Source organism: Ahaetulla prasina, chromosome 2 (genome assembly GCF_028640845.1).
Source record: "Ahaetulla prasina isolate Xishuangbanna chromosome 2, ASM2864084v1, whole genome shotgun sequence".
In the NCBI taxonomy this organism is placed as follows: domain Eukaryota; kingdom Metazoa; phylum Chordata; class Lepidosauria; order Squamata; family Colubridae; genus Ahaetulla; species Ahaetulla prasina.
The window spans coordinates 223,544,526-223,616,614 of NC_080540.1; positions in this window are offsets into that span (position 1 = coordinate 223,544,526).

The following is a 72,089-nucleotide window of genomic DNA, read 5'->3' on the forward strand; positions in this document are numbered from 1 at the left end:
AGACACAACATAAAGAGATAGGTCTGTAATTTTCAACTAGGCTGGGATCACTTTTTTTGAAGATAAGGATGACTGTGGCTAGAGACAAGAGTTTTGGAAGGGAACTAGTTGTGAAAGCTTTATTAAAGATTATGCTTAGGGGTTCAGCTATATTAATTGAAAGTTTTTTTAAAAAGTATGCACATAGTCCATCTGGTCCAATAGATAATGATGGTTTCAGGTTGCGCAGGGCTTTTTCAACATTATCTTCTGTGAAGTCTATATGTGTTAAGTCATTTTTAACATTTTTGGTACGATTGAGGAATGTCAGATAACAGCCATCACTGTTTATAAAGACTGAGCCGAGGAATGTGTTGAAGAGGTTTGCTTTAACTGTTTCATCAGTACATTCTTTGCCATTAGGTTCTTTTAGTGGTGGAATGGAACTTGTTTCTTTAAATTTATTGTTCACAAAATTATAGAAAGCACAATTGGAATTAGTGTGTAGAAGGTCTTCTTGTTTGGTGTGATAAGTGTTACATTCTGTTTTTATTTGGTTGCAAATATTTCTGTATTGGTTTTTGAAGTTTGCTACATAACCCTTTTTGGTTTTTTTCCAGATGGATTTTTTTTTGGATTGAAGCTTTTTTATTGATATGGGTAATTTGTTTTTTCTTTTGATTTTGGTATTGATTTGTGGTACGTATAGTTTGATGATTTTATTGATTTCAAATAGGAATACTTTATAGTGGTCTTCTGTAGTCATACAGGTTGAGAATAGATTTTGCCAGTCAAGGAATGAGAGATCATCGTTTATACGGTCATAGTTAGTTTTTTTAAAATTGTAGTTTGGAGTACTATTGTTGTCACGATTTATGTGAGGGCGTATGTTTAGGCAAAAGTCTATCATGCAGTGGTCGCTGTTGGAAAAGGGTTCTTTTACTTGTAGACCATAAATTGAGTTTTGCTATTACAAAAGATGAGGTCGAGGCAGTTCATGAGTCTAGTATTGCTAGTTACTAGTTGTTCAAGACCTAGGTTTGTAACTGCATTGTATAGTGTAGTATGGATTGGTTCAGTTGTACATTCATTTGTTATCTCATCCAGGAAGATGAGAGGATATGGGCAAGAGGTAGCCCATGTTAGTAGTGAGGTTAATATATTTGCATGAGCGATGTCGTAGTCAGGGGCTCTGTAGCATAGTATGAATCTAAGTGTGGTGTTGGTGGACAGGTCATATACAATAGTTTCAGGAAGAGAGTATTTATGTGCAACTTGAATATTTTTTAAGTTCAGTAATTTTTTGTAAAAGATAGCTACTCTACCACCTCTGCGGTGTTCACAATCTGATCGAAGGACTTGGTATTCTTTGTTTGTTTGGAATAATAGAGTCAGTGAGGGATGAGTTTAGCCATATTTTGTTTCACAAACAAATATGATGTCAAATGTACCATTGTTTAATAAGAGGATGAATTCAGGTAATTTGTTTACAATACTTCTTGCATTTATTAGTTTACATTTGAGACCTGTAATATTTGGTGTAGGAGAGGTAAGGGGCGTGCATACCTAGTTTTGATTGGTAGTTGATTGAGGGTTATTTGTAATCTTGATGATGTCTGGGTCAGTGGGCGGAGCCTCCCGCCAGTTTTACTATTGGTTCTTGTGAACCGGTCCAAACCAGGGGCAACCCACCACTGGTCAGGCCATGAATGATCTAGGATAGACCATAGCCATCACGGTTGCCCTGAACTCCTGGATTGTTTTTGATGGGGTAGACCTCAATTTGCTGGCAAATTGAAGCACCCCAAAATCATCAGCCTGGGGAACTCCACAGCCAATTCTGTGATAGCCTTCAGTAGCTCAGGCTGAAAGGCTGCCTCACAGCAGAGAGGATGATACAATGATACAACTAATCTTATCAGCCTATCTTCAGAAACAAGGTCGCACAATCAGCCACTTGTGCAGTGGTGCCCCTCAAGATCAATAAAGGCTCCCAGAAAATAACAGCTGTTCCCCCTCCTCTGCCCTGAGGATCTAGTCTGGTTCCATACCCCAGACCCATCCAGACACATTTCAGAGAGAGACATCACCCTCTCCAGGCCTAGCCAAGTCTCAGTAATGCAAATTATCAATTCAGAATTGACAACTACCATACAGAATTGGTAATACAATAGAGATTTATCTTGAATTATACTCGGAATGTTTATTTCCCAAAATTAGAAGTTCCCAATACCTTTAGCCACCTTGAGCAGCCATTCCTTTATATTCCACACACAGTGGAATATAAAGTAATGTAAGAGTAATAATAAAGGAATGGGAGAAATTCATGGTTAGCTGTCGCGGAGGATTTTCCACTATCAGCATTAACTGTATAATATAGTGGCAGCAGAAGGCAATGAATGTGGAAAGAAGCGTAGGCAATCAGCAGGCTTTCATTCAGCGAGATGGAGGAGCCTGTCAAAGATACAAACAACTAATCAGTTGCCGACACTGATTGATGATCCTACCTGCATTCAAATCTATCAGAGTGACCAAGTAATATCTATCGTTTATGCAGTGGATGTATAAACTAGAGGTAATATATGGCATTTAAGCAAATAGATCATTAATTCTGCTTAATATGTGGGGGGAGAATGTTTAACTCTTTTTCCGAAACAGCAATCTCCCCTTCAGGCGAAAATGGGAAGAGGGAAATCGAGGTTCATTGCAGTCGAGTAGACAATAATGGTCTCTTTTAAACAAGTTACAAATTTGTTGCCTTTGATTTTATTTCTGCCTCCACCTTGCACTTGTTACTTGCCATGAAATCTATAGCAGAATATATTAACATGTTAATTAAAGGGGCTGAAGATCAGAAGTCAGGGTGGGGGTTGGTTTTTAGCATCTCCTGATGTTTTTGTTCATTTGGACCTTCCCTAAGGTCAAAGAAATATCCCTTCCAATATTAACACACCCTTGAATTTTACTCCTTTATTCAGCCTCCTGAGTTGAATGTTTCGAAGGCACCGGAGAGAATTACATTGGCTTTTCATTAATTGTGCCTCATCCCACAGAATGGCTTCCAGCCCCAATTTTTCTCTGCATATCAAATGCATTTGTCAAGTGATAATTTGGATTATAATTAAAAGAAAAATGAAAGTCTGCATTGGAACAAATTAGAATTGACTTGAGATTCAGCAAGAAAAAGTTAGCAGTTGTCTGGCCTGCTGCAGCTGCATTTTTTTTTTTTTTTTTTTACCCAGCACCAGGTTTCATTTACGAAAAGTTAGTTTAGTTTAGGAGGTTGGGGTGGGAAAGAGGGTTGAATCTAGAATTAAGATAGTGGTGGAACAATTGTTTAGAGGCAAGCCAAATAATAATAACCAAAAAGAAGAATTGAAACAAGATGCTAACTGAGCATCTAGAATAGCACAAAAACAACAGAATAAGTTTGCCTGCATTGAAAGTTGTTCCAAACAAACACAAATATTAAAAGATGTCAACCCTGTAGTATCAAATATAAGTACCCGCTTACTGCAAGAAACAGACCAATTAATGCATAGCCTAGCTGCAGATATAACTGAATACTTTGAACATAAAGTCAAAACAAGAAAAGCAACAACATCCAAACAGTGTACCATGAAAATGGAACATAAGTCTGGGAGATAAGATTAGCTTACTAAGATGGGGATGTAAGCCACCTAGAACATACAAAAACAATAAGAAGCTGAAGGACAAGAAGACCAAAGAAATATAAAACAGAAACAAAGAAAATTAAGGAAGCACTGTAAATAATAAAGCAGAAAATAACAGTTATAGCTAAGAAAATCAGCAGATATGAAACTATAGGCAGACTCTTCCATTTCAATTGAGGCAAAAACATTTTTACCAATCCATGGACAGATTTCAGTGAACCAGTGAACATCTGATAATGGAAAAACAATCCAGCACAACTATGGAACAATCCAAAGTAATAAAACAAGAATGCAGCTTGGAGAAAGGAGAACCACCTAGTTAGCAAGAAGTTCACTAACTACAAGTAGCGCAGTGGTGGGTTTCAAATTTTTTTACTACCGGTTCTGTGGGCGTGGCTTGGTGGGCATGGCTTGGTGGGCGTGGCGGGAGAAGGATACTGTAAAATCTCCATTCCCACCCCACTCCAGGGGGAGGATACTGCAAAATCCCCATTTCCTCCCAATCAGCTGGGACTTGGGAAGCAGAGAATAGATGTGGGTGGGGCCAGTCAGAATTTTTACTACCGGTTCTCCGAATTACTCAAAATTTCTGCTACCGGTTCTCCAGAACTGGTCAGAACCTGCTGAAACCCACCTCTGAAGCAGCCGCCAGACATGGTGTGTTGGAAGATCTACAAGAAATCTCTGGAAGCAGGAACTGGTGGGACCACAAAATAGATAAAAGTAATAGAAATTGATGAAGCTAAAGTGATCTGGGACTTCAGAGTTCAAACAGACAGGCAACTGGCACATCACACTCCACACATCCAGACTTAACAATAAGAAAGACTAAAAGGTCTGGATGGTGGCAATGGCAGTACCTGCAGATAGCAGAACAGAAGAAAAGAACTGGAGAAGACAGCAAAATATAAAGATCTGCAAACAGAAGAAGAATGACTATGGCAAAAGAAAACAAAAATCATGCCAATAGTAACATGTTTTTTGGGTACACATTCAGCATTGAACACCATCGGCATTGATAAAATCACCATCAGTCAATTGCAAATGCAGCCTTACTTGGAACAGCTTACATCTTATGACAATATCTTTAACACCATCAACAACTATATCTTCCTACCCCAGGTCCTTGGAAAGGACTGCAAAGGTGGATAAAAATAACAAATCTAGTCTAAACATCTGGCTCACTGTGCAACGAACCATAATAATAATAATTCCATTTTTTCAATGCTTTTGCATGCAATACCATTTGCTGTTGGCCTTACCTTTGATCTGTCAGCAGTTCTGTATAATTAGTGCAAATTTAACAGTACAGGATAGTTCATCATTTGAAGTAACCATTGCATTAGTTATGAACTTCAAGCTGAAGAATATCTAAAAGATCAAAAGTCACAGTAAAATATGCCATTTGAAGGATAGCCTTCTAACAGCTAGCACATCCAATTAATTCAAGAGTCTAATTATATTTTATTCAGTTTACACCTTGCATTCAGAAAGATAATTCATTGGATTTAATGAAAAACCAGGAAAAAAATGCTTGTAGAATACCCCAATTCCACAAGGTTTCTTACTTACAGGAGCGTTTTGAGCTGGAGGCAAAGATAAAAGTAATTTTTCACAATGAAAGCACTTTTCCATTCAGCTAACATAACCAGATATGACTATTTGTAGAGGAATATACCAGAGATGGATTTCAGCAGATTCTGACCAGTTCTGGAGAACTAGTTGCGGAAATTTTGAGTTGTTCAGAGAACCAGTAGTAAAAATTCTGACTGGCCCCGCCCCCATCTATTCTCTGCCTTCCAAGTCTCAGTGGATCGGGAGGAAATGGTGATTTTGCAGTATCTTTCCCCTGCCACGCCCACCAAGCCATGCCACGCCCACCAAGCCACACCCACAGAACCGGTAGTAAAAAAATTTGAAACCCACCACTGGAATATACCTTACTCATCAATGGAATTTCCTCTGTCCCTGCAACTCCACCCCTTAATCCTCCAAATGTAGAATGCTCAGAACTCTTTTCAAATTGATTGAGAAACCCTGAGTCCTCAAAGAAAATATATTACATTGTCTAAATAAATGTTCATTCAATATAATTACAGCTAGTCCTCGACTTACACCAAATTTGTTCAGTTGACTGTTCAAAAGTTACAGTGGCACTGAAAAACGTGACCTGACCAATTTTCATACTTCGGACTTTTGTAGCATTTCCATGGTCACATGATTTACAGTCAGATGCCTGGTAACTGGTTCATACTTATGACCATTGCCGGGATCATCTTTTGCAAAGTTTTGATGAGCAAAATCAATGGGGATTCACTTAACGACTGTGTTACTAACTTAAGAACTACAGTGATTCACTTAACAACTGTGGCAAGAAAAGTTGTAAAATGGGACAAAACTCACTTAACAAATTTCTCACTTAGCAACCTAAATTCTGGGCTCAGTTGTGGTTGTAAGTCGAGGGCTACCTGTACATGAAACCCAATGGAAGACTTGTTCTTTGAACCAACAGCAGATTAACAGTGGAAATTTCATTGGGTACAAAATATTGAATAATGAACTTAATATCCTTTTTCTTCATCTCAGCCTTCTTATTCTAATGTTGGCGCTGTTGAAAGATCAGTTATGCCAACTGTGTGCGTTTAACTAATACTATTCCACTTTAACTTTTCAGTTGCCTATTTCACGTTGTGTATTTTAGAGCTACCCTTTTGTCCTGTGATTGATTCACATTTTTTAAATAAATACCGGGAAGAGAAGCTGCTTAGACGTGGGAACTCTTCCTGTTTAATTTCCTGAGCAGTGTACCTTGCTAAGTGCCAATGCGAGATAACAAACTCCCTGCCCTAAATCCAGTTAGATAATTACTCCCTTCTTTGCCTTAACTAGATGCTAGATGATACCTGCTAGGCACTTAATAATACAGTTAATCCCCACTAATATATAACTTTGCTTTTACTTTTGTTTTGCTTGGCTTGGCCTTTGAGTCAGTCAAAGTCCCTGCAGTTTTCTTGACAAGATTTTTTGGAAGCGGTTTGCCTCCTTCCTAGGGTTGAGAGAAAGTGTCTGGCCAAAGGTCATATAATCCTGCCTAAATTGAAATTGCAACCCATAGTCTTCCAGTTTCTAGCCTGTTGCCTTAATCACTACCTCCCCTGGCTCATTTTTCCTTACTGAGTTCTACGCAACTCTCCAGGCAGGGTTGGCATGGAAGAGAGAGGCTGAAGGATAATAAAACTTGCCTAATAAAAGCAACCCCTTTTTGTGAACAGATGCAATGCCATTTCCTCCTTGCTGCTATTTCAGCTCACTATGGCAGGTCAAGGGGAAATATAGTATATCCAATGCTTTGTCTGTGGAGATTCTCAGTCATCCAGGTCATGGTTGTCCCAAAGCAGTGATGGGTTGCTACAGGTTCGCCCCAGATCGAGTGAACCGGTAGCGATGGTGGTGGCAGGCTCTGCCCACCTGTCTGGATGCTTCTGCGCATGTGCAGAAGTGTTGCAAGTGTGCACCCATGAGCAAAACGGTAGCGATGGGTTTTGAAACCTGCCCCTGGTCCCAAAGGTGCTTTTTTCAGCTAAACTTTCTGTTTTTTCTTTGAAGACGTTTCACTTCTCATCCAGAGCTGAAGAAGCTTCTTGGATGAGAAGCAAAACGTCTTCAAAGAAAAACCAGAAAGTCCAGTTGCCTCTTGAAAAAACACTTTTGGGATCTCCAACGCTTTTAAATGTTTGGATTTTATTCATAAACTTCTATTAACTGTGATCATCCCAGCATCTTCCCCTGTGTACAATCTCTTTTGTTTCCAACCTGAAGATGTGAAAGCTGGCAATAGCTTCGTTTCTGTAGAAAGAGGAGGCTTGTTTAATTGAAACCTACCATACCTGATTTCACAGGGAATCTAATTTGAACAGCACTCAATCATCAGGCATATAGAAGAAAAGATAGAGAACTAAGGAAAGAGAAAAAGATGTTACGGTGGTATGGGAAAACATTTTAATGAAATTAAAAGAAAATGTAAAGGGTTTTCTGGGAAGAAGGATTGGTTAAACCTGGGGTCTCCAACCTTGGCGACTAAGACTTGTGGACTTCAACTCCCAGAGTTCCTCAGCCAGCTTTGCAAAGTTGCCAAGGTTGGAGATCCCTGGATTAAACCACTTAAATATGGTACTGTATATAAATGCTTTAAAGATATTCACTATGGGTAAGAATTCTGAAATAACTCTTTCCATCTCACAACTTTCCTTGTGATGCCTAAATTAAAGAAGCTTGATTAAGCCCAAGCTTTTAGGTTTAGATCAAAGGCTGATATGAAAATCTGAATACATTTGCATTCTATTCATCCAACTTTTGTGATATAAGGACCCTTATAATATATAGATACTACTGCCTTAGGATGTTTCCAGTTATCAAATGTTGTCTTATTCACAATATATGAAAACACAGAATTATTTAGCAAGCTCACCTGGAAGCCCATTTGGCTTAATAATTACTCTTTTTATAGTTTGAAAAAGTTGAGCAGACGGAAAAAAAATATCCCCTAAAGAAAGTGATCAAAAATACTCAGTATCTAAGACTCTTTCCACACCAGTGTCTTACAGAGGCATTAAAGTGCTTCATTTACTTCAAATTTGCACGTTATCTGCATGATGGAGCACCCTAAATCATACTTAGCCTATAATTACAACTTCTCTCATCTCGTTTTCTTTATTTCCCCCCCCCCAATAAAGGAGAATATTTGTAGCTCAGAGTTGGAATGAGGGGTCCTTGGTGCTCTCTGAGTTTGCTTGTTTTCTTGCAGATGTTTCATCACCCTAACTAGGTAACAGCACTGATGATGTTACCTAGTTAGGGTAATGAAACATCTGTAAGAAAACAAGCAAACTCAGAGAGCACCATGGACCTCCTCATTCTTTATTTTTTTCCCCTGTCTTTTTCCCCCTCTCCCAGTATAATGTCCTATTCACTGGATTGTTCAAAGAATGGGACATATGGAACACATCAATTTAAAGAAGACTGTATAGATAGGTGTACATGCCAATCCAGTGATATCAGTGAAATTAAGGAAGACTACATAACCCTAGCCGGTGCACCTTTGGTTAGGATCGTTTGCAACTTAAAACAAACATCCTTTTCTGTGCCCTCCCATTTTCTCTGCTGCTTTCTTAGACTGTTTCAGTTCCACCCTACAAGGAATCAATTCTTCATGCTGGCTAGCCAGAAAGAATTCTTCTGGAAGGGCACTAAATCAATATTATTCTTCCTCTGTCCCCTTTTTACAGATCAATTGTAAAGCATCAGACATTCACAGGCTATTCATTCTCTTCTCTCTTGCAACCCAACAAGCTTGCTTTGATAACAAAGCCCCTGTGTTATGTTCACAACAGACAAATCATACCATTTTTTTTTTAACCTGAACAGGAGATGGCTCAGAATTAAGATGACCCCTAGGAAAGGGAGGACAGACAGAGGGAAAATGTCAAAATCCTATCCAATGTTTTGTTTCCCCTTCTTGACAACTATAACTGCTACTTCCGATTCATTTGTGTTGTGGCATACACTGAAACACATTGAGGCATATACACACTCCCCTCCCGCCTTCCAGCTGAAATAGGGAGGGGGAAAAAAACTAGCTGAAGATGCAGAAAGATGTAGCTGCATAGGGAAGAGAAAGAAAAATAAGAAATTGGATCATGTAAATGCACAAGGAAGAACAAAATGGTGTGTTCAAAAAGAGTTAAACGCAACAAGCAAACAGTCCCTCTCAGGTTAAAGTTAATGCTCAGAGACAGCCATATCTGTGGTCATGACTGCCTCTTGCTCAAATTTCTTCTGCTTTTATTAGTGAGCATCTTATATACCCATGACGGCAAACCTAAGGCACACGTGTCAAAGGTGTCACGAAGAGCCCTTTCTGTGGGCACGTGCACCATTGCCAGCTGCTCTTTTGGTTTCCAGCACACACATGCACACCGGCCAGCTTGTCTTTGAGTTTCTGGGGCTCCGGCACGCATGCACACACGTGCGCATTCTGGTTTTGGCACTTGGTGCCAAAAAGGTTCACCCTCACTGTTATATACAGTTTTAACAGATTAACAGAGTTGGAAGAGGCCTTTGTAGAGTCCAGGGCTGCCAAACTCAATGCCTGCAGGCTGAATTTGGCCCATGGGGTACTTAGATCTGGCCCGCAGGGCCCCCTGTGTGCGCGCCCCCCGAGATCCATTTTCACTGGCAGAGGACTGCAGAAAATGGAGCCCAGGAAAGCCATGTGTGGCCCTTACAAGCTTCATTTTCACTGGCGGAGTGCTAGCAAAACAAACTACTAGCAAAAGTCGCATATTCCCAGGACACTGGAACGGTAATGAACCATCTGAATTTTGATCCCATGACCATGGGGATGCTGCAAAGGTCAGAAGTGTGAAAAATGGTCGTAAGTCACTTTTTTAATTACTGTTGTAACCTTGAACAGTCACTAAATTAAATAAACTGTTGTAAATTGAGGACTATCTGTACTGTGCTAAAGAGAGTCAGAAGTCAAAGCCTTTTCTTTCTTTTTCTCCTTCTATCTCACGTTTTCTCTTCTCTTCCCTTTTTTTCCTTCCCCTATTTTCCCATTATTTTTATTTTCTTTTGTGTTTTAGATTTTGATGAACTAATAAAGCTTGTAAACCGAGATATCTCAGAGAGTGACCCAAAGAAGAAGAGAAGAGAATTTCATAAGTTATTGAAGTCTGGACAAATCTGTGTTTTTCTGGAATCTAATCATTTCTAATGGAACATCGCAAGAAGTAAATCAGCTCTTTCAGGTTGTACAAACTCTACAAAATTGAAATGATGATTTCTTAAATTGTTAGAACCAGGGTTCTGTAAGCACTTACAGAACCATGCAGAAAACCCCTACGTGTCAATAGAAAGGTAAATCAAAAGGAAGAAACCAATTTTAATGGGCTTTATACTGTAGATTACATGTAATAAATGGTGCCTTTGGGGCTTGTGGGAAGGAATATCCATCTGGTTCAGTTCCAAGCTAGGAGAAAGACACTGGGAATATGGAGGCTGATTGGAAAGATGGTTTATTGATGAAGCAGAACCACATGCGATCCTGGGCAGCTGACAAAACAGAATTGAGAGTGAGGGGTTTAATACCTTCTTTAAGCTTTGTACTTGAGCTTCCTGTTCCTGTGCAAGAACATGTATCCTACTGGCTGTTTTCAGACTCCCATGGGGCCATGTAGGGGTTATGTAGGGGTCATAGTTGGCTCTATAGGCAAAGTACAAATCCTAGGTGTTTGTCTGAGCTAAGTTTGATTGAAGTTTCTGAGGGTGATGCAGTAATTCCTATTGTGGCTTAAGGTCTTTTTCCTGTGTTGGCTCTTGGGTAATGGCTATTTGCTTATGAATAAAGCTACCTAGATACTTGGCTTCTTTCAGTAAGTTTTTTATCTATGAAGTGCTGACATCTGCTGAGGGCTATTAAGAAAGGTGGGGGCTGCTTTCTGTCTCCAAGAGCATGTTTCTCCATTCATCCTTTAGGGAAATATAATATTCTACCTTTTTAATATTTCTTAAAATATTTCATTCTTCTAGGAGAAGGGTGGGTGCTAACTTTCTATAGGCTCCATGAGAGAACCTTGAATTCCCCATTGCCCAATGGCAAATGGATTTGAAAATCAGCAAGGAGAAACCAGGAAGTATATCTACAGCAGTCTCAACTAGTCAATAGGAGCAAAGCTGGCCCAAATCTTAAGCTTGTCTCAGTTTAACGTGCTTCAGATAAACCTATGGCAGGACTTTTGCCAGATGAAGTTGGAAAACAACTGGGGGGAAAAAGGCAGGAAAATTGACGGGTGGGTGGGTGGCGTGTTGGCATGTTTATATCCTCAACAGAGCTGTGTCTTAGGGGGCAACAAGCAAATCACAATAGAATAGAATTTTTTTTTATTGGCCAAGTGTGATTGGACACACAAGGAATTTGTCTTGGTGCATATGCTCTCAGTGTACATAAAAGAAAAGATACGTTCATCAAGGTACAACATTTACAACACAATTGATGATCAATATATCAATATAAATCATAAGGATTGCCAGCAACAAGTTATAGTCATACAGTCATAAGTGGAAAGAGATTGGTGATGGGAACTATGAAACGATTAATAGTAGTGCAGATTCAGTAAATAGTCTGACAGTGTTGAGGGAATTATTTGTTTAGCAGAGTGATGGCCTTCGGGAAAAAACTGTCCTTGTGTCTAGTTGTTCTGGTGTGCAGTGCTGGGTAGGAGTTGAAACAGTTTATGTCCAGGATGCGAGGGATCTGCAAATATTTTCACGGCCCTCTTCTTGATTCGTGCAGTATACAGGTCCTCAATGGAAGGCAAGTTGGTAGCAATTATTTTTTCTGCAGTTCTAATTATCCTCTGAAGTCTGTGTTTTTCTTGTTGGGTTGCAGAACCGAACCAGACAGTTATAGAGGTGCAAATGACAGACTCAATAATTCCTCTGTAGAACTGGATCAGCAGCTCCTTGGGCAGTTTGAGCTTACTGAGTTGGCGCAGAAAGAACATTCTTTGTTGTCCTTTTTTAATGATGTTTTTGATGTTAGCTGTCCATTTGAGATCTTGCGATATGATAGAACCCAGAAATTTGAAGGTTTCTACTGTTGATACTGTGTTGTCAAGTATTGTGAGAGGTGGAAGTATGGAAGGGTTTTTCCTAAAATCTACCACCATTTCTACGGTTTTGAGTGTGTTCAGTTCCAGATTGTTTTGGTTGCACCACACGGCTAGTCGTTCGACCTCTCGTCTATATGCGGATTCGTCATTGTCTCGAATGAGACCAATCACCAATCAAGAATGAATAGTGGCACCCTTTAAATAGCTACCTCATTTCCTGGTCTAAACCTTTCAATGATGATGATAATGAGTATTTTTATTAAGCATTTTGAAAGGAAAAGGCAAAAAAAAAAAAGAGAGAGAGAGAGAGACAAAGCAGAATGAAGTAAAAAAAGGAAAATAAAGCAGAGTGGATAAACAGTGATTTTACAAGCATCATGAAATTTATACTTTGAATATTTCAATAATTAGTTTTGAATAATTAAACATAGTTTTTTTTTCAAACAAAACCTACACATAATTGTTAAAAATAATATATAAATGTCAACAGCAATAAACACAACAGTATCAAACTTAACATTACTAAATAAAACTTTTTAAGGAGTATAGAAGTAGGAGGCAGGAGAAGAATCTAGTAGACCATGGGTGTCAAACTCGCTGGGTCACGTTCCATCATGTGATTATTGTGATGTTTTTTTCCCTTCACGGAGCTGGGATGGGTGTGCCCTGCGTGTGATGCATCCGACCCATGGGCCACCAGTTTGACACCCCTAAAGCAGACCTTCAATAGCAAACCTTTTAAACATGACAGTATTCCAAAAATACAGAACTTAAATCAGAATTTTCATGACTATTTCAGGCATGGCAGCTGCTTAAGAACATTATTTTGCTAACAAAACTAGGGTCAGAACCAGTGGTGGGATTCAAATAATTTAAGAACCGGTTCTCTGCCCTAATGATTTCTTCCAACAACCAGTTCAGTAAAGTGCTCAGAAAGTTAACAACCGGTTCTCCCGAAGTGGTGTGAACTGGCTGAATCCCACCCCTGGTCAGAATTGACCTGTGACTCTAATTCTTTAAGCTGAAATATCTCACTCTCATTTCCTCTGCAAGTGTAATAAGAATTGTCTTTTCTAGCTTCATGACTTTTTGGTCTCTTCTCAAATTACAATTGCTAAATATTTTGCCACCTGCTTAAAAAAGGAAAGAGAATATGATGTACCTATCACCTTCCAGTTCATCTCCTTTCATAATCTACTGTATTGTGTACATCTTTCTTTAAAGTTAAGCAGCATGAGCCTTCAAAGTGTCCTGACTTGTTCTATAGCATTCATAGAACAATTACCATAATTAGGGATATTTAGATTTCAAACCATTCACCTGATTACCCTGAGAAAATTTGGCACAATGTTATTGTAGTCTCAATTTAGAGGCTTTTAACTTAATTACTTGCCGGTTGACAGGGTTTAGAATAGAAACATTTTGAGCAATTACTTAATAGTTTCTTTATTATTTAAATTTCCTATTGACTGATCTAAGCAGCTCTGAGATGGCACAAAAAAGCTGGAATCCAACAGAATCTGGAAGTTAAGTCTGATTAAATCCCACAGTCTTAATTTTGCCTCTTCTTAAATCCTCCAGTTATGAAGAATCCACAGTCTCTACAGGTAGATTGTTCCATTATTCTACAAATCTTACCAGCAGGAGGTTTTCCTTATATTTAAATAAAATGAAAATGGTAGCAAGCTGTAATCACTATTTCTGGTCTGGGTAAAATCATTCTGTTGAAAATAGAATATCTTCTGTATGGCACCATTGATACATTTGAACACTAATATCATATATACTTCATTTTTTCCAGACTAAGCATCTTTAGTTCTCTCATATTATTCTCATAAAGTAAGTGTTCAAGCTTTCTATCTTTCTATTTATTTATTTGTTTGTTTGTTTGTTTGTTTGTTTGTCACAACAGTATATATAAGCATAAGCATGGAATAAACTATACAATATATAAACATAAATATAATCATAAGTATGTAATAACTATATGAAATTGGATACAATCAAAGGGAACATTAGGACAGGAACGGTAGGCATGCTTGTGCTCTTATGCACGCCCCTTACAGACCTCTTAGGAATGGGGTGAGGTCAATAGTAGATGGTTTTTGGTTAAAGCTTTGGGGATTTTGGGAAGAGACCACAGAGTCTGGTAGTGCATTCCAGGCATTAACAACTCTGTTACTAAAGTCATATTTTCTGCAATCAAGATTGGAGCGGTTCACATTAAGCTTAAATCTATTGTGGGCTCGTGTATTTTTGTGAATGAAGCTGAAGTAGTCTTCGACAGGAAGGACATTGTAACAGATGATTCTATGAGTTAAACTCAGGTCATGTTGAAGGCGGCGGAGTTCTAAATTTTCTAAACCCAGTATTTCAAGTCTGGTGGCATAAGGTATTTTGTTGTAATCAGAGGAGTGAAGAACTTTTCTTGTAAAATATTTCTGTACACACTCAATTGTATTAATGTCCAAAATGAGGTATGGGTTCCAGACAGGTGAGCTATATTCAAGAATTGGTCTAGCAAATGTTTTATATGCTCTGGTTAGTAGTCTAGTGTTTCTGAAGAAGAAGCTACGCAACATTAAGTTTACAACTCTTACAGCCTTTTTTGCGATGTAGTTGCAGTGAGCTTTGGCACTTAGATCATTTGATATGAAAACTCCAAGGTCTTTAATGGGGTGGGGAGTCATCTGTAAGGTAATGTCCATCGAGCTTGTATTTAGTGTTCAGATTCTTTTTTCCCAATGTGTAAGACAGAGCATTTGCTGGTTGAGATTTGGAGATGCCAAATTTTTGACCATTCCGACACAAAGTCAAGGTCTTTTTGAAGGGTAGATGTATTGCTGGTAGTGTTAAATAGTTTAACATCGTCAGCGAAGAGAACACAATTACTTATTCTTGCTCTCATTTGGATCTGTTCTAACTTGTTAATATTCTTCTGGAAATGTAATGCTAAGAACAATTCTGATGAAGTCTCATCAGTAAAAGCAGGGGCCACAAGGATCTCACCTGTTTTTGATGCTGTACTTTTTTTAAGGCAGCTCAGGAAGGTGTTAGCCTTCCAACAGCTGTATCATACTGCTGACTGATGTTCAGGATGTTGTCAATGACCAACCCCAAATCCCCTGATGTAGTGCTTTGAAGCCATCATGTACGTGTGTCCTGAATTTTTTCTCTGTAAAAATATTTTTTCTGCTTGAACGACATCTTCTCCCTCACAGATCAGTCGTCCAATTTGCCTAGATTTGATTGCAGTCTTGTTCTATTATCCCAAGACCTCTCAATTTGTGTTATCTGCAAACTGGATGAGCCTTGTTTTATATATTTATATTTATATATATATAAATATAAATATAAATATAAATATAAATATAAATATAAATATAATATAAATATATAAAACAAATATATATATTTGTTTTCTGAGGGTTTTCTCCCGTGTAAAATTGGAAGTGTCTTGGCGGCGTTTCGAAGTCTCATTCGTCATCTTCAGGCTTCAGCCGTGCTTCTGGGAGCAATGTGTGATCAAGCACGGCTGAAGCCTGAAGATGATGAATGAGACTTCGTCGAAATGTCGTCAAGACACTTCCAATTTTACACGGGAGAAAACCCGAACAACCAAAGACCTATATATATATATATATATATATATATATATATATATATATATATATATATATATATATATATATTAATAATAATACTCTCCATGAAACAGATTCCTTCAGGACTCACTGATTACTACTCTCCAAATTGATCCAGTGTTGATTCTCTTGCTATGGATAATCAGACCATTGTGGACTCACTTTGCTGCAGTATTGTCCACCGACTGAACAACTCAACAATGAAAATATCTCATGGAAACCTGTAAGAAGCTTTGCTGATATCGAGTAGCTTATATATGAACATTTGTCTTGACAAAAAAATGAGACAAGCCTTATCTCACATGACCTATTTTTGACAAGGTCATACTGACTCTTAGCAATCCTACTGTAGTCTCCAAGATGCTTACTGGTTTAATTTGTACTCCAACATTTTTCTAGGTATTCATGTGAAGCTCAGTAAGTTGATAATTTCTGGGATTTTATTACCTTTCTTAGGGAATCATATCTGCTCTCCTCAACTCTTTGGCAGCTCCCTAGTTCTCCTCATAGATAATTAACAGAAGTCTCAACAGTTCTTTTAATAATTCCTTCCCGGTTAGTATTTTAAGGCATATTGAAATTTATTAGAAAATCCCAAAGAAATTTCCAAAGAAATTCCCAAAGAAATGGAGAATATTTTCCATTCTCTTTCTTTCTGCTTCTCCTTTGCCTTTCCTCCCAACAAACTATTACAGATAATTAAGCTACTTCTAGAGTCCAGAGAATATTCAACCAAACAGCCTTTCTAAGCTTCACCAGAGAATTTTTGACATAAAAATAGATCCAATCCACTACTGCAGTTTTTTAATATTGTTAAGGGAAGGAAGGACTGCCATTTTTCAAATCCTCCTTTCTTAGTTCAAAATGTATTTTATCAGATGGTGTGGAGCTGTTCTGACTAACTTGGTGTGTTAATTACACATTGCCTTGCTTGCAAAATAGATCAAAAATAGATCAAACTCTCAAGAGCACACATCAAACAGAACTCCTTTTGTGCTCCATGATGTTTTCAAAATATTTATTATTTAAGAAAAGTACATCTCTGATGATAATTCCCTAATACTTATCAATCCTTCTAGATGAGCAATTGACATGAATAGTGAGACCACACAGGAATTTTAGCTGATTTGGAAAAAAGGTAGCAAGATAAAACCTGACTAGAATCTGAATGGAGACCACCATGAGATCAAAGAGTATAGACAAGACCGGTAGGTAAGAGAATTTTTTTTTTAAAAAAAAGCCAAAGACAAGCCACTTCTGCACTGCCACTGTGAAATACACATGGATGTATCTGTGTAGACCTCCCTCTTGAATTGAGGGGAACTTTAACATATTAAAGAGAATTTATGCAGCAATTTTATCAGAATGTAACTTACTGAACTTTGTTGAAAGCTGACATTATAGCTTGTACAGAATTTGACTCAGTTCATAAAACAGCTTACCATTATCAGCATATTCATCTGTTCACTAATTTCCTTATCTATGACTTCTGACTCACTTATATCCCAAAATGATTTACCAATACAATATTGAAAGTGCTATGAAACAGATATTAATAGCATCATTAGTAGAAATTAGTAGCTGGGAAAAAACCAGCGGTGAAATGCTCCCTGGCGGCAGGTGGTTCACAAAAACGGTAGCAAAAATCCCTGCCCCTCCCCCACCGCCCATGCCCAGATGAGCCGCACGATCATCAGAGGGTGTTTTTTTTTACTTTTAAAAGCATTTTTTTCTTCGGCCGAAAAAATGCTTTTAAAAGTAAAAAAAAGCCTCTGATGATCGTGTGGCTTAGCTGGGATCATCAGAACCCTTTAAAAGTATTTTTTCTACAACCTCTTCAGCCGAAGAGGTTGTAAAAAAAATGCTTTTAAAAGGTTCTGACGATCAGACAACTCAGCTGGGATAGTCAGAACCCTTTAAAAGCATTTTTTCTACAACCTCTTTGGCTGAAGAGGTTGTAGAAAAAAATGCTTTTAAAAGAAAAAAAAAGTTGGCCACGCCCATTACCCCCCCAAGCCACGCCCAAATTTTACTTTTCACCCCTGGAAAAAAACCAATGTAAAAAGAGGGAAATTTAGACAATGCCCAAAAGAGAACTTCATTGGAAAAGAAAATAGAATTATTTATGTATTCGCTCAATGAGAAAACTAACATTGATAAAGATTTTCCCCTCTTTTTAATGTTGCTGCCATTGCTGATGCTTCTAACAGAATCAGAAATTTGGGGGATCTTAAAGGCCAATAGTGACAAAGTTTGGAAAGTGTCTTATGTCTACTTATTCTTATGTCTACAGAATAAAGAGCTTGTATCTCCTATTCCAGGAAGACCCCAAGTCTTTAATGGATGACACTAAGTCCTACTTATCATCTGATTGTTCATAATTTCAAAGAGCAGCTAATGAATATTTTAAAACGTATGCAAATTTGATTGAGATAAGAATAAGCATGCGCACCACATCTTTAACCAGTAAATAATATTCTCTGGCGATATCGTGTTCATTCTAGGTATAAGCAACGGCCTTCATACCCCTTGCCATCTGACCTTTGTCAACTCATAGCTTCATAAATTATAGTATCCAAGAGAAATCTGGCTTGGATTAATTCCTGTTAGAAAGGAAAGTCTTTTCAGCAGTGTGATCCTCCTGAAAATGAGCTTTCACAACATTGTGGTAGCATTAGGCAATCTAATGGTTTATAATAGATGTAACATGTCTTGTAAAGCCTTTTTCTTTTAGCCCTTAGAAGTCGTTTTAACACACCCCGAGAGAAAGGCAGCCAAAGAGAGTGGATCAAAAACAGAAGCTGGCCTCTGATCCCTTTGAGACCTTTCTAATTATTCCATAAGCCCTTCAGTTGCTATAAGCATCCCCTCTCTTGAAGGATTTGACAAAGATGGTTAACCTTTCCTTCCTGCTCATTAAACTCTTCTACAGCTGACCAGTTCGGAGCTGGTAGCATAATGCATTTGGAAGTAAGCCAGAGATTTGGCTTTCCTTCTGGCCCGCTGATCCAGTTACATAAATGGCGGTTGCATAGCAGGTTTGATAGCTGTATTATGGCTCAGATCAGATCAGATTGCTTGGGTAAAGAAGAAATTGATTGTTGCTCACAACGCAAACTCTGTCTGTGTATTCAGCTACCTGCGCTGCCCTCCAGCTCCTTCTCATTGTCTCTACATCTCGCTCACAGCGCCTGTAATCTTATCAGCATCTGAAAAGTTCTGACAAATGAAGTTTATTGGCTGTAGTTAACAGGTGATAACCCTTATGAGGCCTTTTGTTTGTCTCATTTCTCTTGAACCTCTGTACTTGAGTAGGAGGGAGTTGGCACTCTGCACTGCTTTTATTTGGAGATTCTTGATTGTCTTGAAAATGAAGACATGCATGTCTTGTTTATTTTGTTCCCTTGACAAACGTGGCCTCTTCCAGTGGGTGGAAAACTCAATTTACTGCCGACTTGATGATTAAGGCTAATTTAGCATGGCTTCATTATGCATATGGTGTGTATGTGCGCAGAGAACGGAGGCAAGTGGCATGTGCGATGCAGTCATTTGAAGTATTTTTAGAGAACCGAATCCTATTTTGAAAGGGGATCATTAATTTATTAATCCTATGATCATAAAACATTGCCAGAAAAGTGGGAATAAATGTGGTGATATTAATTGCTTTAAAATGTGGGCACATGTTCCTGAAGAAATAAACATGCACCTCATGGAGTTGGGAACAGGACAGAGTGAACAAATTGAAGAAAAAGACACGCAAAGCCTGTGTGTGAAAGAAAGTTGGAATGAAGTTCAGTGGAGACCATCCCGGGTTTCACTTGATTTTATTTATCATGACTGCATTGCAGCAAGAGCATGTGCAGAACGGTTATCAAAATCTGGAAGATGATAGGTAGAACATCATCAATGATGTTTGCACATCATTGTTCCCTTTGCACATGGGAGCCATGTCAACGCATACAAAAGGAGCAGAATTTGAATTGCACTGACACATCCATCACCTTGCAGTTTTTTGACTCGCACCCTTCAGCCTACGGTTATGAGAATGACTGCAATAATTATGAGAAACATTGTGTTGTATTGGATGGCTGTGTTTATTGCACAAGACACATTGCAGGCTGGGATAGTACTTCATGCCCCTTAATTGGTCTGTTGGAACCTGCATTATCAAGCCTTACACTCATTATAACCATTCATACTCACGGCAGCTCACAGAAATACAGTACATAATTACAAGTGAGGAATGTTGTTTAGAGATCTGTCATCCATGGAGCAGATTTATGCATTACTCTTCAACAAACAGAAGATAGCCAGAGGCATGGATAATGACTCTAACAAACACATTCAGAAGTTCTATTTATACTACATATACAGGGGTGAAATCCAGCAGGTTCTGACAGGTTCTGGAGAACCGGAGCAGAAATTTTGAGTAGTTCGGAGAACCGGCAAATACCACCTCTGGCTGGCCCCAGAGTGGGGAGGGAATGGGGATTTGGCAGTATCCTTCCCCCAGGAGTGGGGAGGGAATGGAGATTTGGCAGTATCCTTCTGTACATATAGGCTCTTGGTCATATGCATGCACACATACATGCTACAAAATTGGACAGTGGTGGGCGCAGTCTTAATATTAAAACCTCTACATTTAGATTAAAACACTGATTCTTCTCCTCCTAATCTATAGAAGGAGAACGACAATGCCTAGAGGCATCAATAGAGAGGGATAGCAGAAGCTCTGAAGATCAGGAAATAAAAATGGCAAAGCCTGAGTTGGTGTATATTAAGAGTGTCTATTGAGATTCTCAGTCATCCAGGTTGTGGTTGTCCCAAAAGTGCTTTTTCAAGAAGCAACAGGACTGTCTGGTTTTTCTTTGAAGATGTTTCGCTTCTCATCCAAGAAGCTTCTTCAGCTTCTTAGGAGAGAACTTGAAGACTAATGCAGATGATGAGATTGAACAGGAATGTGTGTTGTATGTGTGTATTTCGTGTGTTTAAGATGTTGGACTGGGACTGAAAATACCCAAGTTTATCTCTACCGTCAGATGACTGATGACTTTGGATTGGTTTCTTTTTCTCAGACCACTCGACTTCACAGTGTAGTTGTTATGGGAAAAAAACCCCAGAGGAGGACATGCTATATGTGCCACTTGAAGCAGGATGTAGCTGTGACCAACTAATTAATTAATTGAAATGTTGGACTAGGTCTGAGAAGGTTCAAATTCAAGATGCTCATCAGCTGTGGAAAGTTACTGAATGCCTCTGGGCCAGTCACTTTTTTCCAGCACATCTAACACCACCGAGTAAAATTGCAGGAGAGATCTATGGAATATATAAAAAAAAAAATGGAGGCAGAAAGGTGGAATATAAGTCTAACAAACATAAAAGGCTAAACAGAGCACCAGTGATCATAAATATATGTTCTACCAAAAGGAGAACTCCAAAGACTTTATTTCAGGATTGATCACCAATAATTGAAACATACTGCAGGCACAGGTTACCCACTTGTCTCTCTATTGTATAGTTGTGAATTTAAAATGAGGCAGAGCCTGAAGCTCTTCAGGCATACTTGTACACAAGAGGCCCTGGATGATATATCCAGGTGCAACGTTGACAGTTTCTTGCAGCAATGAGCAGAAAACCGAACAGAGGTTGAGCCACAACCTCTGGATATAAAAATAGATTTAAAGGGGGATAAATTGTTGTGATGAACTTTGGATAAGTTGCAGTTCCCTTGGATGCCTGGATGACTATGAGAACTGCTGCTCTTGGAACACACATAGAAAATGGCTCTCAGTAGACCCCAAAAAGGGTTAGTTGAGAGCTAAGAAGTAAAAACTCCTAAAAAGGAAGCTTAGATTCAAGTGTAGTTTTACTAGGGATAAACTCTGCGAGGCCAAGTAGCTGGCAAAAAAAGATGTGGTTTTAAGGGCAAAGGGCTCTGGACTTTCAATTGGTTAGATCAGAAGTCTTCAAACTTGACAGCTTTAAGACTTGTGGACTTCAACTCCCAGCCAGCTATGCTGATCACGAGATCACAAGCTATGCTGGCTGGAGAATTCTAGGAGTTGAAGTCCACAAGTCTTAAAGCTGCTAAGTTTGAAGACCTCTGGGTTAGATCCAGGATTAGATCAAGGATAAAGCAAGGAACAGAGATGAGTTTTGGAGACAGAGCATACTCCAAGTCCATCTTGAATGAAAAATCTACAAATCTTCCTGGTGTTGGGACAATGGAACCCATAAACAGCACAGAGAAGTTCTTTTGGATCTCAAGCATAGTAGATCTAATTCAGAACAAAGGGTGCTTAAGGCACAGAGATTCAGAGACTGGGGAAGGATGGTGTAGGAATTTAGCACCCACCCCCCTCCTAGAAGAATGAAATATTTTAGAAAATATTTAAAATGCAAAATATATTTCTCTAGATGAGAAATGGAGAAACATGTTTTAAAGTCAAAGCAACTCCCCCCACCTTTGTCAATGGGCCATTAAGGCCTGAGCCAGTCCATTGTCTACATGACAAAGATAGGATTAGCCCCTACCCATCTAGCAACAGAATCTTACCACATGGCAAGGCTCAAGCAAGCTTGAGAGACAACCTACAATGTCTCTCAAGGGGGTGGGGGTCTCCCCCTGGGAGTCTGACAGCCAATCAGGATACTCTTCCTGTGCCCCAGAAAGTTCAAAGCTCAGAAAAAGCATAAAACCAGGGAGCACACAGGATCTCGCCCCTTTTCTGTTCAGGATCTCAAGCCATGTGATCCTGACCACCATGAAACCATCTTTCCAAGCAGCCTCCATGTTTCCAGTGTCTTTGTCCCCACTTGGAACTGAACCCAGATGGAGATTTCTTCCAACAATGGGACAGAGTGAAGCATGCTTTATTCTAAACTAGCTGATAACCCAGCGTTGCCCGGGTATTTATTTATCCCAATCCTGTATTAAGACAGGAAAAGTAACTTCACTCTGAGCCCTGATTTCAGTGATAATTAAATTAGTTTAAAATGTTTTTCCTATGCCTCCAGAAGCATCAAATAAATGATACCACCTTGTTGTTTTGCTAGCTGATCCATGATCATTTGGTATGCTTTTTTCTGATCTTGATTTAGAAGAGGATGGAGAAGCAGCTGGGGCTGATTTTCTAGAGCCTCATAATCAAAGCCTTGTTGAAAATGTCCAGATCTAATGTTGGATTTTCCCCCTTACCAGAGGGAGCCCCTTGTGGAGTACTGTGAAGCCATTACCACGGCAACTTCACTGTGCTGTACAGTAGAAGCCATTTTAAGGCACAACAGGCTGTATCTTAACAGAACACATACCCTGAGGGGTGTTAGGGTTGTCTTACCCTCCACAGTATTTTTTCCAGAGGGTAACTCATCTGTCTACCAAGTTTGGTTGAAATTGGTCGAGGCGTTCCAGAGTTATGCTGGAACATACACATAGACAGCCATTTTTATATATAGAGAGAAAGCTATATTGTGATGGGGATAGACATTATTTTTTCTTCCTTCTAACAATCCTTTGTTAAGGATGGGGCTCTTCTTAAATTTGGGACTATTTTTACTCTTGCTTAATATAATAACACAAGAAACGAGTGTATACCTTTCAGCATTTAAAAAAAATATTATTGATTCTTTGTAGTCTGAGTCTCTGTGCACAGAGCTGTTATTCTTCAGCCTAATTTAATGTAACTTACTTATATACATCTATAACTATCATGCCATTCCCTTTTGGCTTAAGCGATTTTATGTAAAGTGCAGAAATTTAACTTAATCTATTTTGATATTCAGGAATACATGTCAACCCTTCACAAATTGCATTATGTTCCCTAATTCATTATACAATAGTATAATGTTTGTTTATCATGCCACCATACAGTTAGGGATGACAAAATTTCTTTTACTTTTTAAAAAATCATACGTTCTAGCCTATTTATGAAAAAAAATGAGCATTTTTTAAAAAAAAAATACACCAATTTTTTTTTTTTTGCCTATTTGCCGCAGCCTGCAATTCAGTTCCTTTTCTTCTGCCCCTGCCTGTTATAGGGCCCCTACCTGTAGGGTCTCCTTAGTGGTCCCATCCCTGTAAAACCCAGTAGAAAAACTAGATAGGCTTGCTATGCACTTTAGTTCCAAGAGGGCTACCAGATTTCTCTTGACTATATAGAGAAGCAACTTAGAACTAAGGAGAAATTTCCTGACAGTTAGAACAATTAATCAGTGGAACAACTTGCCTGCAGAAGTTGTGAATGCTCCAACACTGGAAATTTTTAAGAAAATGTTGGATAACCATCTGTCTGAGATGGTGTAGGGTTTCCTGCCTGGGCAGGGGGTTGGACTAGAAGACCTCCAAGGTCCCTTCCAACTCTGATATTATTATTATTATTATTATTATTATTATTATTATTATTATTATTATTATTATTATTATCATCATCATCATCATCATCATTATTATTATTATTATTAGTATGCCTTTGTTCTTGCTCAGCTCTATATCAAAATCAAAAGGGAGTACTTAGAAGTGAAAGAGCCTTGAAAAAGATGCTGAATGATATAGAAATTACCTTGTGCTTGAGTATATATGCTGGATAAAGACACTGCTAATGAATCAAATAGAACTTTGTATGTATTTCCATTTGTTGAATTTCTTTTGAGGCATTTGAACAACTCTTTTTGATGTTTAAAATGTTGTTATACTTTTATACCAGAATTTTCTGCCACAATCATCAGGCACATTTTGGTACATCCTGTACATTTATTTAAGTGGGTTTCTGGGGAGCAGAAATCTTAGGCTGGCCTTGTGTACTATTTTACTACACAAGACCTTGTGTAGCTCATAGTTGTTGAATGTAATGGCCCAAAAAATAACCTTGAGGAACAGGAAGAAAAGCTACAACCAAGTCAATGGTCAGATAAAAGGAATTTGAACCTGGGCTGGATCTGTAACCCAAGTAGATATCTCAATCAAGAACTTTTCTAGTTATCATGAAAATAAAGGGAGGAATCTATTCAGACTTGCAAGATTGCTGCCAGCTCACCCTACCCCAGTAGATTAGACTATAAAACTAAAGTTACACATGCTAATACTATTTTTATTATAAGCTTGAAAGTCATGCAAATTAATTGTCAGTTCTTTGCTTGCATCTTTACAAGTTGCATATTTAGGGATCCAAGTTTATTACATACAATATGGCGTATCGAATTGGTACAATATACAATATATGCCAATTTCTAAAAAAAAAAAAAGCAGCTAATTTTATGAATATACAATATATGCCAATTTCTAAAAAAAAAAAAAAGCAGCTAATTTTATGAATAAATTGTTCTTTTTAGGGCTGATCTCTTGCACTAATTGCAATCAGATTCACAAAAAGAACAATTGCTCCATCCTAATGATCAATAAAAGGTGTTATAAAAACTGAATTCTAGTCAAATGGATATGTTCAACCAATCATTTTATAAATAAGCTTATTCATATTTTGTTTAGTGCTGCATTGTGCCTTAATTGTTGCATGATGATATAAATGTCACTGTTTGATACTAGGCCTAGTTATTATGAGTGATGCCACTAATTAAACTAATACAATAAACAATACAAACAGGAATATTGAAGCCTTCATCTGTCACTGTTGATAGTTGACTGCATAAATAACAGCAGAGTAACAAAAAGTCTGTGAAAAAGGAATAGTGCTTTATTAATTCAAAAGGGAAGACAGACCATTCAGAGACAATTACAGTAGCTGACAATTCTCTCTCTTCCTCACCTGCCCTCATCTTCTGGTTATAAACATCAGACCTCTAAACTGATCCAGTGCTATAGAGGATCTTCCTTCTACTCTCTTTTATATTAAGCCACCCTTTTTATATGTGGTATGTTGGATTCTGACTTTTTGACCTCAATATTTCATGTTTGAGCATGAAATACAGAAATGCACTGTCAACTTGCCCACTTATTCCATTCAGACATCTTTGTCTCCAAGACAGCCATTTCTGTACTAATCCATGGAAGAAATTAAGATACAAGTGATGGCTGAAGTCAGGATATGGATTAGTAAACTGGTTACTATTCAAGATCTACAGTGAGACTCTGCCAGCTGTATTAAGTTGAGTGGGAGGTGAAACTGAAACCTTGCCCAGGCACAACTGATATGTGTCCAGGGACTTGTATTTTGGTTCCAGATAAAAGGTAAAGGTAATGGCTTCCCCTGTCCAGTCATGTCTGACTCGGGTTGTTGTTGTTGTTGTTGTTGTTGTTGTTGTTGTTGTTGTTGTTGTTGTTGTTGTTGTTGTTGTTGTTGTTGTTATTATTATTATTATTATTATTATTATTATTATTATTATTGGATTTCTAGACCGCCCTTCTCCCGAAGGACTTGTGTGTGTGTGTGTGTGCTCATCTCTGTTTCTTAGCTGAGGGAACCAACATTGTCCAAAAACATTTCTATGGTCAGGTGGCCAGCATGGTTATATGCCAAAGGCACACAGAACGCTGTTACTATCCACTGAAGGGGTACCTATTTATCTACTTGCATTTGCATGCTTTAAAATTGCTAGATTTGTAGGAGCTGGGGCAAGTAATGGGATCTTGTCAGTTGAAAAGCTACAGCCCAGGTTCGAGAACCAAGCACCACATGACGGGGAGCTCACCCCCATCACGGGCGCTTGAGTCTTGAACCTGGGCTGACAGCTTTCCAGCTGACAAGTCTTTCACCGTTGAGCCACCATGCTCCTTTTGGTTTCAGGAGGCTCTCCCAATTCTTTTTCATCCAAGGCCCATGATTAAAGTGTGTGTTCTAAATCAAAACCAAAGAAATTATTTTGCCTGTGAATCTCCTTCATGGTAAGAGTCCCTAAAGGTAAAGGTTCCCCTTGCATATACGTGTTAATCGTTCCCGACTCATCTCCATTTCAAAGCCAAACAGCCAGTGCTGTCCAAAGACGTCTCCGTGGTCATGTGGCCGGCATGACTCAACACCAAAGGCGCACGGAATGCTGTTACCTTCCCACCAAAGGTAGTCCCTATTTTTTCTACTTGCATTTTTACGTACTTTCAAAACTGCTAGGTTGGCAGAAGTTGGGACAAGTAATGGGAGCTCACCCCGTTACACGGCAGCACTAGGGATTCAAACTGCTGAGCTGTCGACCTCTCTTTCTAACCTTAGCAATTCAGCTCCAGCTGAGCTTCCTTTCCCATCAGTCTTATCTGTAAAAATATCAAGTAAATACCTGATAACATACTTGATTAACCAAAGAAAGTTGATTGCCTTCAACTATTCATATCAAGAGACCTAACAGGTACATTACTTAAAAAGAAACTAACCCCTCCACATACTTTCTCAAGAGAGTGAAAGGAATAATGCCTCTAGGTCGTTTCATCCACTTCACCTTTGTACAAAAAAAATCTTATCTTTTTCATCAGGTTTTCATATTTGACACATCTAAGTACCAACTCCATTACTGAGTCACTGACTATCCAAAGAGACAAGACCAGCAGACATTTTGTTACCCAATAAGGTAACATCATCAGTGCTAGAAGGGAGTGGGGTTTGTTCTATATTTATATAGAACAGGGGTAAGCAACCTGCGCCTCTGGAGATGTATGTGGCTCTTTCATCCCTCTGCTGTGGCTCCCTGTCACTCAAAATATGAATCATAACCGCCAATGTGCGACAACTACTGGCACACGGTTTATTGAGCTTTTTGACTCCTAGAAGGCCAACCATGGATAAATCCAATAAAAGAAAAGTTTCAGAAGAAAACAGAATGTTTAATACAACTACATATGCTAGTTTTGTGGCCACTCAGGAAATAGTCAGGCACAAGAAGGGTTTTATGGCTCCCGGTGTTTTCTTTTGTTTGGGAAATGGGTCTAAATGGCTCTTTGGGTGTTTAAGGTTGCCGACCCCTGATATAGAAGACCTATCGTTCACACAGGTAGAACTGAGAGGTTTAACAGCTCTAGATCAGAGTGATCTTGTTCATTATGTCCTGTCTTTCTGACTAGCCTGATGCTGAAGACAGCTAACAATAAAAAAAAGGATAAATTGCAAAATGAGTGCTAAAAACATCTACCTACTTAAAAATGACGCACCTAAAACCTTAAAATAATAAAAACCTAATGAATTTTTTTTTTTAGAAGTGGTCCTGGATTGATGACCGTAATTGGGACCAGAATTTCAATGGCTAAGCAAGGCTGTTGTTAAGTGAATCATGGCCAATTTTACAGCTTTTTGGCCATGGTTGTTAAGCAACTGTTAAGTGAATCATATGCTTGTTAAGCAAATCTGGCTTTGACTTTATCTGAAGCCAAGTGGGAAGGTGAGAAATGACAATCACATGGCCTCAATTGTGCACTGCAATTGTCATAAACACATGCTGGTTGCTAAGTGCCAAAAATTTGATCACATGACCGTGGGGATCAGTGGTGGGTTTCAAATTTTTTTACCACCGGTTCTGTGGGTGTGGCTTGGTGGGCGTGGCAGGGGAAAGATACTGTAAAATCTCCATTCCCACCCCACTCCTGGGGAAAGTTACTGCAAGGTCCCCATTTCCTCCTGATCAGATGGGACTTGGGAGGCAGAGAAGAGATGGGGGCAGGGGCAGTCAGAATTGTTACTACGGTTCTCTGAACTATTCAAAATTTCCACTACCGGTTCTCCAGAACTGGTCAGAACCTGCTGAAACTCAACTCTGGTGAGGATGTAGCAATCGTCATAAGCACAAGGATCAGTCATAAGTCACATTTTCAGCACTGTTGTAACTTTGAACAGCCACTAAATGAGTAATAGATAAAGACCACCTGTACAGTTAATAGGCAACCGCTCTGAATTTGGTGGTCATAGAAAAAAATATATGCAAGATTTATGAAATACGCTTATAAATCACAGCATTGGACATAGCTATCCACTTTAGTCCAGGGGTCACCAACCTTTTGGACCTCAGGGACCACTAAATTCATAATTTTAAATCCTGCGGACCACTAATATGATCTGCCTAATGACCGGCTGGGTGGGCGTGGCTTGGTGGTCATGTGACTGGGTAGGCATGGCCAACTCGATGTCACTCATGTCGAGGAGCACCTCACCAGCCTCTACTCACACCTCCCTTCCCAGCCACTCCTTGCCTCCCTGCCTGGGCTCCTTAGGGCCCCAACAGGAAGCAGTTGTTGGAGCTAAGCAGCCACCATGAGAAAGAGTTGGCAAAACAGTTCAGATCAAGTTGGATCTGACTGAGAAGGAGGCTCAGTAGAAGCACCTCACTGAGGACTACGAACAGAGCTTTTCCAAGCAGAGGCAAGACCTGCGGGAGGGCAAGGCCAGGTACCGGCACCTGGAGGCTCAGTAGGCTGAGTTAGCCAGCCAGTTCCAGGCCATGATGCAGTCCCACTGGAACAAGGCCCTCTGGCTCTTCGCCACCCGTGGCACTTCCCTCCAGCCTTCACCCAAAGCCCTGCACCAGGAGGCCGAAGCAGACCCCAAGTCGGTATTTCTGTTCCCCTCTGACCCACACAAAAAGACCCTGAAGGGGGAGACTCTCTGCAGCAACAAAAGTTCATTGCACCTATCTGTTCCAGGGGCCTTAGATTGAGGACCCCGACTTAGTGCAATATAAAAAATGCAAATAACTTTTCTGTGGACCACCAAATTTTCTTGCAGACCACCAGTGGTCCACAGCCCACAAGTTGGTGACCGCTGCTTTAGTCTATTTGAAAATTTGCAACAGATATTTCCCCCTCCCCCAACAATAGAATTTCCCTGAATTATATCTGGGCTTGTAATTTACAACCTGAAAAGTGAAAACAAGGAGCTCCTTGAATTTAACTCTTCAGTTTGTTCCAGACAGGAAATGACTGAGAAAAGTACATGTAACACAATCTAATTTTTTTTATAGTGTCCCATCTCAATATCTTTAATGTTATAAATATTGCATGCGGAGGCTTCTACTAGAAATTGTGACATATTAAACATTATATATGCACCAATAGACTGGAAGTAATATATTGTAAGTCTGTATTTTAATCTGAAAAAGGAAACTGCAAATAAAACCCTATTTTGAAATATGCCGAAACTAAGTATAGGAAAGAGTATGTTATCACAACTGGAATAGAATACTACATATATTATTTTTCTGTGTTTCTAACTCTCCTATTGAAAGATAGTTCTTTTATAGCTGCAAAAGGATTATGAAACATTTTTCCTGTGAGGAAAGGATAACACAGACCGTTTCATTTCAAAAACAGTAACACGACAGAAATTTTAAAAGTGCATTCAATTAAAAATGATTGAGGTCTTCCATTTTTCATAATATAAAATCTTTTATCACCCAGTGCAGCTGATATGCACTACATTCGGTCCAGACTTTTTCATAGAATGTGTAATTCATGTCAGAAATTCTGTATCTCGGCGCAGTGAAGCCAAAGGGCTTAGATGGCTTTTAAAACAAATTTTCCCTAATGTACATGCAAAAGAGGGCTGTTATTCATGTTAACTCAATGGAATTTCCATGAACTGAGGCATTATATCCTTGAACAAGGGTTGTGAGAACACATGCTTTTCATAATGTTTAGGACAAGGCCATTGGATAAAATGAGCTGTCACTAAATATAGCTAGCTCGTTGAGCTATGTGAGATTTCAATGAAGACCTGAACTAAGCCTCACCTTGAAGCTGCTTCACAAAGCAACATCATTCCTTCTCTCCTAAGAGGAAAGCAAACTCAAAGTTTATTTCGTTTTGCTTTGCTTTGCCTTCTACTAGAGAGCTTGAGCTATATAAGAAGCCTCTGGTGGCTCAGACTGCTAAGACAGTCTGTTATTAACAGCAGCTGCTTGCAATTACTGCAGGGTTCAAGTCCCACCAGGCCCAAGGTTGACTCAGCCTTCCATCCTTTATAAGGTAGGTAAAATGAGGACCCAGATTGTTGGGGGCAATAAGTTGACTTTGTATATAATATACAAATGGATGAAGACTATTGCTTGACATAGTGTAAGCCGCCCTGAGTCTTCGGAGAAGGGCGGGATATAAATGCAAATAATTTTTAAAAAAAAAAAAATAAGAAGGTGTTTTTATTGGTAAGCATTACGGGTTGTCCTCGACTTATGACAAAATTGGGATCAGAACTGGGGTGAAATCTACTTACCTTCCGTACCAATTCAGAAGTGTGTGCGAGCATCATGTGCATGCTTGGACCCTCTGTGCATGCACAAACTCTTCTGTGCATGCCTAGAGGGTAAAAAACAGGTTACTTCCTGATTAAAACCAGGAAGTAACGACGACCGGATGGGTGGGTGGACTCTCGCGCCGCCATCGCTACCAGTTCTCCAAACCACCAACCGTCATCACTATCGGTTTGGCCGAACCAGGCTGAACCAGTAGCATTTCACCCCTGGATCAGAATTTTCATCACTAAGGCAGTTGTTCAATGAGTCGTGCTGAATTTTCTGACTTTTTTTTTTTTTGCCATTATTGCTAAAAAAAATCCACTGCAGTGGTTTAACTGAATCGTGTGGTTGTTAAGTAAATCCAGCTTCACCCATTGCTTGTCAGAAGTCAGCCGGGAAGATCACAAATAGCGATAGAAATAGAACTTATATACCGCTTCACAGTGCTTTTTTACAGCCCTCTCTAAGCGGTTTTATAGATTCAGCCTATTGCCCCCAACAATTTGGGTCCTCATTTTATCCACCTTGGAAGGATGGAAGGCTGAATCAAGCTTGAGCCTGGTGAGATTTGAACTGCCAAATTGCAGGCAGCCCGCAGTCAGCAGAAGGGCCTACAGTACAGCACTCTAACCACTGCACCACCATGATCATGTGAGGAGGCTGCAGCCATTGTAAATAAAGGCTGGTTGCCAAGTGTACACATTTTGATCACAGGACTGTGGATGCTGCAATGATCCTATGTGCAAGGACTGGTCATAAGTCACTTTTTCAGTGCTGTCATAACATTGAATGCTTACTAAACAAATGGTTGTAAGTCAAGGATTGCCTGAACAGGAAAAAAAGAGAGAACATTTGCTTTAAACTTTTAAAGCGGGGTGGCACAGTGGTTAAAATGCAGTACAGGTAGTTCTCGATTTACAATGGTTCATTTAGTGACAGTTCAAAGTTACAACGGCACTGAAAAAAGTTACAACCATTGCAGCAGCCCTATGGTCACACGATCAAAATTCAGACGCTTGGCAACTGGTTCATATTTATGATGGTTGCAATGTCCCGGACATCATGTAATCAACTTTTGTGACCTTCTGACAAGCAAAACCAATGGAGAATCCAGATTCACTTAAAAACCTAACTTAACAACATCAGTGATTCACTTAAAAACTCCGGCAAGAAAAGTCATAACATGGGGCAAAACTCACTTAACAAATGTTTCACTTCACAACATAAATAGGCTCAATTATGGTCGTAACGCGAGGACTACAAGACCGCCTGCTGCTTCCAAATGCCTCCCAGCGACCTGTGCACTCCCATAGGGAGGGCCTCCTTGGGGTGCCGTCGGTCAGGCAATGTCGACTGGCGACTCCCGGGGGAGGGCCTTCTCTGTGGGGGCTCCTGCCCTCTGGAACGAGCTACGTCTGCTCCCTGACCTCTGGGCCTTTAGACGTGAGCTAAAAAAATTCTTGTTTTGGCGTGCAGGGCTGGCCTGATAGTTTTTAATGGGGTTTTTAAATGTCTTTTAAATGGAGTTTTTAATTTAATTTTTAGTTCTATTGGATTTTAGTAGCCAATTTGAATAAGTTTTTTAATACTGTTCTTAACTTTTATATGTTTATATGTGTGTTTTATCTGGCTGTAAACCGCCCTGAGTCCTTCGGGAGAAGGGCGGTATAAAAATTTAAACAATAAATAAATAAATAAATAAATAAATAAATAAATAAATAAATAAATAAATAAATAAATAAATAAATAAATAAATAAATAAATAAATAAATAAATAAATAAATAAATAAGACTATTGGTATGGCAGGTTAATTCTGTCGACTGCCAGCAATTCGATCCTGATCAGCTCAAAGTTGACTCAGCCTTCCATATTTCTGAGGTTAGTACCCAGATTGTTGGAGGCAATATGTTGATTCTGTAGACCTCAGCCAGCTTTGCTGGCTAAGGGACTCTGGGAGTTGAAGTCCACAAGTCTTAAAGGGACCAAGGTTGGAGACCCCTGGTCTAAAGGACCTTTACATCTCTTTATACTTTTGCTAGTTTATCTCTAGTTCACAAAGGAAGTAGTTAACTAAAAAGTTGCTTTACATTGCATATAGGGGTAGGGATTTGGATGATTCTTAGAAATAAAATAAAACCAAGACTCACCAATTTCTTTATCCTGGGAAGGAGAGATGGCTGCTTCATTCCCTCTCAGATCCCTTTTCTGATTGCTTATTTGTACCCTATGACTATCAAAGCTTGCTGAGGAACTCTGGGAGTTGAAATACACAAGTCTTAAAAGGGACCAAGGTTGGAGACCCCTGCTGTAGACTGCTTAGAGAGGGCTGTAAAGCACTATGAAGTGGTAAATAAGTCTAAGTGCTAATGCTATTGCTATTGCTAAAGTGCTCATCAGCATACTTCTTGGATAGATGACTTTAGCCAATGCTGAAGGATTGCACACAAAAGCAGACAGCCTAGGATTCCCTTGCCATCTACAAGAACCTTCTGAATTTGGGTGACTCTAATAAAGGCAATCCTAAAGCTGCCTTCTCAAGCCAATGGACTGGCCTGAAGTGGACTGAAGCCACCCAAATTGCTGTATTGAGACCAATCAAGTCATCGCTTTGCTTCAGCAGAACAAATCAGTATTGCCTCCAGTGCAAATCACTTCATCAGAGTGATTCTAAGTCACGTCACATAAACTGAGTTCTTATAATCTGAGATATTCTGGGAAATCACAATTTATTTTAAAACAAGGGGGCAATATGGACATTCACAACCAGAGAGAGAGACAGAGAGAGAGAGAGAGATTTCCAAAATGCTTCCCTGGCCAAGTAAGTGCATTATTCTGTTCAGGATCTGATTCGATATTAGTTTGTCTTGAAGTAACCCCACCAGGTTAAATAGAATTTATTGGGGAAGATGGATTTAAGATAGCAAAGCTTGGCCCCGTTGCATGAGTCACTTTCGAATAAAACCCCAAAGCTGAGCAATATTCCACCAACTAAGTACATTGATAGGTCATTATTTTATTTATACTGAATGCTGCATCAGCATTTTGTGGGACTTAAGGTTTACTTCTGAAAATACGATGTGCTTTGCCAAAGGTGTATTTCGCAGTGGTACTAGTAGTATAGCAGTATCAATGACAGTTCATTGAGGTCCGATTAGGGGGTGGACCAGAGGCCCGATTCAGGGCATTATGTCCCAAAAGGCTCTCAGATAAATACTGATCGGCAAAAAACGAGGAAGCAATGTAAGGCACCTCATATTAGTATTGGAGCTGATGTTGATTGTTGTGGCATTTTTCCTTCCATTTTGTGTTTTGTTTTAAAACAAGGGTCTCCAACCTTGGTCTCTTTAAGACTTGTGGACTACAACTCCCAGAGTTCCTCAGCTGAGGAACTCTGGGAGTTGAAGTCCACAAGTCTTAAAGTGACCGAGGTTGGAGACCCCTGTTTTAAAAGGCATTTCCAAAAAGAGGTGGGGATACACACACAGTTAGCCAAGCTCAGCATATTTTTATCTTTTCCCTCAGCATTCTCCTTTTCTTCCACACAATGTCGCTTACTCCCAATTTGTGAGACTCTGCTCTCCTTTTGCTTTTGCTTTTCTTATTTCTAAAAGAATAGGGGTCTGACCCAGACTGAGCCCTGCAGGATAGTCTGTATGAGAAGCACAGCTATATGATCTTTATTGTAAAGTTACATTAACAGAATCTTGCAAGACTGAAATGATTTCTTCCCTCTTTTCCTTTTGCTCTTGGGAAAATTAGGAAGGAACATTCTGGAACATTTCCCACACCCTCCATCCCTCTGTGGAATGACATACCTTTTGCATACCAGTGTTGTGGTCGGCCAGCAGCCTGCGGAGCTGGCAACGGAGTCGGACAGCGATGAGGCTGAGGTGGGGCCAGGGCCATCGGGGAGTGAGCTGCAGACTCCAGGGCCTCCAGAGACTGATAGTAGTGAGGCAAAGGAACAGGAGGAGCCTGTTCCTAATGCACGCATGAGAAGAGTTGCCAGAAGGCACAGAGCAGCTCAAGCAAAGAGGATGACTTGGGAGTAGGACCAAGAAATGATTGGCCCCTCCCATAAGGCTTAAAACACACCAGCAACAGCGTTTGGGCTTTGCCAGAAAACAACGTTGGTAGCTTCATCTTCTTGCATTTATTTTTGTATTGGTGACTTCTGAACGTTTGCCAAGAAAGGCCTTTGGCAGTTTGCCTAATTGGACCAAGATTTGCGATAGGACTGAGGAATTTGTGTTGGGAAGAATTTGCTTTAATTTAGTTGAACTATACTAGGAATGAAGTAATTCTCAGCTGCTGGAATAAAGTTTGTTTGTTTTTTCACTGATTGAGTTTCCTACTATCTATTTGGGCCTGGGTCACAACAACCAGTTGTCCAGCCTGTGATTCCCCCTCCTCTGTCCCAAAGCCATTCCCACATGCTACTATGTCCAGATTGTGATATACAGGTAGTCCTCAACTTCATTTAGTGACCAATCAAAGTTATAATGGCACTGAAAAAAGTGACTTCTGACTATTTTTCATTGCTTTGTAGCATCCCCACAGTCATATGATCAAAATTTGGACGCTTGGCAACTGGTTCATATTTATGATAATTGCAGTGTCCTGGAATCATGTGAACTGCTATTGCAACCGTCTGACAAGAAAAGGCAATGAGGAATCCAGATTCACTTAACAACCAGGTTGCTAACTTAACAACTTCAGTGATTCACTTACCAACTGTGGCAAGAAAATGTGTAAAATGACGTAAAAAGGCGTATTTATGATGGTTGCAGAATGTCAGAGTCATGTTTTGTGACCTTCTGACAAGCAAAGTCAATGGCTAAGCCAGATTCAATTAACAGCCAGGTTACTAACTTAATATCTGCAGTGATTCACTTAACAATTCTGGCAAGAAAGGTCACAAAATGGGGCAAAACTCACTTAACAACTGTCTTGCTTAGCAACATACATTTTGGGTTCAACTGTGGTCGTAAGTAGAAGACTACCTGTATGTAATGGAGGAAAAACCTAAGCCTTCTAATTTATTCACTTCCAAAAAAATGTGTACACCAATGTGAGGGTGGGGGATGAATAATAATTGTTTTTCTGTCTCCAGGTAACTTCTGAAAGGCCAAATTAATGGCCACCAGCTATCACAATGGCCAAAGAATGTTGGCAAGCACCTGAATGGCTACTAAAAAAGATTCAGTATTTTTCATATCAGGGGTCTTCAACCTTGGTCCCTTTAAGACTTGTGGACTTCAACTCCCAGAGTCCCTCAGCCAGCAAAGCTGGCTGAGGAACTCTGGGAGTTGAAGACCACAAGTCTTAAAGGGATCAAGGTTGGAGACCCCTGCTTCATATCATATATATATATATATATATGAACGAGAGAGAGGCTCTAACTCAATGACACAGAGAGAGTTGGGTTGCACAAATCTATCTTCCAATATAGTTGAGCTTGAATTGACAGTACAGCTGAGTTGACGTCAATCTTAAAGTCTGAAGATCTTTGGCAACTAAACAACCAATCCAACACCAAATATTACTTGAGTGACCTGTCCATATGTTCATTATTATGATGGGAGAGTATATCAGAACAGGAAAATACTAACACAATAATAATGGACCAGAAGAACCCGCATCTGATTATCTGCTGCATTGTCATTAAATTACATTAACCCATTAAAGACAATGATGGGGGAGAATTCCATAGAATACTGTACTAATATTTTCTGGGTGATCTCAGGTCAAAGAAAGTCCGATTAATTTGTTTGATTATTCATTTATTCATCCAGAGAGCTAGTGTGGTACGGCAGTTAAGATACTGGACCCAGGTTCATTTGCATCTAACCTACTCCAGGTTGCTTACCATTATAAAACATGTAACTGCAGTCATTTAAAACTACAACTAAAATCTTACTGTTTGGAATCCTCCACCCAAGGAAATTACAGAGACTACTATTTTTCTAATTGTGAACAGGGTGGGGCGGCTGTCAGAACTTTAAGGAGCAAACTCTTTCTGAGTGACCATCTTCCTGGTCTCTGTTCCTGGTGTTGTAGATGCTCCATGATTGCACAACTATTTGACTGGGATGGATTAAGGCTCCTGCCTTGAGTAGGGGTTGAACTAGAAAACCTCCAAGGTCGCTTCCAGCCATGATTCTACAGTAAGTTCCAGGACTTCATGTGGTAGGAATCTCCTATGATTCCTCCTGGCTGGTACATATTGAGACAATTAAGGTAATGAGGATGTGAACTATAAAGAACTTCATGGTAGTGGCCAGCATCAAAAATTGAATTCTAACAGCAATGCTTGCAGTTCTCAAGAGTATAAACATCACTGGCTTAAATCAAAAGTCAGTAAGCAGGCAGACTATATTCTGTGTCAAGACTTGCTTTCAGCATATTTTAAAATTCAGCCCCATGTGCACTGCAGAAGTCTCACTGGGAGATGACAAGGAAGTGAGATAATTGTCTTCAGTGCCTCCAGGGAAAGTTCCAACTTGTAGAGCAGCTGAAACTGGCTAAAGTTTCTCCAAGCCATGAAGAAGCTCCTTGTGTGCTAATTCCTCTTTGGCGTTAGTAGTATTTATCTACTTGACTTCATATAAATTCTTTTCTTTGCCTGAACAAAAACTATAAGATGCTTTTCAGATAAATAAAAATGAATATTGGTGCACAAATGTTGCTAAATATAGTCTAAATACAATTGGAAGCTATCTTCATGCATCTGTCTCTTAGGGGTTATTTTGAATATGAACATAAATTGCAAAATCTATTATCTCAGCCTTGCATTGTTTAATAAGTGTTTACTTTTCCATTCCATAAAGTTGATCTGTTTTATAAAAAATGCGATTATAGATTATCTTACATTCCCTTTTTTTTTGCCATGAACAGGATGTGCAATAAGCAGTGTGTTCTGTCCCCACCAACCACAACCAAGCAGACACGCGAGCTGACTATATCTGCCAGCAATTTACTCCGACGACAGATATCAGTTCTGGCAACGAACCTGCGATTGCCTGCCAAGTTCTCTTATCTCCTCAGACCAGCGTAACTGCAGTTCAGAAATAAACAGAAGCCAAAGTCTTAGTCCCAAAATATTGCAGTCAAAGTTTCCAAGAGTCAGTTTTTTTCCGTCACAAGAAGCTATAGAGCAGCTCCTCCTGCTTTTATACCCTATGGGGTGTGGCTCCGTGACTCAGCACTCTCTAGGCCTGCCCCACTCCTTCTTTTGTTGTTCCCGCCTCTCCTTTCTACGATGCCTGGGATTTAACCAGGACTGATTGTCAAACAGCTGCGTCTTGAGGCATTTCCTGGGAGGGGGAAGGTGTGGGAGAAAGAGGCCTCGTCATCTCCTCCACCTGGCCTGCCTCTGGGACCTGGAGTGGAGCCAGAGAGGAAGATCCTGCAGAGGGAAGCCCTGTCGGCTCTTCCCCCCCACTCTCTGAGTCATTCTCTGCCAGGAGGCCAGGCTCGGGGGCTGAAGACACAACACTGTGGTTGATTTATACTTTGATATAAATGTTGATCATTAAGTTTCCCTATTTTAGAAATCACTATTTTCTGGAACTCATTCCCATAAGACAGTGTTTCTCAACTTCAGCAATTTTAAGATTGCTGGATGGGGAATTCTGGGAGTTGAAGGCCATACATCTTAAAATTGCTAAGATTTAGAAACACTGCCAAGAGTTGTTCCTTCAACGTACAAAATGCTATCAAGAAAAAAAAATAGCTGCTTCATTTTCATTTCCCAAGTTGGGATGGGGTATGTATTAAGAAAAAGACTTCATTTTTTAAAATTGCTTTTCATTGATGCTTCGTTAGTGAAGAAATTGTGAAGTAAGGGGATAATATTTGTCAGATTTGCAAGTTGGTTCAGATAAGAAGCACCCTCAAGAGTACTAGCATTATCTTTATTGTAAGGTTACATTAACAGGAACTTGCAATTCTGAAAGTACATCTGGTCCCTGCTTAGGGATGACAATGGAAGGCCAGTTTGGTCTAGTAATTAAGACATCACGCTGGAAAGGGGAAGATTGTGAATTTTAGTCCCACCTCAGCCATGAAAGGGTAACCTTGAGCCAGTCGCTCTCTCTCATCCTAACTGAACTCACAGGATTGTTGTTGTGAGGAAAATAGGAGGAGGAAGGATCATTATGTATGTTTGCCACCTTGAGTTATTTGTAAAAAATATTAAATAACCAATAAGTGGGACTGGAATTGCTATTGTTAAGGGATGTCATAAAGAGCGATTGTCATAGGACCAAGTTACCTGGCAACACAATTCCAGCAGTCCCCATCGCTGTTGGTAAGTGAGGAGGTCGGGGTGGTAAGGGAGGACCTCATGTGACCATGACTTGCAACTTTTTGTGAACTTCCAACAATCAAAGTTAAGGAGAAACTGGCAGGAAGTTACAAGTCCCAGTCACAACAAGCCTTTTTTTAGGCAACTTTCAAGCAGGCCAGAGGGCAGGTGAGTGGTGGAATACAGGGACTGTGTGGGGAGGAAGAGGGGGGGGAAGAGGGAGAGTGCTATGGTGGGCAGGAGGGTTGGTGCCTGACATTTTTCCTTGGGAAAAAAAACATTAGGAGGAGGAGCAATTTATTGGAGTGATTTGCAGCTTCCTGCCAATTTCTCCATTGACTTTGCATCTGGAAACCCAGCAAGAAAAGCAGCACATGGGAATCACATGATGACAGTAAGGTGGCCTGCAAACGCAAAGTGAGAATCAAGGGTACAGGCCTCGAGCCCTGGGAACAATTCTTTGGTCAAGCAAAAGGAAATGCCTTGTCAGCTATATTAAGGGAACTGCTTTCTCAGCTTGATGTATAGCTACACACCACCCATAAATATGCTGAGCCTAGATAACCATATCCCCTTGTCAAGCAATAACTGTATCCTGATATCGTTATGAACATGTTGTGTTTCCTCCCTTGTGTCTGGTATCAGTTCCCCAATGTCTAATTCTTGGAATTATAGCCATATATGGAATGTAACATGCTAAACAATGTATACGCAGCTTACACGTGGCAGAAAAGTATATAAAGCCACATTGGAAATCCCCTGACTTTGTTCAGACCCTCAGCTTTGTTCTGTTTCCTGAACCTGCGCATATAATAAACCCTTCCTTCCCAGAGGAGCTGGCTTGTGTCTCGTCTTTCTACAACAGCTTCTGTGGCGACCCAGATGGGACACTAAGCGAGACGATATCTCGTTGAGGGCGGCTCGACCCCTCGGACCCTCCCAGGGGCCACTCCTGAACATTCTCCAGGCGCCACGGGGGTAAGCCCTCCGGGAGACGGTGGTGGCACCTTGGCGGGGCCGACGGTGCTGAGAGCCAGTCCAAGAACTCTTGCGGGAAGGAATGGAGGTCTGAACCAAAACCTGGCCAAGACGCGTGTATGTGAAAACGCCGTAGGCAAGTATATGTAAACTGTTTGTGTACCTATCTCGCTTGAAGATAGAAGAGGGGGCCAGATCACCCCCCGTTGTTCTACAACAACAGGATGTTGCAAGCATGATAAGTGTGTGCCAGTTGCCAAGTCCCTGAATCATGATCACATGACCATTGGGATGCTGCAATGGCCCCAGCTTTAAGGACCATTTGTAAAATACCCTCTTCAGCGCAATCGTAATTTTCGATGGTTGCTAAACAAGTGGTAACCTATGGACTACCTGTACATCTCTCCCTTCCTCACCTTTACCTGCCAAGAACCAGCAAAGGTCTTTTGTGAGATGTTTGCCACGCCCCAGATTCAGCTGACTCTTATTTGAGCATTACCTTACAGGCAGCTCTTTTTCCTATCCCCTATGGTCAATCCTACATCTCATGCCAGCACTAAAACTTCAGACACGTTTTCCATTTTGCCGAAGATTCAAGTGAGACAGTTGCAACCTCCTTACTGCAAAGATGGGTGAACTCTTTGCTTCACTCACTTCTTTGGGCACTTTGCAGATTCTTTAGAAGAGGCTTTTTTGCAGGGGCTTCTGCAGAAGCTGCTTTGAGCTTTTGGAAATGACAGTGATGGAAGTGTGGAGGAGGTAAGATGTGCCAAAGAGAGTGTGAGATGATATGGAATGCTTTGTCAAGGCAAATTGTGTCATTTCTTGGCCTCCATGAAGACCGTCCTGTCTCCTCTACAGTACAAAGCTCTTTGTCAAGGCCCATATAACTTACCCCACACAGGCCTAATAAATATCTAATGCTGCTGTAGGACAAAAGAAAGCATGAAAAATGACAGGCCAGATGTCAGATATAATATGGACAGGCTTTGCTCAAAAGAAACAATTCAGTACAGTTAATGATTATCTTTGCTTTCTGCATTCAATTATCAGATTCTTTGCAAGTCTGAATGAGTACTATATTTTTCAGAGTATAAGACACACTCTCCCCCCCACCCAAAAAAAGTGAGTGGAAATATCTGTGCGTCTTATACAGGGAATGTTGCCAAAGCCCCGCTCACCCGCCAGCCTCTGCCTCCCAGCAACTTGCCTCATTACAGCAAAAAGCGTGGTCAGCTTCAGCACAGCCTGATTTAGCATAAGCAGCTGATTGGCTGTTGGATCTGCCTCCTGGAATACCTCCTATCAGCTGTTCCAGGCTGCAGGGATCGCCGCCACCCATCGATGCTGTCACCACCCATCAGCGCTGCCACCTATTGCTGCCTCAGCGTGCCCCATTTTTGACCTCCGTGCATCTCATTTTTGGCTCCATGCATCCCATCCCATTCCAGATGGTGGGGATAGGTGGTGGCTGTCACCTGGAATACACCAAAAATGGGATGTGCGGGGGCCAAAAATGGGATGCATGGAGGTGGCGATCCCATTAGGTGGCAGCTCCAATGGGTGGCGGCGATCCCAGCAGCCTAGGACAGCTGATAGAAGGTATTCCGGGAGGTTCCAAATGCCAATCAGCTGATCATGCTAAATCAGGCTGTGCTGAAGCTGACCACGCTGTTTGCTGTTTGCTGCAAGGAGGCAGGTTGCTGGGAAGCAGAGGAAGATTTTTTTTCTTGTTTTCCTCCCCAAAAGCTACATCTTATAATTTGGAGTGTCTTATAGTTCAAAAAATACAGTAGTTTATATGGAGGCAGAACTGAAGAGTTGCTGGTCACTTCTAGGATGAGCTAGTAGCAGATATCTTGCTATCATCATCAGCAGCAGCAGCATGGTTGCTCGCGTGGTTAGGACACTGGGATGGAGGTTAACAAGCCAGTGTTTGAGGTCCAAGTGCTGCCATGGGGTAAGATTGAGCTCATGTCCTTCACTCCAGCTCCTGCCAGGGACATGAAAGGACCCCAATTGGGAGTCCCCTGGGCAATGGTGATTCACCAGCTAATCCTTTCAATCCAGAAATGCTTCAGTGCTTCTGACATGAGTGCTATGTTATCATCATCATCATCATCTCATCTTTTTATCCCATTTGTTTTATATTTGCTCAACTTAAGGTGGCAATGTACCTAATACTACTTCCTGCACCTATTTTCCCCACAGTGACAACCCTGTGAGTTAGGTTGGGCTGAGAGAGAATGTTTGACCCAAAGTCACCCAGTTGGCTTTCTTGCCTAAGGAAGTTCTACAATTCACAGTCTCCTGTTTCCTAGGACAGCACCTGATTCTTCCATTCCTCAGAATCCTGTTGTGTTTTCTTAAGCAAGGAAAGCTATTGCTCTTTCCTTTCTCCATGGTAATAATAACAGAATTATAGTCAGTTAAACAGAATGGTACAATAATTTGCAAAGAAAGCAAATCCTGTTTTTCTTCTCTATTCCCCCAAGCATTTCCTACCTGCTGCTAGTGGTAATCTCTATCCTGTGACATTCCAGTGTCAATAAGTACCCCAATCCTAATCCATCAAAGAATGTCCTCTGGCACCACTCTCCCTGTTTACCAAATTCTCATGAACGTAATTCGAAACATTATGTGTATTTTCTAGCACAATTACTAGAGTTCAAATGTAACAATTTTGTCAATAAATAGAAAGCAGAACCCAAAATGCACAAATAACCGGAGGTGGTATTCAGCCGGTTAGGACCGGTTTGGGTAATGAACCGGTAGTGGCGACCCACCCGGGCACAATCCTGTCCTATATCGCTGTGTTTTTGATGCCACACACATGTATGGATGGTGCGCACAAGCGAATTGCCATGTTGTTTGACATCACATGCATGTGTGGATGGTGTGCACGAGCGAATTGCTGTATTTTGTGATGCCGCAGGCATGCGTGGATGGTGCACATGCAAGTGAAGCGGGCATGCACGCACACTCACATTTCCAGTGCTGGGCGAACCGGTTGCTACAGTAGGTGAAGCCACCTCTGCAAATAACGTATGGTGGCATCTCATAGGTGGCTTTGACTGAGATAAGAAATGATGAATAGGGTCAGATCTGGTTACTGGACCTGGTTGGAGTTCATCAGGTAATCCAGGTAACCCAAGACAGTAGCTAGATTGGAAAATTGAAACCTATCACAGAAGGCAGCCAAACTATTTCCACATTTCTGCAAAGAAAACTGCACCGATATGTCCTCGTAATCATCTGGAGTCAAACTCAACTTGAAAACAGCCATTCTCTTTATGAAAAGCAGAAGTTATTTGTTTCTGCTTAAAAGACGACCATGGTTTGCAGACTGGAAACAAGGAAAGCAACCCAGAGAACAAATAAACAAAAGAAATAGCCTGATCACTGTCTGTTACAGAAACGCTACATTGACTGTTTACAATGCTTAACAGATAGATCTACCAGGGGAAAGAAATGTAAATGTGTGTTTGTATGTCTGATACAGAGACAGAGATGAAGAGATAGCCTCGAAAACCACTATCCTCTTTCAGCTCAGGCAGATCAAGTTAGAAAATTAACTGCCAATTATCCGTGACTCTGTGCTTTCCCTTATCTTTCTGTCTGAGGAGTCCCCCTGCTGATTACAGTTCCTCAAACCTACCGTTGTCAGATCATTTTATTACACTGATAAACAACATGGCCAACGCTTCCAAGTCCCTCCTCCCCACCTCCTCTTGTGGAATTGACTGCTATCCAAAGCTAAGGATAAACCTCTATATCTTTTCCTAGGCTAGCTCATCTGTTCTATCTACTTCCGTTTAAAACAACAACAATTTTGACATGTATCTTGAAATATATATACTGTTTCTAAAAAATATGGTTTTTTTTCTTTTTCTTTGTAACACTACGAACTACACCCAAAGAGAAAGGCTGAAAGCCAGATGATCGTTTGATGTTAATCTGTGCATGAGTTCAGAAGGTACAGATTGCATCAAAACTCACATTTCTCAGATATCTCTAGCTGAGGCAAGCAATTTGCCAAAACAGCTTGTTCAAGCATATTCTTTTATGTGATTCCATCTCTCTCTCTCTCTCTCTCTCTCTCTCTCTCTCTCAATATGTTCTATGCAGAGAAATAGAGAAAGAGAGGGAGGGGAGGGAGGGAGGGAGGGGGAGAGAGAGAGAGAGAGAGAGAGAGAGATCTTCCTCAGCCTGCATCTCCACATGGCCAAGGCACTGAGCTGCATTCGTGCTGTTTCCTCATATGTCTATCCTGCAATCTTCTGCAAAGGGAAAAAAAATGACTACATTCGCTCATTTTAAGACCTGAGATGTGAGCTGTGAGGTTTATTTTAAGCAGGTCCAGTTTAAAGCAGCTTGATTTTAGCAGAGAAACTAAAAATCGCAGTCTTTTGTTTCAGAGCCCCAGTGTTTTGTATGTGTGTTTGTTTGTTTGTGTGTGTTTTTGTGTGTGTGTTTCTCTCCTTCAGTATTGGTTTGCGTCATTTGTTCCCTATGGATGACCTTGCATTTGGCAGCATTAAAATACATATTGTTGGACCAGGCCCAATGTAGCAAAGGGATCCAGATGGCTTAGAGGACTGCCCTGTCCTCATCATTATTTAAGAAGATCCTTTACCTTGTCTTGAGGGGGTTTCAATGTTTGTGAAACCAGAAGCCCTGACAGATTAATTAAAAAAGAAATCTGTTCAGTCCTCTTACCATTTTCCTACCTTTGTCATCCATTATTCATATATAATTATAAGGAAAAAAATGAACTATTGATTTTGTTACATTGAACTCTTGATGGGTTTGGCTTTGGGAGACTGAGAACAAAAGCACAGCACAAGTACCATCTGAGATGCTATCAAACTACAACAACAAGGAATTGAGAGATATTTTTAAAAGCAGAACAAAACAGAGGCTCGCAAGAGGTAGCCAATCAGAAATCTAAAAATCAGATATAAATTATAGGCATGGCTTTCTGACTTGCCCTGTAAGGAAGCAAACAAAATATAAAATCTTAAATAAATAAATGTCTTTTTTGCAATTGAAGAAAATATAATTCAGCATAAGAGAAATCCAATTTATGGTAACCATCAATATATACACATTTAGGTTTTAATCTGATATCGACATGGCTGGATTTTATTCTTACAGTAACATTATTCTGTAATTGGTAAATCTCAGTTTTTCCTTTCTCTTCCTGTAAATATAAAGCAGTTGCTTCAGTCATTACTGGCTCTCAGCTCTCCATGGATTCAACTAAATCCCAAGAGAAAAGCAGGAATATAAAGAAGTGGAAAGGGATAATAATCCTTGCCAGACTTTAACCTTCTCACCTGTATGCCATACCAATTAAGCACTTTTTCATTGCATCAAATAATCTGCCTTTTTCTTTAATGAAACCTTAAGCAAATAATAAAGATAAGGGTCTGGGGCAAATACGAACACAAATACAAACTCTGCCCATTTATTACTTAAGGTTGTGCAAAATCCCACCTTGAAGTTTCTCAAAGTTTTTTTTCCCTCTCTTGAGTGCAATTCTCAGTGTGCTTGAAAAATTCTTTCACATTTCTCTTGGTGGTGTTTCTGAGTTTACTTGAATGTTGAAGGTACAGAGGGTGTTTCCGTGGGACTGTTGTTTCTTGGTAAACATGTTTGTATCATTTTAATGGCTTCCTGACTTTATATATTTCCCATTTGAAAAAGCCCAATGTTGTCTCCTGTAATGTATCTTTAAATGGTTTTGGCGGGAAACAAGCACGTTGCTGATTGGTTAAAGCCGCCGGTTGAACTGTATATAAGGAGAGGTTTTTCCCCAGCCTGGTTGCTGGGTTCACCATATATTAAAGAGCTGTTGTCACTACCCTGGTCTCCAGCCTCGTTACTTCCCGAACTTAACACTGGCGACGAGGATGGGATCTCGAGGCTAAAGAGCACCAGGAACGAGCTGAAGCACGGAAGAACCGAACCCAGCAAACTCAGGGCAGAAACGCGGAGATGGCCAGCTACACTCCGCCCGCGCCGTTTGACCCAGCCAGGGAGAAATGGGGAACGTACATGACCCGTTTCGAAAGCTTCCTAGAGGCAAACGAACTGCAAGGAGTTCCAGACAACCGCAAAAGGGCATATTTCCTGAGCCACTGCGGTCCCGAGGTCATCGACATTGCGGAAGCCCTGGCAGAGCCAACGCCGGTACAATCGGTATCGTGGCAAACTCTGCAAAATTTATTGAAGAACCATTTCGCGCCAACACCGTCCAAATACGTACGGCGTTTTGAATTTGGGGAGCGCAGACAGCAAGAGGGTGAATCCATCAGCGATTACATGGCCGCCCTGCGAAAAGCCTCCAAGGACTGTGGGTACCGAGACTTGGATGAGGAGCTGTTAGAGCAATTCATCCGTGGGGTCAGAGACATTCGCTTATGGAGGCGGCTGCTATCAAAAAGCAATCTATCGCTGGCAAACGCCTGGACGGCCAGAGCTCATGAGATGTCCACCCAAGCGGCGGAAACCCTACAAAGCCACTCACGCCAACGGCGAGCGAAATCAACCCCGTCCACAACGAAGAAATCCAGACCGAATCAGACGGCGAGGATGAGGAAGGAGTTTGCCTCACCGAGAGAAGGGGCAAAGAAGACCGATGAATGCGGAAGTTGCGCAGGGCAACACCAGCGTCAACGATGCAAGTTCAAGGACGCTACATGTCGGCGGTGCGAGAAGAAGGGGCACCTGGCTCAAGTCTGTCGAGCACCCCAACCTTCCCGCCGAAAATTCAAACCAACCAATCAGAGCGCAGGATCGGCAAGGCGACCCGCGATTGGTCAAAACAAAAAGGGCGCGAATTCAAATCGAACGACCGTGATAATAGGCCGTGCAGCAACCCGCGTCGAGAAGAAAATCTTCACAAAACCGAAAATCAAAGGAGTGCCGTGCCAACTAGAAGTGGACACAGGGTCAGCGATCACAATCATGTCCTGGGACACTTTTGCGAAAGCTTTGCCGAGAATCGCCAAACGCAAACTGCAAACACAACGGCTACGAGTGCACGACTACCAAGGGAATCGCATCCCTGTTCGAGGGACCACCTCCGTCCGCGTCGAGTACGGACCACACAAGAAGACCCTGCCCATCATGATAGTCGAAGGGACCCTGCCAAGTCTGTTGGGACTAGACTGGTTCCGTGCATTGGGCATGGGAGTGACTGGCATCTACAGAAGTGACTTTAACCTAAAAGACACACTCATGAACGAGTTCGAAGATGTCTTCAAGGACTGCCTGGGCAAGTACAAGGGGACCCCTATTTCCTTCAATTTAGACCCCCAGGTAGCCCCCATTAGGTTAAAGGCAAGGAGAGTCCCTTTTGCCCTTAAACCCAAGATTGACAAGGAGATAGACAAGCTCATCAGTCAGGGGATTCTGGTGCCAGTCGATCACGCAAAGTGGGAGACGCCAATCGTCACCCCAGTGAAACCAGATGGGTCAGTTAGAATCTGCGCTGACTACAAGGCGACGTTAAACAAAGCCTTGCAGAAAAGCGCTTACCCGGTCCCCGTGGTGCAACACTTGCTGCACTCGCTGGGGCAAGGGCACGTTTTTGCCAAGTTAGATTTGGCTCAAGCCTATCAACAACTGCCCGTAGACGCCAACACAGCCGAAGCCCAGACGATTGTGACTCACAGAGGTGCTTTCAAGTGTACCCGGTTACAGTTTGGGGTGAGTGTGGCACCTGGTCTATTCAAAATTTAATGGAGCGACTTCTGCAAGGGCTCCGGGTAGTCCCTATTTCGATGATGTATTGATATCAGCGAAAATTTAGAAGAATTGGGGGAGCGTTTGAGAAAAGTTCTGGGCATTTTCCGGTCAGCCGGTCTAAAGGTTAAAGTGAACAAATGCCAGATAGGGGTAGAATCCGTAGAGTTCTTGGGCTACAGAATAGACAAGGAGGGAATTCACCCCACTGAAAGCAAGGTCAAGGCAATACGAAAGGCTCCAGCGCCCAAAAACAAAACAGAGCTACAGGCATTCCTGGGTCTAGTGAATTTTTACGCGGTCTTTTTAAAAAATAAGGCAACCGTTGCCGAGCCGCTACATAAGTTACTGGGAAAGAATACTGCTTGGTCTTGGGGAAAGTCGGAAGCTAGGGCTTTCGAAGCAGTAAAAAACCTACTCTCGAGCGATAGCTTACTGATTCAGTATCATAGCTCATTGCCATTAGTATTAGTCTGCAATGCTTCCCCTTACGGGTGGGGCTGTGCTCAGCCACAGGCTTCCAAATGGCACAGAAGCCCCAATAGCCTTCTACTCCAGAACGATGTCCTCGACAGAGAGGAACTATAGCCAGTTGGATAAGGAAGCGCTAGCTATTGTGTCAGGGGTAAAAAAGTTTCACGAATACGTTTTTGGTAGAGACTTTGAAATTGTGACAGACCATAGACCACTGTTAGGATACTGGCTGGCGATCGCCCAACGCCTGTGGCACTTTCGCCACGATTGACCCGATGGACTATCTTTTAGCCGCCTATTCCTACAAACTGCAGCATCGGCCGGAAAAGAGTTGGGGCATGCGGACGATTAAGCAGATGCCCACTACCAGGGGCGATCGAAGACCCCACCCGGGACGCCCATACTGTTAATTGACTCTCTGACTCTGGCCCAGTCACATCTAAGGAGGTGGCTCGGCCATACCGACATTACTTTGAGAACTGTACTCGGTTGGGTACAAAGAGGGTGGCCCGCTGCGCCGGGCGAGCGTTTTAAAGAATTTGTAAAAAAACGTGGGGAACTTTCGGCTCAAGGGGGGTGCCTGCTATGGGGGGATAGAGTGGTGATCCCAGAAAAATTGAGGAAAAGGGTGTTGGATCTCCTCCACGAGGGTCACCCAGGGATCGTTAGGATGAAGGGCCTAGCGAGAAGCTATGTGTGGTGGCCCTTAATGGACTCAGAAATTGCTGAAAGGGTAGGGAAATGCCAGGCCTGCCAGGAGTCCAGACCGCTACCCCCAACGGCCCCGGTTCGGGAATGGGAGAAACCCCAGGGCCCCTGGTCTAGAATACACATTGATTTTGCCGGCCCCTTCCACGGCCAAACCTTCCTGGTCGTAGTAGATGCCTACTCCAAATGGCTGGAAATCATTCTCATGAGATCCATGACAGCCGAGGCCGTGATCTCCATCCTACGACACCTATTTGTAACCCATGGGTTGCCCGACACGCTAGTTTCCGATAACGGCCCGCAATTCACGGCAACCCAATTTGAGGAGTACTTGGCAGAAGAGGGCATCCGACATGCCCTCTCGGCGCCTTTCCACCCTGCGACGAATGGCCTTGCAGAGCGTTCCGTCCGGAGCGCAAAAGAGGCATTGTCCAGACTTAAGCCAGGCGACTGGCAAACAAAAATCGATGTTTTCCTGGCCGTCCAACACAGAACCCCCTGTGTCACAACCGGCAGAAGCCCAGCCGAATTATTAATGGGCCGAAAGCTCAGGTGCCCCCTAGACCGCCTAAATCCAAACTATACGCCGGAGGGTTACAAGGGGGAAATAGGAAAAACAAGAGAAATGGACATAGGCGACCGAGTGTGGGCACACAACTATGGTGAAGGCCCAACCTGGATAGCAGGACAAATCCTAAACAGAACAGGTCCAAAGTCATACTTGGTGGAGTTAAAGGACGGCCGAGTATGGAGGCGCCACATAGACCAAATACGAAAACGAATAGCCGAACAATCTGAATTAATAGAAACGGGCCCTGACTACACAATGTTTGATTCCACAGCTGACTCAAACCCGGAGAACTCGCAGGACTTATCTGAAATTCCGGAGGTCCAGCGACGCCCACAGGTTCCAGTAGAAAACAGCAGGGACGACTCTGCTAATAATCCAGGGCCGGATGGCCTAGAGAAGGAGCTGAGAGGAGCAAACAGCCCTCCGGTCAGCTCGACCCACTCCCAGGAATGTACTGCCGAGGTCCGAAGGAGACAGGAGACGCCCAGTCTATTTGCGTGATTACGTTGAAAAATAATATGTAAATATCATGTAAATATGGGTAAAGTGTTTTCTGGGGGGAAGGAGTGTAATGTATCTTTAAATGGTTTTGGCGGGAAACAAGCACGTTGCTGATTGGTTAAAGCCGCCGGTTGAACTGTATATAAGGAGAGGTTTTTCCCCAGCCTGGTCGCTGGGTTCACCATATATTAAAGAGCTGTTGTCACTACCCTGGTCTCCAGCCTCGCTACTTCCCGAACTTAACATCTCCCATTAGAGCCAAAGGTGGGAAGTCAGGAAAATCCATGGAGGGAGGGGGGGGAGGAGAAAGACAAAGAGGAGAGAGAGGGAGAGAGGGGAGAGAGGGAGAGGAGAGAGAGAGGAGAGAGAGGAGAGAGAGGAGAGAGAGGAGAGAGAGGAGAGAGAGGAGAGAGGGAGAAAGAGAGAATATGAATATAAATATTTATTTATTTATTTGTTTTATTTTATTTATTTTGTCAAACAGAACAATATATATAAGTATAAGCATGAAATAACCACACAAATTGAAAAGAAATAAAGGGAACATTAGGACAGGAACGGTAGGCACGGTGGTGCTCTTATGCACACCCCTTACAGACCTCTTAGGAATGGGGTGAGGTCAACAGTAGACAGTCTTTGGTTAAAGTTTTGGGGATTTGGGGATGAGACCACAGAGTCAGGTAGTGCATTCCAGGCATTAACAACTCTGTTACTGAAGTCATATTTTCTACAATCAAGATTGGAGCAGTTCACTTTAAGTTTATTTATTTATTTATCTATTGTGTGCTCGTGTACTGTTGTGGTTGAAGCTGAAGTAGTCTTCGACAGGAAGGACATTGTAGCAGATGATTTTATGAGTTATGCTCAGGTCATCCCGAAGGTGACGGAGTTCTAAATTTTCTAAATCCAGAATTTCAAGTCTGGTGGCAATATGAATATGAATATATCCAGGAAGTGTCCAGGAAGAAGTAAGCATGGTGGAGACTGGAACAGTCCCATGTTTCCTGGGAATTATAAGTAGGCCTCGACTTACAACCATTCATTGTGGCTATTTATAATATAATATAATATAACAACAGAGTTGGAAAGGACCTTGGAGGCCTTCTAGCCCAACCCCCTGCCCAGGCAGGAAACCCTACACCATCTCAGACAGATGGTTATCCAACATTTTCTTAAAAATTTCCAGTGTTGGAGCATTCACAACTTCTAGAGGCAAGTTGTTCCACTTATTAATTGTTCTAACTGTCAGGAAATTTCTCCTTAGTTCTAAGTTGCTTCTTTCCTTGTTCAGTTTCCACCCATTGCTTCTTGTTCTACCCTCAGGTGCTTTGGAGAACAGCCCGACTCCCTCTTCTTTGTGGCAACCCCTGAGATATTGGAACACTGCTATCATGTCTCCCCTAGTCCTTCTTTTTATTAAACTAGACATACCGAAGTTACAATAGCACTGTAATTTGAATTTGAAGTTACAATTTGAAGTTACAATAGTAAAAAGTGACTAATGACCGTTTTTTACACCTATGACTGTAGCAGCATCCCCGTGGTCATATGATCAAAATTTGGACGTTTGGCAACTGACATGCATTTATGAGGGTTCTAATTTCCTGGGGTCATGTCAACTCCTTTTGTGACCTTCTGACAAGCAAAATCAATGGGAAAGCCAGATTCACTTAACAACCACGTTACTCACTGAACAACTGCAGTGATTCACTTATCAACTGTGGCAAGAAAGGTAGTAAAATGAGAGGGGGAACCTCACTTAACAACTGTCTTGCTTATAACAATAGAAATTTTGGGCTCAGTTTTACTACCTTTACTTTTCAGGAGAAGGAGAGCTAACAAGGGTTGAGTAGGAGAGAGAAGGAGAGCTAACAAGGGTTGAGTAGGAGAAATTGGTGGGGTGTGGGGGGGAGAGCAAAGCTAATTTTTGTGGAGTTGAGGAAGGGTGCTGAATTAGAGTTGAGAAAATTTTGAAAGAGTAAAGCTTGTTTAGGCAGAAAGAGACAGACAATCTGGGCAGTGGTGGGATTCTACAGGTTCTGAACCGGTAGCGGTGGTGGTGGGAGGCTCTGCCCACCCACCTAGACATCATCATGGACGCCCTGCACATATACGGAAGTGGCACACGCACTGATAGTTCTGAACAGTGAAGGTAAGTGAATACCACTACTGAATCTGGGGCCGTGCTGAAGGCAACACTGAATATTTCTAGGCTGAAGGTGAGGGAAGGTGTTCACCTGACTCGAATACCACTAAGAGTCAACAAGAGCTAAGAAAATGCTCACTTCAAAAAAGAAAAGAGATCTTTGCCTTTAGAAAAGCTATTACCACTAGTCTTTCGCCTAGTGCACCTACTGCTATTAATTCTATACTGCCTTGTCCTTAGAAGTCACTGAAGTCTGCAACATCTAGCTGAACTTGGCCAATCTCATAAAAGTTCTTAGGATAGTAACTGGATCTGAGAAGGTGAAAAACATCCCAGTCTCATACTGTTGCCAAGACAACAGGGTAGCTATGTCCTTGTAGTTATCAGGAATCAAGCTTAATTCAAAGGCATCATTATCTCAAAATAAAACAAAGAAAACCAATCTGCCAATTAGAATGAAAGAAAAAATAAATGAAACTAACAATTTGATGCTGTTACATATAAGGTAATATATGTACACTGAGAGCATATGCACCAAGACAAATTCCTTGTGTGTCCAATCACACTTGGCCAATAAAATTCTATAAAATAAAATTCTATTCTATTCTATTCTATTCTATTCTATTCTATTCTATTCTATTCTATTCTATTCTATAAACAATAAAACAAAATGGTTCTTCAGTGTTGAAGGCTAATACATTCACATATGTAATATAACACTATTATTAGAGAAAATAATTTTATATTAACAATAATTAATGGAAAATTAAAAAATGGTTAAATAGGTAAATAAAATCAGTTTCTCTTAAGGTTTTTTTTCCAAAGCATTTGTATATTTTAGAGATCTCTGTTGTGTATTTTTAAAAGAATTCTTAAATTTCTCATTTAAGATGGTATGAATGAAGTCTTATTAATGAAGCTAAAAAAAGTGATTGTCCTGGTATGATGAAAAAAGCTTGTAGAGAAAGTCTGCTATCACACTGGATGGATGGATGGATGGATGGATGGATAGATAGATAGATAGATAGATAGATAGATAGATAGATAGATAGATAGATAGATAGATAGATAGTGTGTGTGTATGTGTGTGTTTGTAAAGAATATTAATTTTTATGGATATTAATGCTTTTCAACGTTGGTGTTGAAGAAGACGTCTGAGAATAACTTGTGAATAGTCAAGAAAACAAGCACACCATTTGAATAAATTGGCCCAGAGTTCTCATTCAGGGCACAATGACCAAGGTCAAATTATCCTTCTTTGGACACATTATGTGACCCTCTGACTCTCTAACGCTGTACTGATGGAGAAGGTGGAAGGAAAGAGAAGAAAGGGATGACTGACAACATGGTGGATGAATTAACTTACATTGGTGATGGGTGCACTGTCGGAACACCTGAAAGACCAGGTGAATTTTCTCTTATCGTAACAGAAAAAGGCTAATAAAATATAATTATTAGAACTGGATTAAAATGAGAGGATCCATGGAACAGTGTGGAAGATAAGAGAGTCTATTATGAATGCTTGTTATTAGAGAAAGAAAGAGAATAATTATAGGATCAGAAACCAGGGTCTCCTGGCTAATTTCATAATGAAAAGCCAGAATACTTGCAATCCAAGAGGGAAGCAGACCGGGATGGGGCAGTTCATGCCTTAAGCATAGTAGTATGTGGTTCCATGAGACAATTTTTTTTCTCTGTTTTTTTCTTATCCTTTTCACTTCCCTTTGATTGCAGCAAGGTGGAATTAATTAAACTGTCAGGGCTTGGTCTGAGTACCTTGGGGCCTTTTTGGAGGAATACAGAGATTTAGTATCTTGATGCAACTTGATGTCACCTATGACATATCCCTGGAACATCTCATTTTAGCTGCTGTCACTGAATGGCAGGACACAGGCAGGAAGACAGCAGTGGTCCCAGAGTTTTTAAAATAAACTTTGTTATAATGCCATTATAGTAACGGCTTCCATCTCAACCAACCAAATTTGACCATGGGAGGACAGGCCTACTACCTTACATGCCCCAGTTTTTAATCTCCTTTTCCTAAAATGTAAAAGAAGATTGGTATGTTTTGCTGGGTTCAAAACTGTGAAATATGACTTACTTATATAGTTCTCAATGAAATGCCTACTGAGTCTAATTTATAACTTCTAATAAATTGAGACAGTATCCCTTTTAGCTGTTCTGTAGTCTTCCATCATAAATTCAAATCTTTCCATCCCACTTAATATTGGCCAAAGTAACAAATGTGAGTATAACTTCTTTATGGTGAACATTTTCCATTCTAAGAATTATGATTTGTACTTAAAAAAATATCCTATAGGTCTCCACCAGGATAAGTGTTATAATATTTTAGGGTATGTGGAAATATGGAAAAAGAGGCAAGGTTTGTAATAAAATTGAAGGAATTGCTATAAGGGAAATAAGGGAGGCAGGAATTGAGCTCAAATCACATTATGTGTCCTTCCATATAGTGGAAGAGGACTAACTCCTTTCACCCACATAATTGTATATTCTGTCACTGGTTTCCTCAAGTGTCCTTGAAGAAAACTATTTCAAGGATTAGTTACCATTAGACATAATGATAACTAATCCTTGGAATAGTTTTCTTCAAGGACACTTGAGGAAACAGGTGACAGAATGTTGTTGTTAGCCCTCCAAAAACTCACAGTTATCCTGTGATAATATGGGCAGCCAATAAATTATAGAGATAGATAGATAGAGAAATAAACAGATAGATGTCTAGACAAAAAGAACGAATACTAATTTTATCTTTATTTAAGTCCATGTTAAAAAATCTTATAAGATTGAAAATACCCTTCCCACAAGGGGTGAAATCTAAATTTTTTTGCTACAGGTTCTGTGGGCATGGCTTGTGGGAATGGCTTAGTGGGGGGTCATGTGACTGGGTGGGCGTGGCTATGTGACTGGGGGATCAAAAGACAGAAACTCTCTAGCAATGTCTTGCTGGAGCAGGGTTGGACTAGATGACCTCCAGGTCCCTTCCAGCCCTGGATTATCCTCTGAAGCTGCCTCTAGTGGCAGGTTTGTACTCCTTCCTTCCTTCCTTCCTTCCCTCCCTCCTTTCTTTCTCTCTTTCTCTCTCTCAAAAATGAAACACACCCAAACACCCCGTTTTTCTCCCAGCAGGCTTCCCTGATAGCCAAACCAAAAAATGGGAGGGGGAGTCCGTTTTTCCTCCCAGCAGGCTTCAGGGAAGCTTCAGCAAAGCCTGTTTGGAGGAAAAACGGACTCCCCCTCCCCTGTTTTTTGGTTTTGCTAGCAGAGCCTGTTGGGAGAAAAAAATGGACTCTCCCCCCCCCCCCGTTTTTTGGCTAGCACCCAGCTGAGCTGCGCGATCTTTTTTTAACTTTTAAAAGCATTTTTTTGGCCAAAGAAAAAAATGCTTTTAAAAGTAAAAAAAAACAACCTCTGATGATCGCACAGCTCAGCTGGGCATTGGGGGGGGAGGGATTTTTGCTACTGGTTCTCCGAACCACCCTCCACCATTGCTACTGGATCAGGCGATCTGGTCCGAACCGGGAGCATTTCACCCCTGCTTCCCACCCTTTACATTTCTAAAAACTAGGGAAGATCCTTTCCGAGACCTATCCCCACCTCCTTCAGTCTCAAATTTTATTTATCAGACCACTGCCTAGCTTGTGGGTCTTCCTCCTATCTCTCAAGATCATTCACACATGCCATTACGGTTGCAGCATTTGTCTGACTTTAGTTGTTCAATAAGCAAGGAACAGAATCATTTATTCATTACCTGCAGATCTTTCCACCAATTGAGAACAACAAACAAAAAGAATGTTGAAAAGTAGAGATGGAGTCCTAAGGGGGACATGGACAACTGCTTTGTAGAGTGCAGTGAGGGTCACACACAATTCTGATAGGTCATGTTTGGGACTGTGGATTTGCTGTGCTATCACACAAAAAAGGCCGACTGTCTAGCTCAGGGGTCTCCAACCTTGTCAACTTTAAGCCTGGCGGACTTCAACTCCCAGAATCCCCCAGCCAGCTTTGCTTTGCTGGCTGGGGAATTCTGGAAGTTGAAGTCCACCAGGCTTAAAGTTGACAAGGTTGGAGACCACTGGCCTAACTCATCTGTCATGTACTTCTCACCAGAAGAGGAATTATCAAAGCAGGCCCTTTCCAGATGTTTGCATTGGACAGGCAGATTTGATTTTGGCAAGGTGACAGTATTCTGGTGCTGTTTTGCATAGGCTATGAAAGATGATGACCAGGACTATGAATTAGGCCTGGAATTCTGCTGATGATCAGCACAAGGACCATAAAAATGATGCGATTGCAGGGTTACTCTGCCAGCAATCTGATCACCAGCAACTGGTATCACCTGCAATTTTTTAGTCCTCTCCATAGAGCGTATTGAAATAGTTCAGCTGTGTGGTGATAAAAATTTGCATTACCATCACCCGGGCATCCTAGTTCAGAATAATAACTAGCACATCATCCAATTCTCTTCAGGGGAGCACAATCGTACAATGTTATGTATGTCATATTACATTACCATACTACTCAAATATTCGCTAACAAGCACCACCTTAGTTCTGTAGGGTATAATTTGATATTGTTTCACACATACACTCCCTAACAACCTCCAAACACCAGTTAAGACGTTCCCACTTTGGCCCCTGTTGAATGAAATTTTGGCTTACCCCAGTGTTTCTAGGTAGATGTTAAATATTGGGATAGCACTGAACTCTGTAGTAACCAAACATTTGAGTATTTTCTCCTCATGCTGCCAGCTAGAAGCATAGAATTATGAAATAATGGCCCCAAATCCCAAACCTTGTCAGCTGTATAGAACAAACTTATGATAAGAGACATCTAATACGACTAAGGGTGCACTTATCCTCTGAAGATCCTGATGGAGGTCATTAGTAAGAGCAACCAATGCTCTTTCTGCCGCATAAAAAGGTAAATGTAAAGGTTCCCCTCGCACATACGTGCTAGTCATTCCCGACTCTAGGGGGCGATGCTCACCTCTGTTTCAAAGCCGAAGAGCCAGCGTTGTCCAAAGACGTTTCTGTGGTCATGTGGTCAGATGTCTCTGTGGTCAGCATGACTAAACGCCAAAGGCACACGGAATGCTGATACCTTCCCACCAAAGGTGGTCCCTATTTTTCTACTTGCATTTTTTATATGCTTTCAAACTGCTAGGTTGGCAGAAGCTGGGACAAGTAATGGGAGCTCATCCCGTTATGCGGCACTAGGGATTCAAACCGCTGAACTGCCAACCTTTCGATCGACAAGCTCAGCGTCTTACCCACTAAGTCACCACGTCCCTATTTCTGCCCATAACCTGCTTCAATCCCTAGGATCTAAATCAGGGGTGGTCTGGGAATTGAAGTCCCTAAGTCTTAAAGTTGCCAGGTTAGACAACCCGGATCTACATAATCTGTTCCATCTAAGATCCTTTGTAGCCGATTCCTTGACATATCAACAACTTTTACTGAAAAAGAAAGCTTGGAGATCAAACAAATTTGTCTGATGACTGGGTCACAGGAGAGTATTGTTGTTTTCAATACAGGGCAGACTGCAACCTTCTTCAAAGAATGCAACAGAGAAGCTTCACTTCTATTTCAATGAAGCACTGACTACCTCTTGAATCCAATATTGTACACTTGGCCTAGAGAGAATACTATCTACCTCTCTTCAGTTCAAAGTAGTCCCTGACAGTAGCACTATGTTGCCCCCCCCCCTTGCTTAATAGAATGGATTCTGACCATGTGGTATCTGTTAGGTTCTGGAAGTAACGAGGCTGGAGACCAGGGTAGTGACAACAGCTCTTTAATATATGGTGAACCCAGCAACAGGCTGGGGGAAAACCTCTCCTTTTATACAGTTCTACTGAGTTTCCCCAATCAGCAACGTGCTGATTTCCCCCCAAATATTTAGAGGTACATAGAAGAATACATAACACTCCTCCCCTCCCAGAAAACACTTTGCCTCTATTTACATTTTATTTACATGTTATTTTTCGACGTAGTCACGCAAATAACCTGGGCGTCTCCTAGTTCTTTCAGACCTGCGCGGTTCAGTCCTGGGTGGTGTTTTGAGCTGTTCGGAGGGTCTGTTTTCCTCCCAGCTCTTTCTCTAGGCCATCGGGCCCTGGATTATTGGCAGACTTTTTCTTGGCCATCCGCCCTGGATTACTTTTTGTAATTTTCCTGTCGTTTCCTCGAACCTGATGGCGCCGCTGGACCTCCGGGACCTCAGCTAAGTCTTGCGCCTCCCGGTCATGGTCAGCTGTGGGTTCAAATAAGGAGGGGTCATAATTTGTTTCCTGTGGCTTAGTTTGTTCAGTTATTCGCTTCCTTATCTGATCTATGTGGCGCCCATACCGGTTGTCTTGTAATTCACCAAGTATGACTTTGGGCCGGTTGTTTTATTATTTGCCCTGAGCCAACTTGGGCTGCCTCCGTAGTTGCGGGCCCACACCGTCGCCTATGCCCATTTCCCTTGTTTTGTCTATTTCCCCCTTGTAACCCTCTGGTGTGTAATGGGGACTCAAACGGTCAAGTGGGCACCGGAGTTTCCGTCCCATCAATAATTCGGCTGGGCTTCTGCCTGTAGCAGTGCTTGGGGTTCTGTGCTGAACGGCCAGAAAGAGGTCTATCTTTGTTTGCCAGTCACCTGGCTTGAGCCTGGACAATGCCTCCTTAGCGCTCCGGACGGAACGCTCTGCAAGGCCATTCGACGCAGGGTGGAAAGGCGCAGAGAGGGCATGTCGGATGCCCTCCTCTGCCAAGTATTCTTTGAACTGGGCTGCCGTGAATTGCGGCCCGTTGTCGGACACCAGAGTGTCAGGCAACCCGTGGGTTGCGAATAAGTGGCGCAGGGCTGCGATTACTGCCTCTGCCGTAGTGGATTTCATGAGTATGATCTCCAACCATTTAGAGAATGCGTCGACAACCACTAAGAAAGTTTGGCCATGGAAAGGGCCAGCAAAATCAATGTGGATTCTTGACCAGGGCCCTTGGGGTTTTTCCCATTCCCTGACTGGGGCCGTTGGGGGTAGGGGTCTGGACTCTTGGCAAGCCTGGCATTTCCCCACCCTCTCAGCAATCTCTGAGTCCATGAGTGGCCACCACACATAGCTTCTAGCCCCTTCATCCTGACGATCCCTGGGTGACCTCGTGGAGGAGGTCCAGTACCTTTCCCTTAATTTATCGGGATTACCACACGATCACCCCATAACAGGCACCCCTTGAGCCGAGAGCTCATCCGCTTTTTAACAAATTTAAAACTGCTCGCCCGCGCAGCGGCCACCCTCTTGTACCCAACCGAGTACAGTCCTTAACATAATGTCCCGGTATGATGCCCGAGCCACTTCCTTAGATGTGACTGGGCCAGAGTCCAAAGAGTCAATAAGCAGGATGGGCGTCCCGGCGTGGGGTCTTGATGGCCCCTGGTAGTGGGCATCTGCTTAACGCGTCTGCATGCCCCACTTCTTTTCCTGGTCGATGCTGCAGCTTGTACGAATAAGCGGCTAAGAAAATAGTCCATCGGGTCAAGCGTGGCGAAAGTGCCACAGGCGTTGGGCGGTCGCCAGCCATTATCCCTAGTAGCGGTCTGTGGTCAGTCACGATTTCAAAATCCCGCCCAAAAACATATTCGTGGAATTTTTTCACCCCTGACACAATGGCTAGTGCTTCTTTATCTAATTGGCTGTAGTTCCTCTCTGGGGAGGACATCGTTCTAGAGTAAAAAGCTATAGGGGCTTCTGTGCCGTTTGGAAGTCTATGGCTGAGTACAGCCCCCACCCCATAAGGGGAGGCATCGCAAACCAGCACTAGGGGCAAAGTGTTATGATATTGGATGAGCAGGCTGTCACTCGAGAGCAGGTTTTTTACTGCTTCGAAAGCCCTATTTTCCGACTTTCCCCAAGACCAAACAGTATTTTTTCCTAAAAGCCTATGCAGCGGTTCAGCAACAGTCGCTTTGTTTTTTAAAAAGACCGCGTAAAAATTCACTAGCCCCAGGAATGCCTGTAGCTCTGCTTTGTTTTTGGGCGCTGGAGCCTTTCTAATTGCCTTGACCTTGCTCTCAGTGGGGTGAATTCCTTTCTTGTCTATCCGGTAGCCCAAGAATTCGACGGATTCGACCCCTATTTGGCATTTGTTTACCTTGACTTTTAATCCGGCTGTCCGGAAAATGCCCAGAACCTTTCTCAAACGCTCCCCCAATTCCTCTACGTTTTCCCCTGAAATCAAGACATCATCGAAGTAGGGAACTACCCCTGGGAGCCCTTGCAGAAGTCGTTCCATTAGGTTTTGGAACAGCCCTGGTGCCACACTCACCCCAAATTGCAATCGGGTACACTTGAAGGCCCCCCTGTGCGTTACAATCGTTTGGGCTTCGGCTGTGCGGGCGCTCACGGCAGTTGTTGGTAGGCTTGAGCCAAGTCTAACTTTGCAAAGACTTGCCTCGCCCCAAAGAGTGCAGCAAGTGTTGCACCACGGAACCGGTAAGCGCTTTTCTGTAAGGCTTTGTTAAGCGTCGCCTTGTAGTCAGCGCAAATTCTAATTGACCCGTCTGGTTTTATTGGGGTGACGATTGGCGTCTCCCACTTTGCGTGATCGACTGGCACCAAAATCCCCTGATTTATGAGCTTATCTAGCTCCTTGTCAATTTTTGGTTTTAGGGCAAAGGGACTCTCCTCGCCTTAAGCCTAATGGGAGCTACCTGGGGTCTAAGTTGAAGGAAATAGGGGTCCCCTTGTACTTGCCCAGGCAGTCCTTGAAGACATCTTCGAACTCGTTAAAGAGAGTGTCTTTCAGGTTACAGTCACTTCTGTAGATGCCAGTCACTCCCATGCCCAGGGCACGAAACCAGTCTAGTCCCAACAGACTGGGCAGGGTCCCTTCGACGATCGTGATGGGCAGGGTCTTCTTGTGTGGTCCGTGACCGACTGGACGGAGGTGGTCCTCTAACAGGATGCGATTCCCTGGTAGTCGTGGACTCGTAGCCGTTGTGCTTGCAGGTGGCGCTTCGCGACTGACGGCAGTGACTTCGCCAAAGTGTCCCAGGACATGATGGTGATCGCTGATCCCGTGTCTACTTCGAGCTGGCACCGTACTCCCTCTATTTTTGGTTTGGTGAAGATCTTCTCCACTCGGGTCGAGGCGCGGCCTATGACCACAGTCGTTTGGTTTGAATCCGCGCCTTTTTTGTTTGAGCCAATCGCGGGTCGCCTTGCCGATTCCGCGCTCTGATTGGCCGATTTGAATTTTCGGCGGGAAGGTTGGGCCGCTCGACAAACTTGAGCTAGGTGCCCTTTCTTTCCGCACCGCCGACATATCGCGTCCTTAAACTTGCAGCGTTGGCGCTGGTGTTGACCGCCGCAGCTTCCGCATTCGTCTCGGTCCCCTTTGTCGCGTTTCTCGGTTCGGCAGACCCCTTCCTCATCTTCACTGTCGGAGTCGGTCTGAACCTCCTCCTGGTGCACTGGAGTTGGCTTTGCGCTCGCCTTAGGTGGGAGAGGCTTTTGCAGTGTCTCCGCCGCTTGGGTGGACATTTCATGTGCTCTGGCTTCGTCCAGAGCGTTGGCCAGCGTTAGGTTGCTCTTTGCTAGCAGCCGTCGCCGCAAACGGATGTCTTTGACCCCTCGGATGAGTTGCTCGAGGAGCACCTCGTCTAGGTCGCGGTATCCGCAGTCCTTGGACGCTTTCCTTAGGGCGGCCATGTAGTCACCGATGGATTCGCCCTCCATCTGCCTTCGCTCTCCGAATTCAAACCGCCGCACGTATTTGGACGGCGTTGGCGCGAAGTGGTTTCTTAGTAATGTCTGTAGAGTTGGCCACGACACCGATTGTAACGGCGTTGGCTCTGCCAGGGCTTCCGCGATATCAATGACCTCCGGACCACAGTGGCTTAAGAAATAAGCCCTTTTGCGGTTATCTGGAACTCCTTGCAGTTCGTTGGCTTCTAGAAAGCTTTCGAAACGGGTCATATATGTTCCCCATTTCTCTTTAGCCGGGTCAAACGGTGCGGGCGGAGTGTAGCTGGCCATCTCCGCTTTTCTGCCCTGTGTTTGCTGGGTTCGGGTCTATCGTGCTTCAGCTCGGTTCTGGTTCTCCTTAGCCTCGAGATCCCACCTTCGTCGCCAGTGTTAGGTTCTGGAAGTAACGAGGCTGGAGACCAGGGTAGTGACAACAGCTCTTTAATATATGGTGAACCCAGCAACAGGCTGGGGGAAAACCTCTCCTTTTATACAGTTCTACTGGCGGCTTCGTCCAATCAGCAACGTGCTGATTTCCCGCCCAAATATTTAAAGGTACATACAAGAATACATAACAGTATCTAACTAGACCACTTCTAAGTTATTTTATTCACTAGGAAAGCTGCAAATTTATGCAGCAGATCTGCAGGGATTTTGCCCATATTTACCTGAAATATTCTGTGTGATTCTGAGAAGTGCATAAGCAGGCAGTGTAATGTATACTTTGCTGCTGTTATTGCCATTGAGTAGGGTCAGATGTGAGCTCTACAAATATAGATAAACCTCACCCCAAACCAGTTGATGGCAACACCTAATGTTTTCATGTAGAGATTAAACAACATAGAGAAACAAGCTGGAGTGCCTGAGGGGCTGAACATTTTTCTCCAAAAACACATGTATTTGCTCTTTTAGAGGGAAGGGAATCTCAGCAATAGGATGTTTCTCATTCCCAACCATTGCAAGTCATCCCAAAGGATTCAGTAGTCAATAATAACATAGATCCCTGAGAATTCCAGCAGAAACCCAGATGGTCACATTCATCCCATCCAAGTCTGGTCATAGGTCAAGAATCACCAATAGGCTTTCTATTGGGCCTAGGCCTGAATCTGGGCCTAGGCCTGAATCTGGGCCTAAACCTGAATCTTGACTGCCCAAGGCAGTCTAGATAATCCACTTCTTTTAAAATCCCTTGCAACTTCCATACAGCTCTATCTGCCATCTTCTTTCCAAGGGAGGGGGGTGGGATTCCCTAGGTAATGTTTTAAGATGTTTCATTTGCTAGATTGGATGTTTCTGGATTAAAGGATTAGCCAGCTATAAACTGCATCTGAGGAACTCACGACAGTACGACAGAACAGATTAAGTTGCTAGTTTCTGGGCCAGATCTGTTTAACTTGTACACATTTTAAACTTGTATTTCATACTTTAAATTTATGTCATATAGTATGCTTTTTTTTAAAAAATGTGATGTTTCTGACATGAATAAACAAACAAAACCTTTGCTAGATGCTGCTAGTGCAGCCAGAGGCAGCGGCCTTGAAATCCTATTTCCAATCCTAGTGAGGGAAGGATAATATTGTCTAAAATGAACAAAACTTTTTTCTCCTACTTTATGTGACTGTTAGTATAAATTGTTGAAGAAAATTTATCAAAAAATGCAAGTCACCCCACTTTCATTCTTTGACACATAAATTTCCCTAATACAGACATTTAAAATGCAGATTATTTCCATATATCATCTTTAGCCAAAAGGAAGATGACCCTGAACTTAAAACGATTCCTGCCAAAAGTAGAAGAATGAATATATATATATATTTAGTGGGGGATGTGGGGGGGGGGGCAATCTCCAGAATTGATTTTACCTGGAATATAACTTCGCAACCTTAGTTTTTCTACTCTGGAGATTACATCCCCCCACACATCCCCCATTAAACAAATGGCTGCATATTAGATGCTTCTCTGCATGGATGATATATGTATATATAAACATGCATGCACACACAAAAAAATCCATTTTTAAAAAAGAGGGATCAGAAAAGGAAAACCCCCCCCCCAACTACTGAATAGAATTAATTCCTTGTAAAATCAAATCAAATTGATTTACAAAATCAATTGATCCCTATGCGCAAACTCGAAATAAAGAGGAATTTCCTGACAAAGAGAGATATGAAGCAATGGAACAGCCTTCCTTCAGGACTTGGGGATCTTTTATCACTGGAGATGTTAACCCAAATTGTAGATGCCAGTGGGCTGAGGATTTCTGCCCTGGGCATGGGTTGAACTAGAAGATCTCTGAGGTCCTTCACATGTAGAAGCAGAAATACACTCATACAACACATGGTTTCCATCAGTAACTGCAGAAGAGAGGAGAAAAGCAGGATACAGATGGAGTAAGAGGTGCTGTGATGGAAAAAGAAAGAAGATAGCAAAGCTGGATTTGGATGAACAAAGAAAAAAAATAACTGGACAGGGAATGAAGGAAACAGAGTTTGAAGTTCTATATAGGCACTTAAAAAGGGTTAACTTCACTATGCAAACGTGCCCTCTCAAACAGCAAATTAATCTTCAAAGACATTCACATGTTGCCACAGCAGCTGGTGGCTACGATTTTGGGGTGATGTACATTAAATCCTTTGTTTTCAACAGCTTCTTTTCTTATCAGTGAATGTAAAATGACTCCTTTCTTCTTCCCTCATCAATAGCTAGCAAAATAATGCAAGTAAATATTTTAGAGAAAACCTGTTTTCCGATTGTTATTTATACTGCATTCTATTTTTAAGGATAGCTACCTCTGCAGCTTCCATCTGCCTTTTTTTTAGGCAATATGTTCGTAGCAGGAACGAAATTTATTTACCTTCCCTACTGGTTTGTAAATGTGTGCACGCCCTGCGTGCGCTAGCTTTACTCACACGTGCCATCATCCGCGCATGCGCAAAGCCTTCTGTGCATGTGCAAAGGCTTAAAATCATTGCAAAAAAGTGATGTTATGACGTCCGTGTGGGTGGCCGGAGCCTCCCGCAGCCGCTGCTACTGGTTCACCCAAGCTGGATAGAACCGACTGAATTTCACCCCTGGTTCGCAGGGTTTTGGAGATCCACTAAGACGCATATTAGCAGATTTGCTAGCATTCCTCCCATTGCAAAATCTAGACCAAATCAAGTGGCCAGGTTTTGCCTAGAGTGGAATTTCCTACAATAATGAAGAGTTAGTTTCATAATACGCCTCAGAGAATCAAAATGGTGGAGTACTGAATGTGAATATTGAACTTTGAAGTATTGCTAAATCGTAAAGATCATCTGGGCTTTTTGGACCAGTTCTCCCATTACTGATTATGAGTTTATAAATGTTCGTTATATACTCATGCGTCTTAAACAGAGGAGCCTCAAAAATAAGCAAGATACAAGTGTGGTACATATTTCCAAAACCTGTACAGGTAGCTCTTGACCACAATTGAGCCCAAAATTTCTGTTGCTAAGTGAGACATTTGTTAAGTGAGTTTTGCCCCATATGAGGCCTTTTGTGCCATAGTTGCTAAGTGAATCACTGCAGCTGTTAAGTTAGTAACATGGTTGTTAAGTGAATCTGGCTTCCCATTGACTTTGCTTGTCAGAAGGGCACAAAAGGAGATCACATGACCCTGGGACACTGCAAACATCATAAATATAGTCGGTTGATCGTGTGACCATTGATCGTGTGACCATGGGGATGCTGCGATGGTCGTAAGTGTGAAAAATAAGACACTTTTTCAGGGTTGTTGTAACTTCAAATAGTCACTAAATGAACTTTTGTAAGTCAAGGACTATCTGTATATAGTATGTTTCTCTACGATCAAATTCATGCATTTATGAGGCCTAATTTATGGCGTTATATGCTTACACTAGTTGGGCAGATGGCCTATTTATAAATTGCAGCCAATTTAATTAAGTGTTCTTAGATGATACAGCATCAGCCAGTTGTAAGGAACTTCTGGCCATAGCACAAGTGTGTGACGCCCAAGCACTATCTGATCATAATTCTCTGGACTGCATTAGCCTTAGCCACTAATGTAATATATTTGGCTATTTGACTTCATGGTGTTCCTACTTTTACCTTCCACAAATCCGTTCTGCCCTTTTCCTCATGTGGCTAATAACATGATTTAACGCAACATTATACTTTGCTGCAAAGAGGAAGTTGGATCGTTCCTTGGCCTCACATTGATCACATTTGATTTAAAGTGGCCATCTAAATTGTATACATTAGGATATTACATTTAATATATAGGGAAAGCAGAATTGTTTCAGAGTGGCACCAACTTCCAGAGCAATGTTCTGGACATAGTTTTCAATGTGCCCAAGGGAAGAAAAAAATGGCTAACAAATTTGTAGATGCCATAACTAGTTGGCTAACTATTTTGATATCACTTCTTAAAAATGTAATTGATTTTAACGTAATGAATCCATGCCACAGGGAAGCAGCTGATCCTATGATGTTCCTAGGGCAATATGCAACATTTGCTAACCTGTACAGCCAAAGTTCTGAATTTCAAGAAAAGAGCTTCCCGATACCAAATTGCTGGAACAGGCTGGCCGAGTAGTATTAATATGTATTTCATGCAAGGAAGACGTATTTTTAAACCTTTCTAAAATAGGCTCCCAAAGCAAGTGTTAAGATATCAGGGTGACTTGTTGGCTTAGGCTAGAAACAAGGCTCACAGTTTCAAAATAAAATGTCATTGTTCTAATTTATACCCATAGGCAGAAACATGTTTTGTTTTCCCCAACTGAAAATTATATTTTCTCTCTTTTATAAAATTACCAATCTGCAGGGCTTTATTTCAAGTCACAAATGTTTTAACCAGCGCTCCCTTGGAGAGAGACAGCCTTTACGACCAGCTGGTGCTGGGTTATTTTTGGCTTTCACCACCTGGATTCAGTTATCACTTTGAAACTCATAAATACTGAAAAAGAAAAGAAAATGCCGTGTGCGGTATGTTTGATTGGGGAACTCCTAAAAAGACATTCATGGGAGCACCAATGCACTCCAAAGAGCATAAAATGATTCTGTAGACTACACTTAAAATCTTTGAAGTCCTTTCATTATCTTGCTGAAGACCAACAACTAATTTTGGATATGATGTACAATGAAATAAATAAGAAGGAATAGAGGAAAATTATGTGTAATTTACATGTCCACAGTAAAACACTTTACATTTTGCTGGAGGCTTGATTTATTGAACCTTATTCATATAACCAAGAAGGTTATAACCAAGTATGGCGGAGTCTGATCTGTTATAGAATAGATAGAATAGAATAGATTTTTTTATTGGCCAAGTGTGATTGGACACACAAGGAATTTGTCTTGGTGCATAGGCTCTCAGTGTACATAAAAGAAAAGATACCTTCATCAAGGTACAACATTTACAACACAAAAGATGGCCAATATAAATCAATATAAATCATAAGGATTACCAGTCAAAGTTACAGTCATACAGTCATAAGTGGAAAGAGACTGGTGATGGGAACGATGAGAAGATTAATATTAGTGCAGATTTAGTAAATAGTTTGACCATGTTGAGGGAATTATTTGTTTAGCAGAGTGATGGCGTTCGGGAATAAACTGTTCTTGTGTCTAGTTGTTCTGGTGTGCAGTGCTCTATAGCATCATTTTGAGGGTAGGAGTTGAAACAGTTTACGTCCAGGATGTGAGGGATCTGTAAATATTTTCACGGCATCTTCTTGATTCGTGCAGTATATAGGTCCTCAATGGAAGGCAGGTTGGTAGCAATTATGTTTTCTGCAGTTCTAATTATCCTCTGAAGTCTCTCAGTAAAACTATCTGAAATGTACACCACACAGGAATTCATAAGAGAGCAGTGTGGCTCCATCGCAATGTCCTGCTATGTATGATGTGCTTCCCCTGCCATTGAATAGTACGATTTTATACTCTATTGGAGTGTGGACGAATACAGTTGAAGGAAATGTATTGTTGCACTTGGGCTTCAAAAATTAATAAGCTTGACCAGACATGATGACAAATATGGTGTCACTTTGACATTATTGTGGCTTACAGACTTGATTGCTAGGCTTTAGCAGTGAAAGTTCGCCTTTGAACCATTCTTAATTGCTATTGAATGCAAGGTCAATTCAATGGAAGAAGGAGAAATGCAATATTTTGATGTATTACTAATGCCTGATTGAACAAGATAATTATTATATTTCTTTGAGAAACTTATATTCGAACTATAAGTGTTCCCCTTCTGTAGCTGGAGACAACATGTGACATAGATAAGAATCTAAGATAGTGCCATTCTGCAGAAGAAGAGTCATTGACCAGAAGGTGCAGAATGTTGGTACAAGCCTGATTGGTCCAGCACATTCAGGAGCTCAGATTTTGAACTAAGGGACACCTCCTACCCCAGCTTCTGATGTCATGAGTCCCAGATGGTGAATGTACACCTGATGTAGGTGTAGGCACCAGAGGACAATGAGAGAAGTTGAATGGATCTTCCGAATGATGCTCCATAATACATAGGACATTTTACAAACTATAAAATACAGAATAACAGAGTCAGAAGGAACCTTGTATATCATATAGTCCAACCCACCCCCACCCAAGCAGGAGACTCTACACCATTTCTGACAGATGGCAGTCCAGGTTGTTCTTGAAAGCTTCCAGTGATGAAGCTCCCACAACTTCCGAAGGCAACTTCTGTTCCATTGGTTGATTGCTCTGACTGTCAGAAAATTTCTCCTTAATTTTTTCCTTCTAAGTTGAATCTCTCCTTGATCAGTTTCCATCCATTATTCCATTATTCCATTATTCCTTTATTATCCATTATTTATTATCCATTATCCATTATTCCTTGTCTGGCCTTCAGGTGCTTTGAAAAATAGGTTGATTCCCCCTCCTTTTCCCCTCAAATATTGGAGAACTGCTATCATGGCTCCCCTGGTCCTTCTCTTCACTAGACTAGCCATGGCCAATTTTTCATATGTTTTAGCTGGCTCATATTTAATTTGTTGTCCATTAAGACTCCAAGATCCCTCTCACAGTTACTGCTTTTAAGCCTGATTTCTCCCAATCTATATTTATACTTTTGGTTTTTCTTACCTAAGTGTAAGATTTCTTTACACTGAATTTCATATTGTTTGTTAGGGCCCCATGTTCAAGTCTGTCAAGATCCATCTGGATCTTGAGCCTATCATCTAGAGTGTTGGCTATTCTGCCAGTTTAGTATCATCTGCAAATTTGCAAAAAGGAGTTTTTAAGACGAACTGAATTTTGGTTTTAAAGAACAGCAGTCTCTTTTAAGCAAAGCATTCTGGAGAATGGAGAGACAGCTGAGGAGCCTGCTGTCAAGTTGGATGCTTGGACTGATAAATTAAGACATCACAAGCAAGTCAAGGGGAACATTTGCATCTACCCCTTGACAGGTTAGGGCATTTATTGCCTCCCATGTTGGAAACCAGGGACGAGGGAAAACGTTGGGAGGGAAAGCAAATCCTAGAGGCAGAAATTAGAAACATACAAGGATATATTTATAGAGTTCTTGAACACAGAATGCTCAGATCAGGGTTTTTCCATTAGTTTGAGGAGTGGGTGTGTGTGCCACTGCTGCTGATGCTATCTGCTTATGTTTTGACAGGTTGGGCTGAGTTACAAAAGCTGTAATGCTGAGAAATGGACAGCCAGGCTGGAAGGAAGGGTCAAGCTGGGAATTAGATCTGAGTCTGCACAGCCACAAGAGGCATAAGTCTGATTCCCCTCCTCTCCCCCCTATACACCCAAGATCCATGAAAACTTATTTGTTTGTTTCCAAGGGAAGGCAAGAAGTCGGGAGAAGGCAGAAGACAATAAAGTTGTTTCCTTTAGCTATTTACGAGTGTCCTGGATGCTTGCACCTGAAAGGTAGGAGTCCTGAATCTCCGCTTAGAGTTAACGAGGAATTTGGTGGAAGAAACAAATTCAGATTAAATCTTATCTTTACAAATTGCTTCTCATCCATAAACATCTGGGAACTCTAATACCCTTGCCCTAATAGTGACTTTGGACAGGATTGTGCTCCCCAATCCCCCAAAAAAGATAGTGTGTGTGTATGAAGATTCTCAATCATCCAGGTCATGCTTATCCCAAAGATGCTTTTCAAAAGGCAAGTGGCAACTGGATTTTCATGATTTTTTTTCCTTGAAGGAGTTTCGCTTCTCATCCAAGAAGCTGCTTCAGTCCTTCAGAACTGAAGGAGCTTCTTGGATGAGAAGTGAAATATCTTCAAGGAAAAAAGCCATTAAAATCCAGGTGCCTTTTGAAAAGCACCTTTGGGACAAGATAGTGTGTGTGATTTTGCTGTCCTACTAGAGTCTAGACCCTGTAGAAACTCAGTAGAAGCTGCAGCCAAGCATTCCTTCTCTCAGCTTCAGTTGCGTTACCAATAATAACCCTACATGGATCAGGATGCCATGCCAATTTTGGGAATTGAGGTCTGTAAGTCTTAAAGTTGCCAAGATTGGACACCCCTGATCTAAAACATGTTGGCTGATGAAGGCGTTGCAGAATAACACTAACATTAAAATGACCACATTGATTACCAATAAGCTTCTGGACTCTGGTCTATAAATCTATTCCAACATGTTGATTACTACCCTTGAAGCCCTATGAATCACACCACTGGGATTTAAACAGACAGTATCTTGTCAGAAAGTAGTCTGCCTACCTAGTTAGTACATCTAAAGAGGCCCTGTTGAGTGTCTCCAATTCTCAAGAATTACATAGGGCATGGACTAGGTGACAGGAGTTTCAAAATACTCTCTTCTTGGAAGCTCCCAATCTGTTGTTATTTAGAAAAAAAATGTTAAATTAATTCAGTTGGTCTTCAATTCTAGTTGATTATGGATTGCCATCAGTTTTTCATTTACATCACTGCTTGCTTTGCTGTTTCTGATTATATATAATTACAGTTTTTATTTTAACTTTGTTTATTTGTTAATTTTGTTTATATGTTAGACACCCAGATTGGGACAGGCTGAAAATACTGTAAAATGAAATGAAATGAAAATGTTGCCCTCAGCACATTAGCCAAACCTTGGGATTTCATTTTTAGTCTGGAGATCATGAAATGATAAAATTGGAGGATATCACTGTTATATGTCAGTTCTTTTTAACTGATCTGAAACATTTAATCTCTTCCTGATAAACAATAAAATTAAAATGCTGGCTTTTTACTTTTTCATTTTTTAATGAAAAAGTTTAAAAGTAATATTTTCATCTTAATAAAATTTATGGTTTGAAATATAGTATGTACTTTTTAAATAAAGTTAACAAGCAAAGAAACACATTTTTGTTGTACTTTTGGGTAGGAGGAACTGTGATTTTTTTTTAACCTTTATATATTCATTAAATGGGAAAAACAACTACAGAATTTGCATTTCAGAACTTAAAAGCAACAACAGTACCACTGGTTTAAAAATTGGCAAAGATATTTCACAGAGAAATAATACAATTGATTACCTAACTCTTGATGCAAAATTGCTTTTGAAAGTTTTCATAAATCTTTCCTGGTCAGGAGTGTTTGAATTATCATATACAGTGTAAAGAACTTCATTTATTTGTCACTGTATGTAAAATTGCTTTTCTAGAGAAAATGAGAATGGCTACTGCAACACAGTCTTTGTAATAAAACATAATGCAACTTTTTTAACATAGCATGAACCCAGGTACCTCAGGCAATAAACTAAAGAAGAATGGATCCAAACTGATCCCGAACACATGCAGCTTGAAAAGAAGGGGTGTCAAATTCAAGGC